Below are 71,577 nucleotides of genomic sequence, written 5' to 3'. Positions count from 1 at the left end.
AATTTCAGCTTTCCTCTTATCCCTAGTTAAACCCAATTCTAGCCTGTTTGCTAAATTTTAAGGTATATCCTTCCTCTGTTTTTCTGAGCCTTCTTGGCAAATTTAGGAAACATCTTCAGACCCCAGAACCTCCTAACCACTGTTATGAGCTATTTTCCCCACTTCTGATTTAACAAGCCACATGTAACCAAAATTAAATGATTTTCCACTTGTCACCTCAGTTGTATTTAAAGATCTCAGACATTAATCCCCAAGTCTGTTTAAATCTGCCCAAATCCATTCAGATCACATACACGAACTGGCCAGATCCTGGACTCAAGCCCACAAGCTGTTACACAGGAATGACTGACCCCTCCTCCTCTGATAACTAAAACTGAAACACCCAGAGAAGCTCGTCTCACCTCACCTCATAATCTATTAAAGGAGTGATTAAGTGAAAGAAATCCTGGATAATTTATAATCAACAATTGACAATTTATTTATTTAACTCTAACAGTTAACAAATCAACAGAACTACTAATAAACTGAACAATTGCCCCTTAACTACTAACTATTGCCGAATAAAACATAGTTGTGATGGTATGCTGTTCCAAAAGATATAACTCACACATGCTTTAGCCAAATTTATTTTTAAAAATTAAAGCTTAATCTCTTGAAATTACAGCCAGGATAAGTCTTCTAGAATGTTCTTTGCCTTTCGGCTGTCCTCCAGTCAGGAATGCCTTCCTCCATCAAATTCTTCTGGAATATTTGCTTAGAGTTTCATAGTACACTTATTTAGATGGTGCTTTCTCTGAGATCTTAGAGATTTTGTGAGAACCAGGAATTGTCATTTTCTTTAGAGCTGATCACTGTTGAGAACTAGGTGTAGAGCTGGATGAACATAGCTGGCCAAGCAGCATCTGAGGAGCAGGAAAGCTGATGTTTCAGGCGTAGACCCTTCTTCAGAAGAGGGGTCTAGGCTCGAAATGTCAGCTTTCCTACTCCTCTGATGCTGCTTGGCCTACTGTGTTCATCCAGCTCTACGCCTTGTTATCTCAGATTCTCCAGCATCTGCAGTTCCTTCTATCACTGTTGAGAGCTGTTCTCTGAACAGATGGCAAATTGTTCTCATATTGATTTTCAAATGCCCTCTTCTTTTATAATTTTGATGACCTATTAATTTCTTACAATAGGATTGGTCTGTGATTGTCAAAACCATCAGATTTAAATTTAATTAGTCTTTGGTATCTAGGGCCTGGTTTAAATTAATTGGCTAATTTCAAAAATGGTATAATTGCTGATTTGCCTCCTAATAATATAGCCTTTTGATACAATGTTATAATGTCAAGAACTCTCTGCGCATCTACTGTTGCCTGCAGATATTTTTTAAAATCTCCAAGCCTAAAAAACATACACCTTTTAAAAGGGCCACACACTCTTTCCTCTCTATCATTTTACAAACAAATTCTAACATTCTGCCATCCAATCCATAAGTACTACACCAACTTTGCAACAATGGTGCATAGACAAAGGCAAACATTTAAAAAGCACATAGATAAACTGCAATAGTTGTTCATTTGAGTCTGGCATAAAAATAAACAAAAATAAATAGAAAGTATCTGGTGAATGGGAGGAACTGAAGAAAACCAAAACTATTTCGGCAAATGTGTGAAACCGCCGGGATTAAAGACCACTCATTTTGAAGAACACACTCATCATGGAGATAGTAGGAACTGCCCATGCTGGAGAATCTGAGATAACACAGTGTGAAGTTGGATGAACACAGCAGCCCGAGCAGCATCAGAGGGGCAGCAAAGTTTAACGATTCGGGTCAAGACCCTTCTTCAGAAAAAAAACACTCATCATGGAGATGTCATATTCTGACAAAGTGATTCTCCTGTCCAGGTTCAAGTGACGGGTGACTGCTTGCAGTACTGTATTGAGGCAATTTTACCCCTGAGTAGGGTGAAGCACTCAAAGGTTGGGTATAGCACATGTCTGGTCAAGGTAAATCACCAGCTGCAGAGCAGAACGTTCAGCCATGCATCTGCTATTTCTAGGGCCACTTCCTTATGTATTCTGGGATGTAGACTATAGGACCCTGAAGATGTAGTATCCTTTAACCCCAGTAGTTTTCCCAGCATGTTTTCCCGAATAGTACTGATTTCCTTTAGTTTCTTCCATTCAATAGCCAATTTTCGCATTTTACTTTTGTACCAGACCCTAATGAATAATTCTGACAGTTTGTGTGCTGTTTAAATGTTTGCCATTGCCTATCATTTTCATCCTGTTAGGTAACATTTCCCAATTCCCATCTGATTAATCCTGCTATTTTTACTCTGACTCCTTTGAGGCCTACAGTATAATTTGCATTCTAACTCCCTAGATCCTGCTAGTGGATCTCATCCCCTTTTATTTCTTATGTCATTAGTACTGATGGAGTCTTAGCGTGCAGAGTGATCTCTGTGCATGCTATCCGTGAGACTTGCAGTCTCGTGGATGCTTGACAGTGTCCCCATCTATTAATCCAGTTCAAAAAAACAAGCCTCTGAGAAAACACAGCTGTCTTGGAGCACATATCCAAGTGGTTCCTTTCAGATTTGGTTAGCAACAGTTAAGAGAATGTTCATCTAACAGTAAATATGAATGTTTATTAATTAATAAAAATGATTATAGTGGTAATAATAAATTATCATAGTGGTGGTAATAAATGGAAAAGAAATGAAAAGAAGCATCAAGTCTCACATCCCTCTGCCTGTCGGGTTCCCTCAATTAATGGCTGGTCCGGAAGCTTAGATTTGTTACTGGCACTGTTCATGATGCCAAGACAAGGCAAAGTCCTGCAACTTGGAATTAAACTCTCTTTCTTATACAATGTAACCAACACCAAGGCACAGAAAAAACAACTAGAGAAACACGTTGATTGTGCCATCTTCGGCAAGTACAGGAACGTTCACAGGACTCATTCAAGGTCATGCAGCTGTCACATATCATCCTGCACACATCTGGTCCTGGGCACCACACAACCTTCCACAGTGAGGAAGAAGAGCACACCTTGAACTCTCCTATCATGTCTCCCTCTCTCTCTCTCTCTCCTCTCTCTCTCTCTACTCCCTTGGCCAGTCTATCTCAACTTCTCACTTGCCTTTTCACTCTTGCTCTATCTCTCGATCTCTCTCTCCACATCTCTCTTGATCAGTCTCGCTCTCTCTCTGTCTATCTCTGTTGACCTCTCTGGTCTCAACATCTCTCTCTCTACCTCTCTCTGTTTTGGCCTCCGTCTCTCTATGTTGACCTTTCTGTCTCTCTCTCTGTCTGTCAACCTCTCTCTCTCTCTTTCTCTCTGTGTCGGTCTCTGTCTCTCTATGCTGATCTCTCTCGTTCTTGATCTCTCAGTCTCAATCTCTCTCTTTCTCGACTTCTTTCTCTCTCTCTCCCTGTATCTTTCTCTCTGTATTTTCCACTCTCTGTCAACCTCTCTGTCTCTCTGCTACTGTCCCTCCCTCCACTGTCTCTCTCTTCTTCCACCTCTCACTGTCTGTCTTGACCTCTCTCTCTGTCTCCCTCTGTCGACTTCTCTCTCTTGACCTCTCTCACTCATGCTCTTTCTGTGCCTTGACCTCTCTCTCTGTGTCGACCTCTCTTTCTCTGTCTCGCGATCTCTCTCTCTTTCGACCTCTGTCTACCTCTCCATCTGCCTTAACACCTCTCTCTCTTGACCCCTCTCTCTTTCAACGTCTTGCTCTCAACATCTCTCTCCCTCGCTCGAGCTCCCTCGCTTTCTCTCAACTTCCATCCTCAGCCTCTCTCTCTCTCTCTCTCTCTCGGCCTCTCCCTCTCTCTCAACTTCTCTCTCACGCTGTACCTCTCTCTCTCTCCCTCTACTCTCTCTCTTTTGACCACCCCCACTCTCAACCTCTCTCTACCTCTCTTTCTCTTGACCTCTATCACTAGACCTCTCTCTGTCTCTCGACAGCTCTCTTTCTCGACTTCTCTCTCTTAGCCTCTCTCTGTCTGTCTCTCTCTCTCTCTGTCTCTCTCTGCTTCTCCCTCAACCTCTCTCCCTCCCTTGTCCTCTCTCAAGACCTCTCTCACTCTAATTCTCTCTCTCTTTCTCTCTGTCATTCTCTGTCTCTCTCAACCTCTCTCATTCTTGACCTCTCTCAACCTCACATTCAAATTCTCTCTCGACCTCTCACTCTATCAATCAACCGCTCTTTCTCTCTGTACCTTTCTCCGTCTCTTTTCCACTCCCCTCAAATTCTGTCAACCTCTCTCTGCCTCCCCCCAACTATATCTCCCTCCACTGTCTCTCTACCTCTACCTCTCTCTCTCTCTGTCAACCTCTCTGTCAACCTCTCTCTCTTGAGCTCTTTCTGTGTCTTGACCTCTCTCTGTGTCAACCTCTCTCTCCACTACTCTGTCTGCCTTGACCTTGCTATGTTTCAGCCTCTCTCTCTCAACATCTCTCACTTTCTGTCACTCGACCTCCCCCATCTTACCTCCACTCAATTTTTCTTTCATTTGATCCGTCTCTCACTCAACCTATCTCTCGTTCAACCCCTCCCTCTCTCTCGACTTCTCTCTCTCTTGAACGCTCTCTCTTGACCCCTCCTTCCCTGTCTTGACCTCTCTCTCACCCAGTCTCTTCATCTTGACCCACTCCCTCTCAATGTCCGCCTCTCGCTCGACCACTCTCTCCCTCGACCTCAGTCTCTCTCGCTTGATCTATCTCTCTTGACCTCTCTTTCTCTCAACATCTCTCTCACTCGACCTCTTCCTCTCGCTCGATCTCGCTCTCTCTCACAACATCCACACTCTCTCTCTCGACCCCTTTGTCTCTCACCCTCTCTCTCTCGAACCGTCTCTCTCTCTTGAGTCCTCCCTCTCTTGACCTCTCTCGGTCTTTCTCTCAACGTCTCTGTGTTTCAAGCTCTCTTTCACTCGCCATCTCTCTGGCTCCCTTGACCTCTCTCTCTCTCTTCCTTGACCTCTGCCTCTCTCCCAAATTCACTGTTTATGCCAGCATGTCTCTCGACTTCTATTTCGCTTGACCTCTCTCTCTCACTCAACCTCTCTCTCACTCGACATCTCTGAACTTCTCTCTCTTCATCTCTCTTTGTCTCGAAATCTCGCCCTTGCTCTCATTTTCTCGACCTCTCTATCTCTATCTGCTCCTCTCTCTCTCTCTCTGTCTCTTCCTTGACCTCTGCCACTCTCCCGATTTCACTGTCTCTATGCTGTCATGTCTCTTGACTTCTCTCTCGTTCGGTTTCTCTCTGTCTTGCTTGACCTCTCTCTCTCAGCCCATCTAGGCACGTCTCTCTCGAACTCTCTGTCTCTTGACCCCTCTCTCTTCACCAAACTCTCTCTCTCACGACTTTTCTCTCTCTCTCTCTCAACCTCTCTCTCAATGTCTCTCTCTCTCGCTCTCTATCGCTGACTCTACCTCTCTCGCTCTTTCTCTCTTGACATCTCTCAACCTCTTTCTGTCTCGACTTCTCTTTCTCATGCTCTCTCTCAACCTTGCGTCATCTCTCTCTCTCCTGACTCTCTCACTCTCTCGAACCATCTCTCTCTCTCGCTGTTTCTCTCCCTCTCTCTCGACCTTTGCCACTCTCCCGACTTCACTGTCTCTGGGCTGGCATCTCTCTTGACTCCTCTCTCACTCGGCCTCTCTCTCTCACTCAACCTCTCTCTCTAGACATCTCTCGGCTTCTCTCTTTCTTGAACTCTCTCTGTCTCGACCTCTTGCCCTCATCCTTGCTCCATTGACCTTTCTCTCTCTCTTTCTATTGATTCCTCTCTCTCTTCCTCAAACTCCACCACTCTCCGAAATTCACTGTATCTCTCTTGTCTTCGCTTTCGCTCGACCTCTCTCGACTCATCTAGACATGTCTCTCTCTCAAACTGTCTCTATCTCAACATCACTGTCTCTGTGCCTCTCTCTCTCAACGTCTTCCGCTCACTCAATCTCTCTCTTTTGACCTCTCTCTCTCTCTCAACCTCTGCCTGTCTCTCGACTTCACTGTCTCTGCATCGAACTCTCTCTCTCAACCCCTCTCTCGAGCCCTGTCTCTCTCAGCCTCTTTCTCACTCTTGGCCGTGCTGTCTCTTTCTCTCCACTTCTGCCTCCCTCGACTTCACTGTCTCTGCGTCGCACTCTCTCTGTCTTGACCTTTCTAAGTCATGGCCCTTCTCTGCATTGGCCCCTCTGTGCATCGGCCTCTCTCTTTGCCGACCTCTCTCTCTTTTGGCCACTCTCTCTTCACTAACTTCTCTCTCTCGCTCTCCCTCTCAACCCTTCTCTCTCGCTCTCTCGACCACTCTCTCTCTCAACCATTTTCTCTCTCTCGACTGCCCTCTTTTATTACTCGACCATTCTCTCTCTCAACCACAATCTCTCTCTCTCCCTCTCTCACTCTCTCAACCATTCGCTCACTCTCTTTCGACCACTCTCTCTCTCACTCACACAGCCTCTCTCTTGCAACCTCCCTCTCTCACCTCTCGCAACCATTCGTTCACTCTCTCTCAAACGCTGCTGTTCTCTCAACATCACCGTGTCTGTGCCTCTCTCGATCTCTTCCACTCACTCATTCTCTCTCTCTTGACCTCTCCTTCCCTCTCTCTCTCAACCTCTGCCTCTCTCTCGACTTCACTGTCTCTGCATCGAACTCTCTCTCTCAACCTCTCTCTCCATCTCCCCCTCGATCCCTCTCTCACTCTTGACCATTCTCTCTCTCTCAACCTCTGCCTCCCTTGACTTCACTGTCCCTGCGTCGGACTCTCTCTGTCTTGACCTTTCTAAGTCACGGCTGCTCTCTGCATTGGCCCCTTTCTGCACCGGCCTCTGTCTTTGCTAACCTCGCTCTCTTTTAGCCATTCCCTCTTCACTAACTTCTCTCTCTCTCGACCCTTCTTTCTCACTCTCTTGACCACTGTCTCTCTGTCTCTCACACGACCTCTCTCCCTCGCTACCTCTCTTTCCGCCTCTCTCTCGACTTCACTGCCTCTCTGCCGGCCACTGTCTCGCTCTCTCTCTCTCTCGACCTCTCTCAATGCGTCTCTCTCACTCTCGCCCTGTACCACGCACTCTACCTCTCCCTCTCTCAACCTCTCTCTTGACCTCTCTCTGTCTCGAAGTCTCTCTCTCCCTTGCACCCTCTCCCTCTCAACACCTCTCTTTCTCTCACTCTTTCTCTCTAGACTGTTGCCGCTTTCCTGACAACACTGTCTCTGTGCCAGCATTTCTCTTGACTTCTCTCTCACTCGACCTCTCTCTCTAGACCTCTCTTGACATTTCTCTTTCTTGAACTCTCTCTGTATCAACCTCTTGCCCTCTCTCTCGCTCCCTTGACCTCTCTCCCTCTCTTTCTCTCTATTGACTCCTCTCTCTCTCTCTGTCTGTCTCCCCCGACCTCTGCCACTCTCCCAACTTGAATGTCTCTATGCCGGCATCTCTCTCGACCTCTCCCACTCAACCTCTCTCTCGTTCGACGTCTCTCTCTCTCGTTTGCTCAACTTCTCTCCCTTTCGCTCGACCTCTCTCTCTCTAAAACCACACTTTCCCTCTCTCTTGATCTCCCTCTCTCAACTATTCTCTCTCTCTCTCTCTCTTTCTCTCCCAACCACTCTCTCTCGACCTCTCTCTACATCGGCCACTCTGACTCGACCCCTCGCTCTTCTCGACTGCTTTCTTTTCACCGAACTCTCTCTCTCTCGACCCTTCTCTCTCACTCTCTCAACCTCTCACTCTTGACCTCCCTCTCTCAACCAAACTCTCCCTCTGTCTCGATCTCCCTCTCTCAACCACTCGCGCTCTCTCTCTCTCTCACACACTCTCTGTCTTGACGACTCTCTCTCTCTCACTCACACAACCTCTCTCTGTCGCGACCTTTCTCTCTCTCACTCTCTCTCAAATGCTGTCTCTCTCTCAACTTCACTGTCCCTGTGCTGGCCTTTCTCGACCTCTTCCTCTCACTTGATCTCTCTGTCTTGACCTCTCTTTCTCTCAACCTCTGCCTCTCTCTCGACTTCACTGTCTCAAACGAAGAACAAAGAAAATTACAGCACAGGAACAGGCCCTTCAGCCCTCTAAGCGTGCGCCAAACCTCTGTCTAAACCTGTCATCTATTTTCTAAGGGTCTGTATCCCTTTGCTCCCTGCCCATCCATGTACCTGTCCAGATACATCTTAAAAGACACTATTGTGTCTGCGTCTACCAACTCCGCTGGCAATGCGTTCCAGGCACCCACTACACTCTGCGTAAATAACTTTCCACGCATATCTCCCATAAACTTGTCTCGTCTCACTTTGAACTCATGGCCCCTAGTAATTGATATCTCTCTCTCTCTCTCTCGACCTTGACCTCCCTCTCTCACTCTCTCGACCTCGCTCACTCTCAACCCCACTCTCCCTCTCTCTCCCTCCACCTCTCTCTCGACCCGTTTCTCTGTCTTTCTCTCTCTCTCTCAAACCCTCACTCTCTCTCTCTCGAACCCTCTCACCCTTTTTCTCTTCTCTCCCTCTCTTTCTCTCTCGACCCCCTTCTTTCTCACTCTCTCCATCTCGACCTCTCTCCACCTCGACCCCTCTCCACTTTGACCTCTCTCCACCTCGACCTCTCTCCATCTTGGCCTCTCTCCATCTCAGCCTCTCTGCATCGGCCTCTCTTGTCTTGACCGCTCTCTCTCGACCTTTCTCTCTCTCTCACGACCACTCTGTCTCTTTCTCGACCACTCTTTTACACCCGACCACTCTCTCTCTCACTTTTGACCTTGACCTCCCTCTCTCACTCTCTCGACCTCGCAATCTCTCAACCACACTCTCCCTCTCTCTCGATCTCCCTCTCTCACTCTCTCGACCACTCGCTCTCTCTCTCTCTCTATTGAACACTCCCTCTCTCTGACTCACACAACCTCTCTCTGTCGTGACCTTTGTCTCTCTCTCTCTCTCTTTCTCGACGTCACTGTCTCTGTGTTGGCCTCTCTCTCTCTTGCTCTCTTTATCTCACTCGATCTCTCACTCTTGATCTCTCTCTCTCTCAATCTCTGCCTCTCTCTTGACTTCACTGTTTGTGCGTCGGACTCTCTCTCTTGACTCTGCTCTCTCTCGACCCCCCCCCTCGACACCCACCCTCACGCTTTCTCTCTCTCTCCATCTCTCTCTTGCTCCCTTGACTTCTCTTGCTCTCACTCCCTCAACCTCTCTCTCTTTCTCGCTCTATTGACATCTCGCTCTCTGGACAACTGCTTCTCGCCCGACTTCACGGTCTCCGTACTGGCATCTCTCTCGAGTTCTCTCTCATTCGACTTCTCTCTCTAAGACCGCTCTCGACTTCTCTCTCTCTGAACCCCTCTTTCACTCTCTCAACCACTCTCTCTCATTCTCGACCATGATCTCTCACATGACCTCTCTCTCTCCCAACCCTTCTCTCACCCTCTCGATCCTTCTCTCTTACGGTCTCGAGCACTCTCTCTCTCTCTCGACCCCCTCTCTCACTCTCTCAACTACTCTCTCTCAACCACTCCCACTCTCTTACTCTTCCTTGACTTCTGCCTCTCTCTCAAATTCACTACCTCTATGCCAGCATCTCTCTCAACTTCTCTTTCACTCAATCTCTCTCGCTCAGCCTCTCTCTATCACTAGAACTCTCTAGACTTCTCTCCATCTTGAACTCTCTCTGTCTCAGCCTCCCTCTGTCTCGCTCTAGGCCTCTCTCTCTCCCGACACTTCTCTCTCACTATTTCAACCAGTCTCCCTTTCTCTATCTCAACCACACTCTCTCTCTTGCTTGATCTCCCTCTGTCACTCTCTCTCTTGTTTGACCTCCCTCTGTCACTCTCTCGACCACACTTTCTCTCTCAATCTCCCTCTCTCTCTTGACTACTCTCTCTCTCGAACACTCCCTCTCTCTCTTCCTCAAACTCTGCCTCTCTCCCAAATTCACTTTCTCTATGCCAACATCTCTCTCGACTTCTCTTTCACTTAACCTCTCTCTCTCTCTTGACCTCTCTCTCTCTCTCTCTCTCGAACTTTCTAGACTTTCCTCTCTCTAGCTCTCTCTCACTCGCCCTCTGTCTGTCTCAACCACTCTCTCTTTTGACGCCTCTCTCATCACCAACCTCTCTCTCACTCTCGATCGCACTCTCTCGACCACTCTCTCTCTCTCGAACTCCCTCTCTCACTCTCTCGACCACTCCCTCTCTCTCGACCACACTCTCTCTCTTCCTCGACTTCTGCCTCTCTTCCAAATTCACTGTCTCTATTCCAGCATTTCTCTCGACTTCTTTTCACTCAACCTCTCTCTCTCACTCAACCTCTCTCTCTCTCGCTTCACCTCTCTCTCGCTCTACTTCTCTCTCTTGCTTCACATCTCTGGACTTCTCCCTCTCTCGAACTCTCTCTCACTTTACCTCCCTCTGACTTGGCCTTGGCCTCTCTCTCTCTCTCGGCCTCTCTCTCAACTGACGTAACTGTCTCTTGACCGCTCTCTCTCTCTCTGTCTTCCTCGACCTCTGCCTCTCTCCCAAATCCCTGTCTCTTTGCCAGCATCTCTCTTGAATTCTCTTTCACTCAAACACTCTCTCTTGTTTGACCTCTCCCTCTCACTTGATCTCTCTCGCTCACATGACCTCTCACCCTCCTGACCCTTCTGTCTCGCTCTCTCAACCATTCTATCTCTCACATGCTCGACCACTCTTTCTCGACCTCCCTCTCTCAACCATGCTCTCAACCACTCTCTATCTCGACCACTCCCTCTCTCTCTCTCTCCCTCCGTCTCTGCCTCTCTCCCAAATTCATTGTCTCTATTCCAGCATTTCTCTCGACTTCTCTTTCACTCAACCTCCCCCTCTCTCTCAACTTCTCTCTCTCTTTCTTCACTTCTCTCTCTCACTCTACTTCTCTCTCTCGCTTCACCTCTCTGGACTTATCCCTCTCTCGAACTCTCTGTCTCTCGACCTTTCTCTGTATCGGCCTCCCTCTGTCTTAGTCTCCCTCTGTTTCGGCCTCCCTCTGTCTTGGCCTTGGCCTCCCTCTGTCTCGGCCTGTCTCTGTCCTGGCCTGTTTCTGTCTCTGTCTCGGCCTCTCTCTCACTCGGCCTTTCTCTCATCTGACCTATCTGTCTCTTGACCTATCTTGCTATCTCAAACACTCTCTCTCACTCTCTCGACCACTATCTCTTGCTGTCTTCCTCAACCTCTGCCTCTCTCCCAAATTCACTGTCTCTGCCACCATCTCTCTTGAATTCTCTTTCACTCAACCCCTCTCTCTTGTTCGACCTCTCCCTCTCACTTGACCTTGCTCTCTCACGTGACCTCTCACCCTCCCGACCCTTCTCTCTCACTCTCTAAAGCACTCTAGCTCCATCTTGCTCAACCACTCTCTATCTCTCTTGACCTCCCTCTCTCAATATCTCAACTACTCTCTCTCTCAACCTCCATCACTCACTCTCTCGACCACGCTGTCTCTCTCAACCACTCTCTCTCTCTTCCTCAACCTCTGCCTCTCTCCCAAATTCTCTGACTTTATGCCAACATCTCTCTTGATTTCTCTTTCACTCAACCTCTCTTTCTTGCTTGACCTCTCTAGACTCCTCTGTCTCTTGAACTCTCTCTCTCACTCAGCCCCCCTCTGTGTCAGCCTCCCTCTGTCTCAGTCTGGGCCTCTCTCTGTCTCGGCCTCTCACTTTCACGGCCTCTCTTGCTCACTCGGCCTCTCTCTCGGCTGACCTATCTGTCTGTATCGCTCTCTCTTTCTCAACCTCTGCCTCTCTCCCAAATTCTCTGTCACTATGCCAGCATCTCTGTCAACTTCTCTTTCACTCAACCTCTCTCTCTCACTTGACATCTCTGTCTCGCTTGACCTATCTCTCTCGCTCGACCTCTCTCTCTCTTGACCTCTCTCTCACTCGACCTCTCCCTGTCTCGGCCTCTCTCTGTCTTGACTCCTCTCCTTCGACTGACCTATCTGTCCCTCGAGCTCTCTCTTTCCTGACTCTTCTGTCTCACTCTCTTGAACACTCTTTCTCTCTCCCTCGATCACTCTCTCTCGCTCTCTCAACCTCCCTCTCTCACTCTCTCAATCACTATCTCTCTCGACCTCCCATTATCACTGTCTTGAACATACGCTCTCTCTCTCGACCCCTCACTCTCTCTCTGTTGAAACCCTGTTTCTCTGTCTCTGTCAAAACCCTCTCTCTCTACCTCTGCCTCTCTTTCAAATTCACTGTCTCTGTGCCCACCTCGCTCTCTCAAATGCTGTCTCTCTATCTGTCTCTTCTTGACCTCTCTCAACGTCTCTCTCTCTCAACTTCTCTCCCTCTTTCTCTCTCTCTCTCTCTCAACCTTTCTTGCTCTTTCTCTCTCTTGCCCTCTCGAACCTTCTGTCTCCTGACCCCTCCCTCTCTTGACCTCTCTTGCTCTTTCTCTAGACCTCTCTCTCTCCCTTGACCCCTCTCTCTCTTGACCTCTCGCTTTTTCTCTCTCTCTAGCTCGCTTGACCTCTGTCACTTTTTCTCTCTCTCACCCTCTCGAACTCTCTCTCTCACCACCTCACTCTCTCTCACAAACTGTCCGCCTCTCTTTCTCTCAAACCCTCCCCCCTCTCTCTCTCTCGATCTCTGCCAGTCTCCCGACTTCACTCCATCTGTGCTGGCTTCTCTCTCTTGACCTCTCTCTCTCTCCCTCGACCTCTGCCACTCTCCAGATTTCACTCTATCTATGCAGCCTTCTGTCTCGACTTCTCACTCCCTCTCAACCTTTGCCTCTCTCTCAACTTCACTGTCTCTGTGCTGGCCTCTCTCTCTCAAACTCTATCTCCCTCAGCCTCTCTCACTCTTACTTTTTCTCTCCTGAACTCTATCTCAACCGCTCTCTGTCTTGCCCTCTCTCTCTCTCCCTTGCACCCGCTCTTTCTCTCTCTCTCGACCTCTGCCTTTCTCCCTACTTCACTGTCTCTGTGCCGGCCTCTCTCTCTCAACCTCTCTCGATTTCTCTCTGTCTCAACCTCGCTATTGATTCGTCTCTCTCTCTCTCTTCCTCGCCTCTGCCTCTGTCCCGACTTCACTGTCTCCGTGCCGGCATCTCTCTCGAATTCTCTCTCACTCAACCTCTCTCTCTTGACCTCTCTTGACTTCTCTCTCTCTTGAACTCTCTCTCTCTCAACTTATGTTGTCTTGGCTTGTCTCTGTCTTGACCTCTCGCCCTCTCTCTCGCTCCCTTGAAATCTCTCTCTATCAACCCCTCTCTCCCTCTCTGCCATGACCTCTGCCACTCTCCCGACTTCACTCTCTCGACCTCTCGCTTTTTATCTCTCTCTAGCTCACTTGACCTCTCTCGCCTTTTCTCTCTCTCGCTCTCTTGAACTCTCTCTCTCTATGACGGCATCTCTCTCAACCTCACCCTCACTCTCTTTCTCTCTCTCGCTCAACCTCTCTCTTTCGCTTGATATCCCTAGACTTTTCTTTCTCTTGAACTCTCTCTCACTTGACCGCTGTTTGTCTCTGCCTTTCTCTCTCTCGGCCACTGTCTTTCACAGCGCCTCTCTCTCGGCCACTCTCTTTCTCTCTCACACACACATGACCTCTCTCTCTCGTGAACTATCTCAACTTCACTCTCTCTGTATTGGCCTCTCTGTCTCTCTCTTTCCCTCGCTCGATCTCTCTCATTTGACCTCTCTCTCTCTCAACCTCTGCCACTCTCTCAACTTCACTGTCTCTGCATCGGACTCTCTCTCTCAACCTCTCTCTCTATCTCAAACCCTCTCTCTCTCTCGACCCCTCTGTCCCTCTCTCTCTCGACCCCTCTCTCTCTCTACATCTCTCTCCACCTCTCTCTTGACTACTCTCTATTTCTCTCTCTCTCTCTCTCTCTCTCGACCTCTGTCTCCCTCTCGACTTCACTGTCTCTGCTTTGGACTCTCTCTCTCAACCCCTCCCTCTCTTGAAGTCTATCTCTCTCCCAACCCCTCTCTCTCTCTGTCGAAACCCTCTCCCTCTCTACCTCTGCCTCTCTTTTAACTTCACTGTCTCTGTGCCGGCCTCTCTCTGTCTCTCTCTCTCTCTCTCAACCCCTCTGTCTCTCGACCTGTGTCTTCTTGACCTCTCTCAAACTCTCTCTCTCTCATTTGCCCTCTCGCAGTCAGTCAACATCTCTCGCCATTTCTCTCTCTCTCTCGACCTCGCTCACTCTTTCTCTTTCTCTCTTTCTCTTGACCCCTCCCTCTCTCAACCCCTCCGTCTCTCCACCTCTCTCTCTGTCAATGCTACTCTCTCTCTGTCAACACCCCTCTCTCTCTACCTCTGCCTCTCTTTCAACTTCACTGTCTCTGGGCCAGCCTCTCTGTCTTGAACTTTCTCTTTCAACTCTCACTAGCCCTCTCTCACTCACTCAACCTCTCTCTCTTTCTCTTGACCTCTCTCGCTCTTTCTCTCTCTCTCTTTCTCGCCCTCTCTCTCTCTCTTTCTCTCGACCCTTCCCTCTCTTGGTCTTTCTCTCAACCTGTCTCTTCTCGAACTCTCTCAACCTCTCACTCACTCAACCTCTCTCCCTCTTTGTCTCTCTCTCTCTCAACCTCTCTTGCTGTTTCTCTCTCTCGCCCTTTCTCTTTCTCTTGTCCTCCCTCTCTCTCTCAACCTTTCTTGCTCTTTCTCTCTCTCACCCTCTCTCTCAACCCCTCTGTCTCTCGAACCTTCCCTCTCTTGACCTCTCTTAGAACACAGAACATTACAGCGCAGTACAGGCCCTTCAGCCCTCGATGTAGCTGTGAAACCAATCTGAAGCCCATCTAACCGACACTATTCCATTATCATCCATATGTTTATCCAATGACCATTTAAATGCCCTTAAAATTGGCACGTCTACTACTGTTGCAGATAAGGCATTCCACCCCCTTACTACTTTCTGAGTAAAGATCTTACCTCTGACTTCTGTCCTATATCCATCACCCCTCAATATAAAGCTATGTCCCCTCGTGCTAGCCATCACCATCCAAGGAAAAAGGCTCTCACTGTCCACCCGATCTAATCCTCTGATCAACCTGTATGTCTCTATTAAGTCACCTCTTAACCTGCTTCTCTCTAACAAAAATGGCCTCAAGTCCCTCAGCCTTTCCTCATAAGACCTTCCCTCCATGCCAAGCAACATCCTGGTAAATCTGCTCTGCACCCTTTCCAATTCTTGCACATCTTTCCTATAATGTGGCGACCAGAACTGTATGCAATACTCCAGAGTTTTGTACAGCTGCAACATGACCTCATGGCTCCAAAACTCAATCCCCCTACCGATAAAATCTAACATACCGTATGCCTTCTTAACAACCCTATCAACCGGGTGGCAACTTTCAGGGATCTATGCACATGGACACCAAGATCTCTCTGCTCACCCACACTACCAAGAATCTTACCATTTGCCCAGTACTCTGTATTCCTGTTACTCCTTCCAAAGTGATTCACCTCACACTTTTCTGCATTAAAGTCCATTTTCCACCTCTCAGCCCAGTTCTGCAGCTTATCTATGTCCTTCTGTAACCTGCAACATCCTTCCGCACTATCCACAACTCCAACGACTTTAGTGTCATCCACAAATTTACTAACCCATCCTTCTATGCCCTCATCCAGGTCATTTATAAAAATGACAAACAGTGGCTCCAGAACAGATCCTTGTGGTACACCACTAGTAACTAGGGGCAGCAAGGTGCCTCAGTGGTTAGCACTGCAGTCTCACAGTGCCAGGAACCCAGGTTCGATTCCATCCTTGGGCGACTGTCTGTGAGGAGTTTGCACATTCTCCCCGTGTCTGCATGGGTTTCCTCCAGGTGCTCCAGTTTCCTCCCACAATCCAAAGATGTGCAGGCTGGTGGATTGGCGATGCTAAATTACCAGTAGTGTTCAGGAGTGTGTGGGTTGTACGGGAATGGGTCTGGGTGGGATACTTCAAGGGGCGGTGTGGACTTGTTGGGCCGAAGGGCCTGTTTCCACACTGCAGGGAATCTAATCTAATCTAATCTAACTGAACCTCAGGATGAACATTTCCCATCAACTACCACCCTCTGTCTTCTTACAGCTTGCCAATTTCTGATCCAAACTGCTAAGTCACCCTCAATCCCATGCCTCTGTATTTTCTGCAATAGCCTACCATGGGGAACCTTATCAAACGCTTTACTGAAATTTATATACACCACATCAACGGCTTTACCGTCATCCACCTGTTTGGTCACCTTCTCAAAGCACTCAATAAGGTTTGTGAGGCACGACCTACCCTTCACAAAACTGGGTTGATTATTCCTAATCAAATTATTCCTTTCTGGATGATTATAAATCCTATCTCTTATAATCCTCTCCAACACTTTACCCACAACCGAAGTAAGGCTCACTGGTCTATAATTACCACAGTTGTCTCTACTCCCCTTCTTGAAAAACGGGACATTTGCATCCTCCAGTCTTCTGGCACTATTCCTGTAGACAATGAGGACATAAAGATCAATGTCAAAGGCTCTGCAATCTCCTCCCTAGCTTCCCTGAGAATCATAGGATAAATCTCATCCGGCCCAGGGCACTTATCTATTTTCACACTCTTGCTCTAGACCTCTCTTTCTCTCACCGTCTCTCTTTCTCCCTTGATCTCTCTCTTTCTCTTCCTTGACCTCTGCCTCTCTCCCAAATTCACTGTTTCTACGCCAGCATCCTTCTCGACTTCTCTTTCGCTTGACCTCTCTCTCTCTCAAGCTCTCCTTTTCTCTCTCGATGTCTCCTGACTTCACTCTCTCTGTGCTGCCCTCTCTCTCCCCCTCAACCCCGACCTCGGTCTGTCTGTCTCTCAACTTAACTGTCTCTGTGCTGACTCGAACTCTCGAGTGAGGGAGAGAAGATTAGATTAGATTAGATTCCCTACAGTGTGGGAACAGGCCCTTCGGCCCAACAAGTCCACACCGCCCCTTGAAGGATCCCACCCAGACCCATCCCCCTATAGCCCATATACCCCTGAACACTACAGGCAATTTAGCATGGCCGATCCACCTAACCTGCACATCTTTGGACTGTGGGAGGAAACCGGAGCACCCGGAGGAAGCTCACACAGACACGGGGAGAATGTGCAAACTCCACCCAGACAGTTGCCTGAGGCTGGAATTGAACCCAGGTCCCTGGCGCTGTGAGGCTGCAGTGCTAAACACTGAGCCTCCAGGCTGCAGTCTCTCTCCTGACCTCTCTCTCTCTTGACCTCTCCCTCTCTCGCTCGACCTCTCTCACCCCCTGTCTTACTGCTCCACATTTTCTCTCTCTCTCTCTTTCTTAACCTCTGCCTCTCTCACGACTTCACTGTCTGTGGGCCAGCCTCTCTCGATCCCTCTCTCTCTCAACCTCACTCGCTCTTCCTTTCTGTCATGACCTCCCTCTATCTTGACCTCTCTCTTTCTCCCTTGACCCCTCTCTCACTCGACCTCTCAATTTTTCTCTCTCTCTAGCTCGCTTGACCTCTCTTGCCTTTTCTCTCTCCCACCACCTCACTCTCTGTCTCAAACCCTCCCACTCTCTGTCTCTCTCAGCCTCTGTCACTCTCCCAACTTCACTCTATCTGTTTCAGAGATAGAAGGAACTGTAGATGCTGGAGAATCTGAGATAACAAGGTGTAGAGCTGGATGAACACAGCAGGCCAAGCAGCAGAGGAGCAGGAAGCAGAAATTTTCTGCAGAACGGTCTAGGCCCGAGACGTCAGCCTTCTTGGTCCTCTGATGCTGCCTGGCCTGTTGTGTTCATCCAGCTCTACACCTTGTTATCTCTTCACTCTATCTGTGTTGGCTTCTCTCTCCCTTTCTTTCTCGACCTCTGCCACTCTCCTGACTTCACTTTATTTGTGCCGTCTTCTCTCTCTTGACCACTCTCTCTACCTCTCTCTGTCTCTGTCTCAACCTTTGCCTCTCTCTCAACTTCACTGTCTCTGTGCCGGCGTCTCTCGCACTCTCTCTCACTCTGTCTCGACCTCTCTCGATTTCTCTCTGTCTTGATCTCTTGCCCTCTCTCTCTCTTCCTCGCCTCGGCCACTGTCCCGACTTCACTGTCTCTATGCTGGCATCTCTCTCGGCCTCTCTTTCACTTGACCTCTCTCTCAACCTCTGCCTCTCTCTCGGTTTCACTGTCTCTGTGCCGGCTTCTCTCTCTCAAACTCTTACCTCTCTCGAACTCTCTCGCTCTTACTCTTTCTCTCTCAAACTCTATCTCGACCCCTCTCTGTCTTGACCTCTCTCTCTCCCTTGTGCCCTCTCTCTCTCTCTCGACTTCTGCCTTCCTCCCTACTTCACTGTCTCTATGCAGGCATCTCTCTTGACTTGACCTTTCTGTCTCACTCAACCTCCCTCTATCGACCCCTCTCTCTCTCTTCCTTGACCTCTGCCACTTTCCCGACTTCACTGTCTCTGTGCCGGCATCTCTCTCGACTTCTCTCCGCTCGACCTCTCTCTCAACTTCTCTCTCAACTTCATTGTCTCTGTGCCGGCCTCATTCTCTTCCTTGATGTCTGCCACTCTCCCAACTTCACTGTCTCTATGCTGGCATCTCTCTCGACTTCTCTCTCAACCACCCTCTCACTGCACCAACATCTCTTGACCTCTCTTTTTCTCGACCCATCTCTCTCTTGACATCTCTCTGTCTTGACCTCTCTCTCTGTGTCTCTCCCTCGCTTTCTCGACCCCTCTCTCTCTTGACCTCTGCCTCTCACCCAACTTCACTCTCCCTGTGCCAGCCTCTCTCTCTCACTCAACCTCTCTTTCTCTCGACCACACTGACCCTCAGACATCCCACCCAGACACATCCATCTATAACCCATCTTATCTACACATCCCTGAAGACTACGGGCATCACACCTGGGGTACTGGTGCTGTGAGGTTGCAGTGCTAACCACTGAGCCACTGTGCTGCCCTCTCTCTCGCCCTCTCTCTCAACATCTCTCTCCTGACCCCTCTCTCTCTCTCTCGACCCCTCTGTCTCTCTCTTTGTCTGTCTCTCTCTCTCATTCAAGCGTTCTCTTTCAATCTCTCTCTCCCTCTCTCTCTCAACTGCTGCCTCACTCGATCTCTTCGGCTCCCTTGATCTCTCTCTCTCTCTCTCGACCTCTCTCAACCACTCTCTCTCTCTCTCTCACACTTGTTTTTCGAGGACCACACTTTTCCCTCCATCGTGGTCAAAAACACCCTCAACTACATCTCTCGTGTTTCCCACACCTCAGCCCTCACACACCATCCCTGCAATAACAACAAAGACAGAATTCCACTCATCCTCACATATCAGCCCATCAACCTCTGGATTCAACGCATCATCCTCTGCCATTTCCACCAACTGCAATCTGACCCACTACATTTTTCCCTCCCCACCTTTATCTGCCTTCCAGAGGGACCGCTGTCTCCGTGATTCCCTAGTCTGCTCCACACCCTCCACCAGCCCCACATCCCTGGCACTTTTCCCTGCAACTGCAGGAAGTGCTACACCTGCCCCTACACCTCCCTCAACATCTCCCCTCTCAACTCCATCCCAGGCCCCAAGAAAATCTTCCACATTAAACAGCTGTTCACCTGCACATCTGATAATGTGGTATATAGTATCCGCTGTTCAGTTTACAGATTAGAATTGGTGCTTCGGGGCCTTCACTTTTGGCGGCGGAGGAGGAGGAAACTGGGAGTGAGAGCACAAGAGTGGTGTCTCCCACCCTTCCACCTGCTCTACCTAAGAATAAAAGGGTAAGTAAATTATTCTCTACTTTTTTCAAATCTTTCAGGGACATTTAAATTTAGAGAGGATGGCAATCAGGGCAGTGCAATGTTCCTCCCTGCAGGATGTGGGAAATAAGAGTCAACAGCAGTGACTCTGCTGACTTCACCTGTGAGAAGTGCACCCAGATCCAGCTCCTCAAAGCCCGCATTAGGGAACACAGGATCATTCGGGAGGCTGAGGTGGTGACAGAAACGAGCTACAAGAACATAAGAACAAAGGCAGTTGGATGACAGTAAGGAAAGGGAAGGGAAGGGAAGGGAAGGAAACAGTCAGTGCAGGGGTCCCCTGTGGTCATTCTCCTCAATGATAAGTATAACAGGGACCGATCTCTGGTACAGGGTCTGGCTCTGTGGCTCAGAAAGGAAGGTGGAAAAATAGGAGAGCAATTGTAATGGGTGATTCAATAGTTGGAGGCACAGACAGGCAGTTCTGTGAACATGAAAGAGACAAACAGATAGCATGTTGCCTCCCAGGTGCCAGGGTCCGTGATGTCTCAGATTGTGTTTTCAAGATCCTTAAGGGAGGGTGAGCAACCAGCAGTCATGGTATACATTGGTACCAATTACATTGGTAGAAAAAGGACTGAGAATGTGAAAAACGAGTACAGGGTGTTAGGTCGGAAGCTGAAGTCCAGGACATACTGGGTGGTTATCTCTGGATTACCACCAGTGCCACATGATAACGAAGTAAGAAATAGGGAAAGGGTGCAGTCAAACACAGGGCTGGTGTAGGAAGGAGGATTTCCATTATGTGGATAATTGGAGCACATTCTGGGGGAGGTGGGACCTGTACAGAAAGGATGAGTTGCAACTGAACTGGAAGGGTACAAATATCCTGGTTTTCTCGAGCTGTATGAGATGGTTTAAACTAGATTGGCAGGGGTTGGGGAACCAGATTTGTAATTCAGAGAACAAGGTATTCAGCCTTCCAACAGACACAACAGGGTGTGAGGTTGTTAATACAGAAATGCATAATTGGATGGAGCATAATTGTGAACACAGGGATGGTTTGACGTGTGTATACTTCAATGCTAGAGGTATCAGGAATAATGCAGATGAACATAAAGCATGGTCAGTACTTAGAACTACGATGTTGTGGCCATTACAGAAACATGTGTAACTCAGGGATAGGAATGGTTTTTGGAAGTTCCGGGATTTAGATGCTTTAAAGAAATAGGGAGGGTGGTAAAGAGGCGGGAGAGTGGCATTGCTAGTCAGGGCTAGTATAGGAGCAACTGAAAGGCAGTTCGACAATGGTATACAGAGTCAGTTTGGGTTGAGGTCAGGAACAAGAAAGGAGCAGTCACTTTGTTGGGTTTTTTTTATACAGACCCCCTAATAGTTGCAGAAAGTGGAGGAGCGGATTGGGAGGCAGGAAAGGTGCAGAAGTCATGGGTTGTAGTCATGGGTGACTCCAACTTTCACAATATTGATTGGAAACGTTTTAGTTGTAATAGTTTAGATGGAGCGGATTTTGTCCAGTGTGTTCAGGAAGGATTCCTGATATGGTATGTAGATAGACCAACACAAGGAGAGGCCATTTTGGATTTGGTACTTGGCAATGAACCAGGCAAGACCTGTTGGTAGGAGAGCATTTTGGCGGTAGCATTCATAACTCTGTTACTTCTACAATAGTCACGGAAAAGGACAGATATATATAGCAGGGTAATATATATTTTATGTATTATAAATATATTTATATATTATTAATTTTATATACTTTTATATTTATACATAATTTTATATATTATATATACATATATTATATTTATAATTGGGGGAAGGGTAATTACAAGTCTGTTAGGGAAGAACTGGGTAACATAAAATGGGAACAGATGTTGTCAGGGAAGAGTACTATTGAAATGTGGAGATTGTTTAAGGAATGCATACTGCGTGTGCTCAATATGTTGTCCCTAGCAGGTAGGAAAGATGCAGTCAAGTTAGGGAGCCTTGGTTCTCAAGAGAGTTCCAGTGACTAGTTAAGATGAAGAAGGATGCTTATATAAGGTTCAGGAAACAAGGATCAGAAAACGCTCTAGAGGGATACACGTTAGTCAGGAATGAGCTATTGAAAGGGCTTAGGAGACCTATAGAGGGTCATGAGAAAGCCTTGGCAGATAGGATCAAGGAAAAACCCTCGGTTTTTTTACACATACATAAGGAATAAGCAAATGACCAGAGAAAAGGTAGGGCCGATCAAGTATTTGCACATGGAGCCTAAAGAGATAGAAGAGGGTCTTAATGAATACATTTCTTTGGTATTCACAACTGAGAGGGACCTAGTTGTTGGGGAGAACAGTGTGAAACAGGCTGGTAGGCTAGAGGAGATGGGTGTTAGTAAAGAAGATGTACTAGGAATTTTGACGAACTTGAAAATAGCTAAATCCCACAGGCTTAATGGGGTTTATCCAAGGATTCTATGGGAAGCCAGGGAAGAGATCGCAGGGTCTTTGGCAATGATCTTTTCGTCCTCACTGTCCGCGGGTATAGTTCTGGAAGATTGGAGAATGGCAAACATCATTCCCCTGTTCAAAAAAGGGAATAGGGATAACCCTGGAAATTACAAGCCAGTTAGTCTTACTTCAGTGGTGGGAAAATTGTTGGAAAGGGCTCTGAGAGACAGGATTTATGATCATTTGGATAGGCATAGTTTTATTTGTGATAGTCAGCATGGATTTGTTAGGGGTAGATCATGCCTCACAAACCTTATTGAATTCTTTGAAGAGGTGACCAAACATGTGGATGAAAGTAGAGCAGTGGATGTGGTATGCATGAATTTAAGTAAGGCATTTGATAAGGTTCCCCATGGTAGGCTCATGCAGAAAGTAAGGAGGCATGGGATAGGGGGAAATGTGGCAGATTGGATTCAGACCCTTAGAAGTGGACGTAAAATATTCAACCTGATGTTTAGTTACAAGTGGTGTACCACCAGCATCCGTTTTGGGTCGTCTTCTATTTGTGATTTTGTAAATGATTTGGATGTAGGAGTGGAAAGATGGATTAGTAAGTTCGATTACGATACAACAGTGGGTCAAGTTGTGGACAGTGCAGAGGGCTGTTCTAGGTTACAAACGGACTTTGACAGGATACAGTGCTGGGCTGAGAAGTGCCAGATGGAGTTTAACCCTGAAAAGTGTGAGATGATTCATTTTGGAAGGACAATCTTGAGAGCAGAATACAGAGTTAACAGAAAGATTTTTGGCAGTGCGGAGGAGCCGAGGGATCTTGGAGTTCATGTCCACAGTTTCCCTGGAAGCTGCCACCCAGGTGGATAGAGTTGTTAAGAAGGCATATGGTGTGTGAGCTTTCATTAATAGAGTGATTGAGTTCAAGAGCCGTGAAGTTATACAAAAGCCTGGTTCAGCCACATCTGGAGTATTGTGTCCAGCGCTGATTGCCTCATTACAAGAAAGATATGGAAGCAGTGGAAAAGGTGCAGAGGAGATTTACCAGGATGTTGCCTGGAATGGAGGGAATGTCTTACGAGGAAAGGTTGAGAGAGCTAGGGCTTTTCTCTTTAGAATGACAAAGGGTGAGGGGTGACTTGATAGAGATGTACCAAATGATCAGAGGTACGGATAGAGTGGACGGCCAGGGATAGGCATATGGATGATAATAAGGTAGGGGTGGAGATTAAATAGACCTTAGGGTTCAAGTTTGGCACAACATCGTGGGCCGAAGGGCCAGTACTGTGCTGAACTATGTTCCATGTTCCCAATGAGGCCTCCTCTACATTGGGGAAACCAAGTGGAGGCTTGGAGACTGCTTTGTGGAACATCTACACTTGGTTCATGACAAACGACTCCACCCCCCACTCGTGAACCACTTCAACTCCCCCTCCCACTCCTTGGACAACATGTCCTTCCTAGGCCTCCTCCTGTGCCACAATGATGCCACCCGAAGACTGGAGGAACAGCACTTCATATTCTGCTTGGGGATCCTGCAGCCCAATGGTCTCAATGTGGACTTCAGATGCTTCAAAATCTCCCCACAACCCCCACCCGATCTCAACCGAAAATTAGTGATAATGGGAACTGCAGATGCTGGAGAATCCAAGATAACAAAGTGTGGAGCTGGATGAACACAGCAGGCCAGCCAGCATCTCAGGAGCACAAAAGCTGACGTTTCCGGCCTAGACCCTTCAACCAGCTCCACACTTTGTTATCTCTTTCATCCGAGGATTAGTCCATCTCGTCCCCACCTCCTTGACCTGTCCCTCTTTTCTCCCACCTATCCGCTCCTCCTACCTCACTGGCCATCTCCCACCCCCATTTCCTACCTAGTGGCTTCAACTACCCCCCCCCCCCCACACCTGTCCGTCTTCCTTCCCACCTATCCACCCCTCCATCCCCAATGACCATCCACCATCCCAGCTCCCTACCTTATTTCACCTTTATTGGCTTCAGCCCCGCCATCTTGACCTGTCCATCTTCTCTCCACCTGTCTGCTCCTCTATCCATCTTCCATATCGCCTCCCCCTCTATTTAATTCAGCGTCTCCTTTCCCTCCCCATTTCTGAAGAAGAGTTCAGAGTAGAAGCGTCAGTTTTCCGCCTCCTGTGATGCTGCCTGGCCTGCTGTGTTCATCCAGTTCTGTACCTTGTTATCTCTCTCTCTCTTCCTGAACCTCTCTGTCGCCATCACTCTCTCTACCTCTCTCTCGACCTGCCTCTCACTCTCTTTCCCCCGTGACCTCTCTATCTTGATTTCACTTTGTCGATATCTTTTTCCCGATCTTTATAAAACCAATACAAAATCAAGCGTAAAGCACAAATACGGTGAAGGGTTCATAATCGTCACTCACTATATGAAAAAAACAGAAATGCAATGATATTATTAAAATCTTGCAATGCAGATTATTGAAAATTTGTTTCAATATACATGTTAATGGTTGGGGTCCAAACGCTCATTTCTTCAGAACACGCCGGGAGGAGGGGATGTGTTGGACGTGAGATCGTATTTCCGTTTCGGGACATCTACACATTTTAAATACGCAGCATGAGGGAGGCGCCTTTACTAGCCACCACCCGCGCATCTCCAGCAACTTCCTGTAGGAAAGGGATTGTGGGAAAGGCGTTAGCGGCTTGTTGGTGACCCATGTGTCTTAGTTGCTGGGGTCGTTAACTTGGTGAGTGTTGGTGAGGGGGTTGCGGAATTGTTTGTTTCATGCCCACTATGCAGTTATTAAAACTGACTCAACCCAACGGGTTAACAAAGTGTAGAGCTGGATGAACATAGCAGGCCACAGTAGCAGAAAAGCTGACGTTTCGGGCCTAGACCACACTTTGTTATCTCTTATTGCTGCTTGGCTTGCCGTGTTCATCCAACTCTACACTTTGTTATCTCGGATTCTTCAGCATTTGCAGTTCCTGTTATCTCTGATACAGTTTCAACCCAACGGGTAACTATTTTCTTGTCAGATATCCCATTAATTTTAACATGTTTGTGGCAGCAAAATCCTTTTTTAGGTTTTTGTGTTCTGGAATTTGCTTGTTATTGTGTTTTTTTTTGTCGAGTGGTGATTGACTTCAATGGACACCCCTATTGATGCGAACGATGAAATGGATTGTGTCTCTCGAGTTTTGCGCTATCGCCAACTAGCATCACTTTCAATCTGAGGCCTAACACGATCCTTCTAAAACTTTGTGCTCTATGCCCTGTTTCCATGTGATACATTATATGTGCTTCTTGGCTTGAAACATGCACATCAGAGTGAAAATTGCGCGATTGACTTCAGTGAAGTTTGGAACTCTTTCACGGTGCAGGTTAGTGCTGCTTGTCACTCAAAGATACAGATTTCAGTTTTGGTGGAGTTTGCACATTCATCCCCTGCCTGTGTGGGTTTTTGCTGACTGCTCGGGTTTCCTGCCACAGTCAGGGGAGGTGTGGGTTAGATGGATTAACCACAGGAAATGTAGGGCTGATGGGGGATGGGGAGCAGTGTATGGCTGGGATGCTCATCAGAAGGTTGGTTGAGACTCAATGGACATTTTTTTTTCTCGCTTCACTGGGGTTCAGTGATTTTTTTTTAAACTCCTGGATTCTTCAGGGCTAAGAAGCTTGTTCGGGAATACACGCAATCAGTGGTGGAGTGAATCAGGACTGAAACTATGCCCATTTTTTTCAGCCGTAAGTGTCTGATTTTCTCATGTTGATTTGCGGAATGAGCTTGTCACTGTGTGGTGATGAACACTGGTTTAATACGTTAGGAGCTGGTAAGTTTGATTTCCACTAACCCTAACAAAGTGTTCAGGTAGGTGAGTCAAAATTCTCCACTTCTAACTTGGAATTAGGGAAGTTTTCAGAGTTTTGGGTGCCAGTTAATTGTTGTGGAAGCTTCAATTTCCTTGGCATTTTTGTCAATATGCTGCAACAGGACACTTTACAAGGTGCCGATGGACACCTGCAATAGCTGGCTTCCAATTGGATTTGATTTCTCATAGATACAGACTGTTAACCCTGTCATTCTAGATTTGTGGTCCTAAACCTGTAGGTTGCAGGAACAGCAACTCACCTCCCCTTGGGAACCCTGCAGCCCAATGGTATCAATGTGGACTTCAAATCTCCCCTTTCTCTCCCACCGCCCTGCTCTGCAACCCACAACCAGCCCAGTTAGTCCCAGATAACAAAGTGTGAAGCTGGATGAACACAGCAGGCCAAGCAGCATCTCAGGAGCACAAAAGATAAACAAAGATGCTGCTTGGCCAGCTGTGTTCATCCAGCTTCACACTTTTTTGTATTTTTGGATTCTCCAGCATCTGCAGTTCCCATCATCTCCAGCTTGTCCCAGCCTGCCTAACCTGTACTTCCTCTCACCTATCCCCTCCTCCCACCCCAAGCCACACCTCCATTTCCTACCTACTAACCTCATCCTGTCCCCTTGACCTGTCCGTCCTCCCCAGACTGACCTATTCCCTCGGTGAGATTCAGGAGAGTTCAACAGTGTGCGGCCTAGGCAGCTATAAATACAGCCAACAATGAGGTGAAGGAGATCATGCTGAAAATGAGGATATTGTGTTTGGTCTCTGGATTTGTTGTTTTCCATGGGTGGGGGGGCGGGGGGCGAGTTTGTTCTTTGAGCTTGAATTCTTTTTCTGTGTTCTAAATGTTTTTGTTTAAGCAATGCCTTCCTACACCTGCATCACATGTCGTGTGGCTTTTGGTGATGCTGAGATTCAGAGGTCACACTACAAAACAGACTGGCACAGATATAACCTGAAGCGTAAAGTAGCAGACATGCCTCCAGTTACAGCTGAAAACTTCCAAGAGCGTGTATTGTCCCTGAAAACAGCTGTAGAAGAGAAGAGCAAGGGGACTGCTGCACACTGCACATCTTGTGGAAAAAGATTTGCCACATTCAATGCCTATGATAACCATTTAAAATCCAAAAAACACAAGGAAGCAGAAAAGAAGTCCACGAGCATTGCAAGTAAAGAGTTGGAAAGGCTCAATGTGAAAAATTTGGAGAAGGGGTTAAGCAAAGAACAAATGGACAATGATGCCTTGAATCTTGCCATTCAGCAGGCTGTGAAGGCTCAGCTGTCTCCCTCGACGAGGAAAAGCACTGTTGTCCCAGTAACTGAAGACCCTGAGCCACAAGTCATAGTTAATAGCCAACAGAACAAGAAGAAGCCTGACAAACCACCTCGGTTACTCTGGTTAGAATGGCAAGCAACAAAATTAGAGCCGCTGGAGCACTTGGAGGAGGAAATGTTGGAGGATGACGATGATGGTAAATAATGAGAAATTAACATTGTTTCTGGCTCAGTTTTAACAACTGTCTAGTGTTTTTGCTTTTTTAAGAAATATTCTAATTCCAAAGCTCATTTCTAAGTTAGCTCATTTAGCAATTCCCCAGTGCTTATTTTGATAGTGCACACAAACGTATGCTCATACTACTGTTATTATGGATATTATTAAACTTTACCAAAATATATTTAATGCCTTACTGATAAAGGGTAGTATTTGGCAACATCTGATGCTTCTGCAGCCTCAATTATTTTAAATTTCTTGTTATAAGAATTGCAACTTTGTATTTTTTTCTCTCAAAGGTGTTCTTGATAAATTCAATTCCAGGTAAGTTCTTACTATGACTGTCAAAGAAATTGGTAAGAAAATACACAAGATTGTGCCCAAGTAGGTGGTTTGGTGAGGAACAACTTGTCACAGACAAGTTTTTCTGTAAAAATTCTTGCATTTACATTTCTGGAGCCACTTGTCAAACATGCCAATGTGGTTGTATGACAGATCATAATGCTATAAATGCTAAATCTTGGATATATTCTTACTACATGTCTTCCCTTTATAACCTTGTTTTATTTTCTGACCTGCTTTATTTTTCACTCAATGAACTTAGAACCTGGTTCAACCACTTTTTTCTGCTTAATCTTTTTGAGGCACGCCTGTAGTGATTTCCAGGACTTTGATCCCGTGACTGTGAAGGAATGGTTTCAAGTCAAATTGCAGTTTGATTAGAGAGGAACTTGTATGTGGCACTGTTTCAATGCGTCTGCTATTCTGCAGCATACGTTTTGTGTCACAAAACAAAGTTTGCTTAGTTTGACTTTCTAACTTTGTTGCATTGTACTGCACTCCTGGGCATAATTGTGACTGTTAAATTGATCTACATTTATTGGACTGAGAAAATGTTGCCAACTCTGTATTCACACTTAAACATATGTTCTGAGATTTAAATCATCAAATAGAACACTGTTTATATGTATTATGTGTTTAAAAAGGCCTTCGGTTTGAATTTTGCATTGTTTCTGCCAGGTGCATGGGATGACGTGGATTCCCTCTGTGTCACAGAGGAACACTTTAAAAATGAGGAGAGCCGAACTGATAAGCTGAATGAAGACTCACCAACTGGCAGTATTCCAATAACTGACTGCTTGTTTTGTTCACATCACTCTCGATCTTTATTTAAAAATATTGATCACATGACAAAGACACACAGTTTTTTTATTCCTGACGCTGAATATTTAGTGGATCTAAAGGGTTTGATGACTTACCTGGGTAAGTAAGAATGAAATACATTTCAACTGTCCTCAATAGAAAATTAATCATTCCTAAAAAGCAAGCAATAGAGAAAGATTAATGTTGCTTCTGAAAATTCTGATGTGACTGTGTGACAATTAAAACCAGTCATTTCAACTGAAAGGGTGCATTGAATCTTCACATAGTGACAGACCTAGTGGGATGTTACTTTTGCAGAGATCATTTGATCTTCTTTTGCCTCTAACAGTACAACTAAAATTCCTTTCCCAGCTGTGCTACTCTGGAAAATAAGAAGAAACTCGTTGGCACAGCACTGACATTTTCTGAAAGTACAGTGTTAATCTTTGGCATGAGAATTTGACTGAGAATTTGAAAATTAATCTGGTTGTGAGGGATCTTGAGCAAGCAATGGGACTGTTCACTTATTTGTTGGTTTCATTTTCATATTGCTTAGATGACTGAAGACTGAAAGTTCAGTTGGACATGATAGCTAGAGAAATATAACTCACCTATATTTTTAATTCATTCTTTTGACGACAGTCAATTTACAATAATTAAATTAGTTTAAAACTCCACAGTAGTGTAGAGTGTATTTTTAACTTGGTTCAAAGCTTCAGTTTGAGTTGCCAAAAGTTTCAGAAGTTGTTCACTTAGCATTCTGTAACTAGCTGCTTGTGATGTTTGCAATTTTATTTTTACAGGTGACAAAGTTGGTATAGGAAATGTTTGCCTGTGGTGCAATGAGAAAGGGCGGGCCTTTTACTCAACTGAAGCTGTCCAAGCTCATATGGTTGACAGCAGCCATTGTAAACTGTTCACCGATGGAGAAGCTGCGTTTGAGTTTGCAGACTTCTATGACTTTAGGTAACAACAAATGAGTTTTTTTTCGCATGTTGCATGTATTTTGAAGGTAAATGATCCTGCGTTTAGTAAAACTTAAGTACTATTTTTTAAAACGTTTAACACTTGATACTTTAATGTTGGGGTCAAATTGCATTTGAGGGGCAGCGTGGTGGCACAGTGGTTAGCACTGCTGCCCCTCAGCGCCAGGGAACTGGGTTAAATTCCAGCCTCAGTCGACTGTCTGTGTGTAGTTTGCACATTCTCCCCGTGTCTGCGTGGGTTTACTCCCACAGTCCAGAGATGTGCGAATAGATGGATTGGCAATGCTAAATTGCCCATAGTGTTCAGGGAGGTGTAGATTAGGGGATTGGGTTTGGGTGGGATGCTCTGAGGTTTGGTGTGGACTTGTTGGGCCAAAGGGCCTGTTTCCACACTGTAGGGATTCTAATTCTCTAATTTCTCTCCATCCATATTTTTCACTGCTCCCTCAACCTCACTTTTTTTCAGCATTTGCTTGAGGATTAAAAACCTAGGTTGCCTAGAACTGCATTCCCAAATGCAAACTGCCTAGCCCAGTGCTTCCCAAACTTTTTCCACTTTGACCACAGCAAGTTTTAAAGTGTTGCCACTTATAGACATTGCAGGAGGTGCTGTAAAACTTAGGCCTGTTAGTGTGAGCATAGCTGTTAAAACTTGACTGGATTTTCATGATGGCCACTGCTACCTCCACTTGGGACCCCAAAATTTCAGTTTTCACCATTTTAGAGTAATAGAACATAGAACATAGAACATAGAACAGTACAGCACAGAACAGGCCCTTCAGCCCACAATGTTGTGCCGACCATTGATCCTCATGGATGCACCCTCAAATTTCTGTGACCATATGCATGTCCAGCAGTCTCTTAAATGACCCCAATGACCTTGCTTCCACAACTGCTGCTGGCAACGCATTCCATGCTCTCACAACTCTCTGCGTAAAGAACCTGCCTCTGACATCCCCTCTATACTTTCCACCAACCAGCTTAAAACTATGACCCCTCGTGCTAGCCATTTCTGCCCTGGGAAATAGTCTCTGGCTATCGACTCTATCTATGCCTCTCATTATCTTGTATACCTCAATTAGGTCCCCTCTCCTCCTCCTTTTCTCCAATGAAAAGAGACCGAGCTCAGTCAACCTCTCTTCATAAGATAAGCCCTCCAGTCCAGGCAGCATCCTGGTAAACCTCCTCTGAACCCTCTCCAAAGCATCCACATCTTTCCTATAATAGGGCGCCCAGAACTGGACGCAGTATTCCAAGTGCGGTCTAACCAAAGTTTTATAGAGCTGCAACAAGATCTCACGACTCTTAAACTCAATCCCCCTGTTAATGAAAGCCAAAACACCATATGCTTTCTTAACAACCCTGTCCACTTGGGTGGCCATTTTAAGGGATCTATGTATCTGCACACCAAGATCCCTCTGTTCCTCCACGCTGCCAAGAATCCTATCCTTAATCCTGTACTCAGCTTTCAAATTCGACCTTCCAAAATGCATCACCTCGCATTTATCCAGGTTGAACTCCATCTGCCACCTCTCAGCCCATCTCTGCATCCTGTCAATGTCCCGCTGCAGCCTACAACAGCCCTCTACACTGTCAACGACACCTCCGACCTTTGTGTCGTCTGCAAACTTGCTGACCCATCCTTCAATTCCCTCGTCCAAGTCATTAATAAAAATTACAAACAGTAGAGGCCCAAGGACAGAGCCCTGTGGAACCCCACTCACCACTGACTTCCAGGCAGAATATTTTCCTTCTACTACCACTCGCTGTCTTCTGTTGGCCAGCCAATTCTGTATCCAAGCAGCTAAGTTCCCCTGTATCCCATTCCTCCTGACCTTCTGAATGAGCCTTCCATGGGGAACCTTATCAAATGCCTTACTGAAGTCCATATACACCACATCCACAGCTTGACCCTCATCAACCTTACTAGTCACATCCTCAAAAAACTCGATAAGGTTTGTAAGGCATGACCTACCCCTCACAAAGCCGTGTTGACTGTATTTGATCAAGCCATGCTCTTCCAGATGGTCATAAATCTTATCCCTCAGAATCCTTTCTAACACCTTGCAGACGACAGACGTGAGACTTACCGGTCTATAATTGCCGGGGATTTCCCTATTTCCTTTCTTGAAGAGAGGAATTACATTTGCCTCTCTCCAGTCCTCAGGTACGACTCCAGTGGAGAGCGAGGATGCAAAGATCTTCGCAAGTGGCGAAGCAATTGCATTTCTCGCTTCCCAAAGCAGCCGAGGACAAATCTGATCCGGGCCTGGCGACTTGTCAATCTTAATGTTTGACAAAATTTTCAGTACATCAGCTTCCTCTATCTCTATCCATTCCAGCATGCACACCTGCTCTTCAAAGGTTTCATTCACTACACAGGTCGTTTCTTTCGTAAAGACAGAAGCAAACCTCTTGTTAACTCCCTCTTTGGAGAACTCTGGACTGGCCTTAAGGCAGGCATGCTTTCTTGTTTGATTCAATCTTATCCTCAGCAAATACTTGACTGTCCGTGATTTCCCCTCCATTATTGCCCTGTCTATGCTCGTCTGAGCAAGGGGAACAAACTCGGAGCATTATATATAATTACCTTGATCGCATCCATTTATGTTGAACCTCACTTAACGCTGTCAAAGCCGCCCTGTGACTATTCAGCAATAATCCTGTAGGGCAGATATAACTCTGGATTTCTTTTTGCTAACATCAAGCGCTCCTTTTAAAAACATTTCCTCTGACCTTTTCATTGCCCAAAAAAAAGTCTGAGCATCTTGAGAATTTCAAGACCATTTTGTTCAGCTACTTTGGCAGATTCCTTCTGGTTTTTGTTTCTAAACTCATTATCCATCTCAAAACTCAACATGCTGACACATTCTAATTATTGTCACAAATCACCTTTTATATTTCTCAAGTTTAGTATACACCCTCTCAACCTCTGCTCTGACTCCTCATTTTCCTAAAACATTCAGCCTCTTATTTGCAAGGGGATTGGAATAAATGAATAAGCGAGTATTATGAATTTGAGTCTTTAATAAAACTACATCTGGAGTACTGTGTTCAATTTTTTTTTGGTTTTGTATTTAAGGAATAATATAACTGCTTTGGTAGTAGTGAAGGTTCACTAGGTTGGTTCCTGAGATGAGAAGACTGAAGACAATCTAACTTAACTTGGGTCGATGTTCTTTCGGGTTTGAAAAATTAGCAGTTATTTAGACATGACCGTGCGGCAACAGATGTTTTCAGTGGGTGAGGAAAAACATAAATCAAGGGGTCACAATTTTAGGATTGGGGCTGATGAGTTAGAACTAGAATGAGAAGTTTCCTCTCTAAAATTGTTATGGTTCTTTGGAATTCTTTTTCTTGAAATGCTGTGGATGCTCCAATACTGAGTCTGTTTGTGGCTGATATGAACTGATTTGTGATATCTCTGTAAATATAGGGATAGGGGAGCATAGTGGAATGGAGTAGATTGAAACACAAGATCAGCCATGATCTTTTTGGAAAGTAGTGCAAGACTGGTCAACTATGGCCTGTTTCTTTGTTGTTACGCCCACCAATATTCTTTCCAGCTCCTTGAGGTGCTAATGTTATAGTGGCTAATTCCTTTTAGACCCCCCCCCCCCCCCACCAACTCTGTTCAAGCACCTTGAACACGTTGATGTCCATAGAGAACTAAAGATGCAATTTGCTTGAGAAGTAAATGGTGTCAGGTGCTGAGGTTTTTTGTCTTGCAATGAATTTCCATGCCTCAGATGTACTTTGTTTTTCTGTTTCCAAACAGCAAGCTTCATGATTTTTAAGTGTTATCCTTCTAACTGTTGGGCCACATGGTGTCAAACAAGTCATCTCAAACAAAATCTGTGAAGGCCTAAATCACAATTTCCAAATTTGTCACATGTCAAACAGACTTGCACAGGACATAGTCACTTTCAAAAATCAAAATAGGAGAACTGCAGTTAGTGTTGGTAAATGGCAAGATAAATAAACTGTCTTGCAAATGTCTGCTTTCTGGCATGTCTTTGTATTTTATAAGCAAAGTAGAAAAGTTAATTGTGAAATCCGACTGCATTCCAGTACAAGAGATTACTGTAAATCTATTTGCTGACTTTCCTATTTTGTTCCCCTCTATACACAGGGAGAGTTACCCTGATCACACAAATGGAGCAGATGTATCGGCCAAGAATTTGGAATATAATGAGGAAACAATGGAACTTGTGCTTCCGTCTGGTTTGTATCCAGGCCTGATATGTCATCTTGCATCTTTTTGTTACGCAGATTGTATGTTGGACAAGTTCCATGTTTGAGCTATGTTCTCAAATTGAGAGAACATTATAATTGTTAACAAGTGAAATACTGCAGATGCTGAAAATCTGACTTTTGAAAATAGTGCTGGAGAAACTCAGCAGACCTGGCAGCATGTGTGGTGAGGAACAGAACGAATGTTTCAAGTCTGATATAACAATCTGGTTTAAATAGTTATAAATAATTGTGTATTATTGTTCCTGAGCTGAAGCTTGCTATTATGTATTTTGGTCAGACAATTTTTTATTTAGATTTGGGTAAAGCTTGGTAAACTTCTTCCTTTTTTATTTTGTTTCCTGAGTTTTCAGACTATCTGATCACCTTGCCTCACTACCATTTTCCTCCACATTAAAGTACTTCCCACCCCCCACCATGGATTTCCTTGGGAAAATGGTGTACCGGTTTCTTGAACTACTGCTGTTTTTGTATAGACAAGTCGGTTGTAAGTCAGAATGGTTGTGGTTTGGAGGGAAACTTACAAGTGGCTCCTTTTTTTGGACTATCTTTGTTCCCTTCGATTAATAGGAATTGCGGATTTGGAAGGTACTGTCTAAGGAACGTGGTGGTGATAGATTTAGTTATCAATTTCATAAGGAAATTGAGTAATCACTTAATATGTTTGGGTTATGGGGTGGGGGGGGGAGTGGAGAAATAAGACTAACGAATTTGCTCTTGTAGACAGTTAGGCAGCCATTGACTTTTCTGAGCTTTCTACACATTTCAGCTAGTCAGTGATACCTGCCCAGAAAGTAAGCAAAACGAGTCTAGAATCTAGTAAAGTGTTATATGAAATCTCAAATGTATGTTTGGTTTTTTTATAAAATCTTGTGTCCATGTTTTTAAATAATATATTTTAGGGTTGGTTATGCAAAAATTCAAATTCATGCTGGCTTATCTATTGTTATTTCCAATTTCTAGATGTTCTACTCTTTCAAAATAAAAAGGAATCACGAACTTACCTTTTAAGACTGTTGAGCCAACTCTCAATTCCCTAGGCATATTCTGTTGTCTTTTTCAAATACAGAAATTACACTAATTTTTGACAGTCCTCTGGCTCCACAACTTTTATCCAACTGATTTTGTATGCTTTAAAGGTTTACAAAGTCATGAAGGCTTAAGTAAGGTGAATAGCCAAGGCCTTTCCCCAGGGTGGAAGTGTCCAAAAGAGGAGAGCACAGGTTTAAGCTGAGAGAGGAAAGATTTTGAAAGGGACCCAAGGAGTGACTTTTTTTTCTCCAGAGGGTGGTGAATGTATGGAATCAGCTTCCAGAGGATGTCCTAGAGCTGGGTACAAAAGACATTTGGACAGTTACATGGAAAAAGAGATTTAGAGGGCCATAAACCAAATGCACATAAATGGAAAATCAAAATCTGTCGCCAAATGACTCCATTTTTCTAGTTTAGTCTAGGAAACTTGGTTGGCATGGCTGAGTTGACCCGAAGGGTGTGCGGTTTTTCTTTTTGGTGCTGTATGAGTCTACTGGGTTTTATCAACTTTGTTCAATACACTATTTAGCTTATCAACTAATGACATCTTTACTTATTCTATCCCCATGGTAAATATAAAACTAAATTATTTAAGATTTCAACCAGCCTTGTCATTACCTGCGGTCTACTGTCCATAATGTTCTTTCTGTCACCGTCTTCTGTTTTTAATATAGATATAACTAAAGTATTTCACCATATAGTTTCAAATTCCTTGAATCAGTTTCTCTTCGCCTATCAAATTATTTGACTTCTCTCCTAATTAAAATCTCCATCTCTTACTGCTCTCAGCGTTCTTGATTTATACAATTTTTTTCTAATGCTCAATTATTGATTGTTTATTCATTCCTTAAGTGAAATACACTTTTTTCCTGTACTCCCAACACTAATTAAATTTGTTCTTGATGTAGAGCAAGGAACCAACTTGTCCATGCCAACCAGATATTCTACGTTAATCAAGTTCCATTTGCCAGCAGTTGGCCCAAATCCCTCCGTAAACCCTTCTTATTCATATGCTTATCCGGGTACCTTTTTTAAATGTTGTAATTGTACCAGCTGCCTCCACTTCTGGCAGCCCATTCCATAAATGCACTACAGTCTGAATGAAAACACTGCCTTTTAAATCTCCCCTGCCCCCGTCTTAAACCTATGCTTTCTAGTTTAGGATCGCCCTATCCTGGGGAAAAGACTTTGACGATTCACCCTCTCCATGCCTCTCATGATTTTATAAAATTCTATAAAGTTCATAGAAAATGCTCCAGAGAAAACAGCCCCTAAAGCTCAAACCCTCCAACCCTTTAAATTTTCACAACATCTTTCCTATAGTACTTTAATCCAAACCAGCCTTTAAATGTAGATACAAATAAGGGCAATTTTACACTTCACTGTGCTTTTAGATGAGTTCTAGAGTTCTCTGGCATTTGTCCATATTCACTGGCAATTGGGCTTCAACACTTAAAACTGTTTGAGTATCACTGGTTTCAGCTATTAATGTGTTAAGTGGCCATGCCACAAGTAATAGATTAAAAAAAACACTTGCCCAAACAAATAAGATAACTTTAGTGGCTTTATCCCAATGTCATGTCAAGGGTTTTAACAGTAGTGTTCCACCTTTGGGATTAGATGAACGTTCAGTCAGCCTAAGAGGGCATGATCTTGCCAGGTTTTGTCACAGCAACACTGTTTCGTTCATCATTCTCCTGTGCTAGTACCCAATCACTTTTTTTTCCCCCAGATCTGCCTAAAAGAAAACTAAGTCCCCTGACACTCTCATTCAGATTCAGCCTTCGGTAGTTCTTGTATCATTTAATGTGCATGTGGAATGGGAGAGATGGGAGACGGCACAGCACGTGTCTTCAATTTCTCTTGTTTGCACTGGTTCATTCCCCATTAATGAATCTTCCCATGTTAAGATTTTACATATTTGAACACTATCACTAGCTTTTCCTTTTTTCTCTTATCCCCTTTAATTTATTCTGTCCAATTAATAGTGGAGCAGTTAAAATTCCCCAAGACTATTTGTGTTTTAACTTTTTTTTCTTATTTTTGCATGTTTGTTCTTTCTTTCTCTCTCCCCAACACCCCACCCCCACCTCCCTCCTGCAAATAGGTAATCTATAGGGGGCACCTATTAGTGTAATGGATCTATATTCCCATTTCTCAACCCATACGGACTCAAATGGTCTCTCCTTTTCCACATCCCAAATGTGATTAAGATTCTATTCTAGTTTTCTGTCCCTTATTCCAGTCTTTTGTAACATTTTGGTTTGTAATATTTAACTCAGTCTCTGATTCTTTAATCAGTTATGTCACTAATTCCTACTATGTCTCGACCCTTCCAGTAGACTACCTCCTGACCTGCAGTTTGATTACGTACATTGTAGTGAATTTTAACTAATTTAACTCACTTTTACATAGTTTAACCATCTTGCTAAACTCTAGTTCTATAACTGTACTTCCTTATTAAGTGTCTTCCCTGTGTTTACCTGCTCTGTTCTACTTGTGTGTGGGTTGTTTGCATTTCTTGTGGATCCCTTTTTATTTTGGGCAACCTCCCTCTTTACTTCTGTTTAGAGTACTTTTGTTTTGACTTTTGGAGGACTTCCCCCTCCATGCTGCAACCAAAAATATTTGAAGTGGATTTATTCTGCCCCTTTTTTGAGTTCCTGTCCTGCTGAGATGTATTCCTTGCTCTGGTACTAGGTGGGCAACACAGTTTGTGGGATTCTTGAAGAGCTTGAGGATGCTATCTATCCCCCGCCGCTTTTTTTTTCCCTCTTGGGTCATCGAAGTCCTGTATTACTACCACTACATCTCCTATTATGCTCTTTCCCACCTTGGACAGCTATGGTGCCCTGAGGCTATTGTACCTTTTTGGAAGAAACTAATAGGTAGAATCTCTGTCATGTCTTTGGCATCGCATGGTACCTGCCTCCTGATCAATTACCCTTCCTGAGGATGTTTTCCCATGGTATGCTATCTAGTTGGGAGTCTCTCTCCATTTCTCATTCTCAATTTTTGGCTTTCATTAACAGGGGGATTGAGTTTAAGAGTCGTGAGATCTTGTTGCAGCTCTATAAAACTTTGGTTAGACCGCACTTGGAATACTGCGCCCAGTTCTGGGCGCCCTATTATAGGAAAGATGTGGATGCTTTGGAGAGGGTTCAGAGGAGGTTTACCAGGATGCTGCCTGGACTGGAGGGCTTATCTTATGAAGAGAGGTTGACTGAGCTCGGTCTCTTTTCATTGGAGAAAAGGAGGAGGAGAGGGGACCTAATTGAGGTATACAAGATAATGAGAGGCATAGATAGAGTTGATAGCCAGAGACTATTTCCCAGGGCAGAAATGGCTAGCACGAGGGGTCATAGTTTTAAGCTGGTTGGTGGAAAGTATAGAGGGGATGTCAGAGGCAGGTTCTTTAGGCAGAGAGTTGAGGGCATGGAATGCGTTGCCAGCAGCAGTTGTGGAAGCAAGGTCATTGGGGTCATTTGAGAGACTGCTGGACATGTATATGGTCACAGAAATTTGAGGGTGCATACATGAGGATCAATGGTCGGCACAACATTGTGGGCTGAAGGGCCTGTTCTGTGCTGTACTGTTCTATGTTCTATGAGTAAGTTGGAGACATCAAACATTTTAACTCTGGACTCAGTCCATAGCCATGTTTTGTTGTATCTTGAACTTGCCTTTGTTTAGTTTTATTTAATTAAAGCCTTGTTTTATTTTTCATGGGAAAGGTGTTGTTAGCACTTACTAGCCATTCTCAATTTTGAGTCAACTGAGTCTAAGTGCCACTAAAAATCAACCAAATACATTGTGGGTATGGAGTTGCAGGTAGGCCAGACTAAGTAAGGATATTGCATTTGCTCCAGAAAAGGGCATTAGTAAACCAGATTGTTAACTGTCATAAAAACACATCATTTTATGTGGTTACAATTAGACTAGCTTTTAATTCCATGTTTATTAATTCAATTAGACTTTCACTATCTGCCTTGGAAAGATTTGAACCCATGTCCCCAGAGGGTGTGTAACCAGAAGCTCTGGATTGCAAGTTCAGTGACGATACTATCATTTCCCTACTAACAACAAATAATTCATCAATTTCTTTATGTAATAATTGGGCTATGTGTTTATACTTCAATATACACTCCTGGTCTTGGTTCAAACTTATGTAGAAACAGGTTAAAAAGCCTAACTCACCAATCCATCACTGACCCAATTATTACCTCTGGGTTTCAGCAGCAGGTACTTGCTGTGTCCAGCCCCCTGTTCTGAACCACTTTTTCTATAGAAAGCTAGTTCACTTCAGGTGTTGCTTTGATTAAAATTTCATTTTGGTGCTGGTTAAGAAATCGAGTCATAACTTATCGTTACCTCCTGAGTAGGACTTTCAATAAAGAAAAAATGTCACGGCATCTGTATGACACTTTTTTGTGTAGTTGCCTATTTATGATTCCTGATTTAATAGGATCGCCAATAGAAATTATAATACTTGGACTTCTCGTGATTGTACACTTTAAGGAAGAGTTGTGCGCCCATGTGGCATATTTGGTGTTAGGAAGTGCTTTTAATAGAACATAAAACAGTACCATACAGCAGAGGAACAGGCCCTTCAACCCAGCTTGATGTTCCAAAGTGTTTATCTCTCTGAAATCTGCACCAGCTGTTCTAAACTAATCCCATCTGCATGCACATGATCCATGTCCCTCTAATCCCAACCCGTTAACATCTGACTGCCTCTTTTTAAAAAAAAAAGGCAAATGTGTTACTTTTAGAAAAAACTGCCTTTGCTCATCACTCAACTTTTTCCCTCTTACATTAAACCTATAGCCCCTAGTATTTGATAGGGGAGGGAGGGAGACAGAGACTCCCAACTATCCTATGAGCAGCCTTCCTGCAGCCCCTCAACTTTATATCCTTCTATCAGCTTACCCTTCACTGTAAGCAAAATCAGTTCAAGTTTATCTAACCTCTCCTTACAGCTAATCCTCTCCATTCCCAGAAACATCCTGGTAAACCTTATTGCACCTGCACAGCTATCTCTGGCAGCATGTTCCAGGCACATGCCACACTTTTTTTTTCTTTCTTCCAAAAAAGAACTTTCCCCTCAATCTCCTTTGAACTTTCCTGTTACCTTTTAAATGCATGTCCCTCTTCCACCTCTGGGAAAGAGATTCTGGGAAAGAGATTCTGACAAATCAACCTTGTGTATGCCTCCATAATTTTATAAACTTCTATCCAGTCTCTTCTGCATCCTCTCTAAAACCTCCACTGTTGTGTGCTGACCAGAGAATAGAAAACAATAATGTAAGTGTGGCCTAATCAGAGTTTATATAAATAAATCCCACTTCCTGATTCTTCTACTCTGCCCCAACCAACTTAAAGACAAGCATGCCGTATGTTGCCTTTACCCTATCTACTTGTGTGCTGCTTTCAGGGAGCTATGGACTAGGACCCCAAGATCCCTCTGCACGTCATTGCTGTTAAGGGTCCTGCCTTAACATTTTAATTACTGAGTACAACACCTCGTGCTTGCTTGGATTAAACTCCATCTGCTATTTCTCTGCCCATATCTGCAACTCCTCTATATCCCACCATAACCTCCGACAACCTTCCACAGTATCATTAGACCCCTGATTTTTTTGTATTGACTGCAAACTTACTAACTCACTCACCTATATTTTCATCAAGTCACTGACGTAAATTACAAATAGCTGAATCCCTTTATGGATCCCTGCAGAATGCCACTGGTCATGGACCTCCAACCAGAAAAATACCCTCTCACCACAACTTTTCTGTGCACAAAGCAATTCTGAATCCACATGGCCAAGTCACCATGGATTTCATGCATTTTTAATGTTCCAAATGCGAATCCCATGAGGGATGTTGTTGAAAGCCTTACTAACATCCGTGTAAACAACATCCACTGCTATATTGTCAGTCATTTCCTCCAAGTAATCAATCAAGTTAGTAAGACATGACTGGCTCTGAATAAACAATACTGACTGTCCCTAATTAAGCCATACTTTTCCAAATGTGGGTAAATCCTATTCCTGTGAATCTTTTTTCCATTTGTATCACAACCATGATGTATGATTCACAGGTCTGTAATTACCTGGATATCCCTATTTCCCTTGAATAGAGCAACAACATTAGCAGCTTGCCAATCCTCAGACCTCCAGTGACTAGAGACGATGTAAAAACCTTCATCGGTGCTCCTAAATGTTTACTGCATGCTTTCCTCTTGTGTTAGGACACCCCCCCCCCCCCCCCCCCCCCCCAGCATCAACTTGCATTTGCCCATGTTAAACTCCCATCTGCCATTTTTACCCCTACTTTTTAACTGGCCTTTGACATCAAATTTGAGACAAGACCTCATCCACATAGCCATGCTAACTATGTGGAATAAGTTTGTAAATGGGCATGGTGCAATTGTTAGCAAATATCTCATATCTAACTATATGCTGAAGGGAAGTTATTCATAGACCTGTGAAGATGGGCCTGGGATACTGCCTTGAATTCTGCAGTGATGTCCTGTGGCTGAGATGATTGACATCAATAACTGACCTGAAGAGATTTATTTTCCCTTGATTCCCATTGACTGACTTAAGTTTAGCTCAGCCTCGTGAATGCCATACTTTGTCAAATGCTGCTTTTGACACCAAGACCTGTCATCTTGCCTCAACTCTGAAGTTCAACTTTCTTTCCATTTTTTTTGGGCCGAAACTGTAATGAGGTCAGGAACAGAGTGGGCCTGGTGAACGTCATTGTGTTTTGTCAAATAAGAGATACTTGGTAACTGTGGTGACAGTGCCTTCAATCATTTTGATTGAGAGTAGACTAGTGGGATTGGCTGAGTTGGAGTTGTTTTGCTTTTTGTGGAAAAGAATGTACCCAGGTGATTTTCCAGGTGCTTCAAGCATCAAACTGAATAAAAACTGGATAAATAAAACATGCTTGCCTAATTTGAACTTCTTATTTCGTTTAACTTTCACAGGTGCCAGAATTGGTCATCGATCATTGCTGAGATATTATAAACAACAATTTGGTACCTCTAGAGCAGTGGCTGATACTGGGACTTGCATCTTAGGCAGAGTGCTACAGCAGTACAAGACGTTAGGATGGTCAAGTGACTTTGGTAAGTCAAAAACAAAATATTATGAATATTGGAAACCTGGAAATATTTAAGTTAGCCAGCATCTGTAGAGGGAGAGAGCTAACATTTCAAATCAATGATGTTTCATCACAACTGGGAAAAGTTTAAAAATGCAACTAAGTTTTTGCAATAAAGTTAGCACAGTGGCTCAGTGTCAGATTCCATCCTGTGGCAACTATCTGTGGAGTTTGCCATTCTCCCCATGTCTGCATGGGTTTCCTCTGGGTGTTCTGGTTTTCTCCCAGAGGCCAAAGATGTGCTGGTTAGGTGGATTGGCCATGCTAAATTGTCCATTTGTACAGGCTAGCTGGATTAGTTATGAGGAATACAAGGTTACTGGGATAGGGTAGGGGGGGTGGGTTTGGGTGGGATTCTCTTAAGAGGTCAGTATTAATTGATGGACTGAATGGCCTGCTTCCACACTATATGGGATTCTGTGAAAAGATGCCTACAATAGCTGTGAATGAAGGGGTGATGAACATGATTGTCTAAATGGAGTGGGAGTAGGGGGAAGCCAAGAGTAAGCAAAGGGGAAAAACCTGCAGAAATGGAAACAAAATGGAGGCAGAGGTTGTTCAGCTCTGACCAGTCTGGAATGCTGTAAAATGCATATATGAATCTTTATAACTTGTGCTTCTTGATTCAAAAGAATTGTTCTGCTGACTGACGCACTAAATAAAGTGAGCTGAACTCCTCATGTGTTCACTTGAATGTACTTTGAGTGTTTTGAAACACTCTGAATTTTGTGGAAGATTTCACTTCTTTGTGGATTCTATTTTCTAATAAAATTAAACTTTTCCAACAGAAAATACCTTTTAAGGTTGGTAATGCATAGCCAATTCACTTTTTAACTTTAAAAGATTACAACTAGATCATTACTGTCAGTTCTAAAGTGGCAAATGACTTTTACGTTTGCTGTTTTCCTTACAGCAAAAGCAGTATCTCTGAGAAAAGTGCGGGATGTGCAAAGAATGAAATCCAAGTGGATGTTGAAGACAGCATTGTCCAACAATGCGACAAAGCAGATGCATTTCCGATCTCAAATCCTATTTTAGTAATTGTCAACAGTCAAGAAGTACAAGTCAACTGTGGAGGATAATTGCAACTGTTTCTTTTTATCTTTTTTCTGATTTACTGAGATTTTTGATTTTACACCTGCCATGTTTTTCATAGGTTTACCTTTAAGTTAGAGCACTTAAGTAGTTTTCATTATTGAAATCTTTGTTAATACTTATCCAACTGCATTCTGATACAAGTATTGTGAATTCTATGCATCTGTATAATTTTGAATAGGTTGGCTATATGTACAATCAAATGAAGTTGCTGTATTTTTAAAGAAAAAAAATTACTATTTCTCCATTCATTGCATTTGGTAACATTATTGTTCATACTCTCTTCCTGTTTTGAAGACAACATATCATAGCAGTTGGTACTGCTGCCTCAGCACCACAAATCTAGGTTTGATGCCAGCTTTGGGTTGTGTGAACTTTGCATAGTCACCTCGTCTGTGTGGGTTTGCTCTTGTTTCCTGCCATGCTCCAAAGCCATGTAGGCTAGATGTATTGGTATTGCTGAATTGTAGGGTGAAGGGCTGGCTGCGTGAGTTAACTATGGTGAATGTGGGGATAGGGAGTGATGCCTTGTCAGAGGCTCGGATGTCACTCAGTGGGTGATGCTGGTTGTAGTCAAATGCTTATTTCAGTAATATAAGCACGTTGGACCATCAAAATCTCCCATTTGCCAAATAAATCAATTTGATGCTGGATACACGAAAATGCTTCTGTCAGTGAGATCGCTACGTTTGCACACTTAAGTCATTTGTTGAATGCAAGGTTTTAAGTTGTTGCAGTTTGTTTCTAAAATGCATATTTCAGTGAGAAAAGCACATTTTGCACCTCAAAATCTGGCATTCACCAAATCACTCACTCAATTTTTTTTTAATGCTTGTATGTTCACTGTTGAACAACTGAATCTGTCATCAAACAACTTAAGGTCATACACATTTTAGTAAAGTGCTTGTTTCAGTGAGAAGTGCATTTGCACATGAAAATCTCACATTTGCCAAATGATTCAGTTTTGCATGTTGGTTGTACTAAAATGCTTACGTTAGGGAGATAAGCACTGTTGAACAACAAAATCTCGCATTTTCCCCCAAATGTCTCAATGTGAAGCTGGTTGTAGTGAAATGCTTATTTCAGTGAGATAAGCACATTAAAATCAGACATTCACCCAATGACTCCAAGATTTGATGCAGGATACACTGAAATGCTTCTTTCGGTGAGATAAGCACCTTGGTACATCAAAATGTCACCTTCACCAAATGACTCAAAAGTTGATGCTGGTTGTGGTAAAATCTTATTTCAATAAGATAAGCATACTTGAACGTCCATAGCTGACATTCACCAAATCACTCCATTTTTCCATGCATGTTCTAAAACATTTATCTCTGTGAGATACACTCTGTTGATTAAAATTGTGTTCATCAACTGACTCGATGTCCTGCAGCTAGTAGTGAAATGCTTATTTGAGAGAAGCGCGTTGCACAATTAAAATTTGACTTTCACACAATGACTCAAATTCTGATGGTAGTTGTACTGAAATGCTTATTTCAGTGAGATCACCACATTTGCACGTCAAAATCTCACTTTTACAAAATGACTCAAAGGTTAATGCCGTTTGTACTAAAATAATTATTTCAGTGAGATCAACGTATTTACACATCAGCAGTCTGGCAGTCACCAGATCGGTGACAGGAAAAGTTGATGCTGGTTGCATTTGTTTGTTTCTAAAATGCATATTTCAGTGTGCAAATGACATTTGCACACCAAAATCTTGACATTCACCAACTGATTCAATTTTACATGTTGGTTGGACTAAAATTCTGATGTCAGTGACATAAGGACATTTGTAACATCAAAATCTTGCATTACAAAATGTTGGTGCTGTTTGTAATAAAATGCCTAATTTAGTGAGATAATCACATTTCTAATTCAAAATCTCACAAACAAAAATGTGAGGCTAGTTGTACTGAAATGTTCATTTCGATGAGATAAGCACAGTTGTAGATCAAATTCTCATTCACCAAGTAACTCAAAAAGTCATGCTACAGTGAAATGCTTGTTTCAGTGAGATGATCATATTTGGACATCAAAACATTCAGCAAATGACTGAATTTTGTTGTGCTGAAATGCTGATGTCAACAGCATAAACACATTGGAACATCAAAATCTCTCATTCACAAAATGACTCAAAAGTTGATATAACAAGGTGTACAGCTGGATAAACAAAGCACGCCAACAAACCTTTCTTCTTCAGAAAGGCCTAGCCCCAAAATGTCAGCCTCCCTGCACCTGTGATGCTGCTTGGCATGCTATGTTCATCCAGATCTACACCTTATTATCTGAGATTCCCCAGCATCTGCAGTTCCTGCTATCTCTGACTCAAACGTTCAGCAGTGTGATAAGCACTTCTGAAGACCAAACCTCAATCTCAACAATTCACTCAACTTTTCATGCTGGTTTGACTCAAATGCTTATATCAGCACAATAAGCACACTTCCAAACCAATATCTCAACTTCATCAAATGATTCAACTTTTCATGGTGCTTTCACGAAAAAGCCTATATAAGTGAGACAAGCACTTCAGAAGGCCAAAATCTCAACTTTACCAAATGACATGACTTTTGATGCTGTTTTCACTAAAATGCTTATTTCAGTGAGATAAGCACTTAATAGAATAGATTAGATTACCTACAGTGTGGAAACAGGCCCTTCGGCCCAACAAGTCTACACCGCCCCTTGAAGAATCCTACCCAAACCCATCCCCATTCCTCTATAGCCCACGTGCCTCTGAACACTACAAGCAATTTAGCATGGCAAATCCACCTAGTCTGCACATCTTTGGACTGTGGGAGGAAACCGGACCACCTGAAGAAAACCCACACAGACATGGGGAGAATGTGCAAACTCTGCACAAACAGTTACCCGAGGCTGGGATTGAACCCGGGTCCCTGGCACTGTGAGGCTGCAGTACTAACCACTGAGCCACCGTGCCACCCTTCAGAAGGCTAAAGTCTCAATGTTACCAAATGACACAACTTTTGATGCTGGTTTCACTAAAATGCTTATTTCAGTGAGAAAAGCAATTCAGAAGATCAAAATCTCAACTTCTCCAAAAGACTCAGCTTTAGATACTGCTTTCACTAAAATGCTTATTTCAGTGAGGAAAGCAATTCAGAAGATCAAAATCTCAACTTCACCAAATGACTCAACTTTTGTTGCTGGTTTCACTAAAAAGCTTATTTCAGTGAGATGAGCACATTTCTAGGCCAATATCTCAACTTCACTAAGTGACTCAACTTTTGATGCTGGTTTCACAAAAATGCTTATTTCACTGATATAAGCAGTTCAGAAGACCAAAATGTCCAACACTCCAAATGACTCAAATGTTCATGCTTATTTCACTAACATGCTTTTTTCAGTGTCTAAAAGCACCTCAGAAGACCCAAATCTCAACCTCACTAAATGACTCAACTTTTGATTCTGGTTTGACTCAAATGCTTATATCAGCGTGATAAGCACATTTCCAAGCCAATATCTCTACTTCACCAAATGCCTCAAATTTTCATGGTGCTTCCACGAATAAGCTTATTACAGTGAAATAAGCACTTCAGCGGGCCAAAATTTCAACTTCACCAAAAGACTCAGCTTTAGATAGTGGTTTCACTAAAATGCTTATTTCAGTGAGATAAGCTTATTTCAGAAGACCAAACTCTCAACTTCACCAATGGCTCAATTTTTGATGCTGTTTTCACTAAACAGCTTATTTCACTGAGTTGAGCACATCAGAAGACCCAAATTGCATCTTCACGAAATGACTCAGCTTTTGATTCTGGTTTGACTCAAATGCTGATGTCAGTGCGATAAGCACCTTTCCAAACCATTATCTCAACTTCACCAAATGTCTCAATTTTAGCTGCTGATTGACTCAAATGCTTATTGCAGAAGAGATAAGCACATTTGAACACGAAAATCTCAACTTCACCAATTGACTCAACTTTCAACGCTGGTTTCATGAAAATATTTATTTCAGTGTGAGAAATACTTCAGAAGATCAAAGTCACAACTTCACCAAATGACTCCACTTCTGATCATTGTTTGTCTAAGATGCTTGTTTCAGTGAGAAGAGCACATCAGAAGACCACAATCTCAACTTCACCAAATGACTCAATTTTGTTGCTGGTTTGACTAAAATGCTCCTTGCAGAGATATAAGGATGTGTAGGCCAAAATCACATACCAAATAACACAACTTTTGATGTTAGTTTCACTAAAATGCTTATTTCAGTGAGGTAAGCAGTTCAGAAGGCCAAAATCTCAACTTCAACAAATTATTCAAATTTTGATGTTTATTTCACTAACATGCTTATTTCAGTGTCTTAGGCTCTTCAGAAGACCCCTATCTCAAATTCAACAAATGACAACATTTGATGCTGGTTTCACGAAAATGTTTATATCATCAAAATACACACATTTCCAAGCTAATGCCTCAACTTCACCAAAAGACTCAATTCTTGTTGCTGGTTTGACTAAACAGCTTATTTCAGTGAGTTGAGCACATCAGAAGGACCAAATCTAAACTGCACCAAATGATTCAACGTTTGATGCTGGTATTACTCCAATGCTTATTTCAGTGAGAGGAGCACATTTCCAGGCAAAAATCTCAACCTCACCAATGACTCAACTCTCGATGCTGGCTTGACAAAAATGCTTATTTCAGTAAGATAAACACTTCAGAAGTCCAATATCTCAACTTCACCAAATGACTCAACTTTTGATGCTGGTTTCACTAAAATGCTTATTTCAGATAGAAAAGCACATTTCCAGGCCAAAATCGCAACTTCACCAAATGAATCAACTTTTGATGCTGTTATCCTTAAATTGCTTATTTCTGTTGTGATAAGTGCTTCAGGAGAGCAAAATCTCACATTCACCAAATGACAAAGCTTCTCTTGTTGGTTTCATGAAACAGCTTATTTCAGTGAGCAGTGCACATCAGAAGACTCAAATCTCAACTTGAACAAATGACTCAACTTTTGCTGCTCGCTTCACCAGAATGCTTATTTCAGTAAGATAGGCACTTCAGAAGTACAATGTCTCAACTTGACCAAATGACTCAATATTTGATGGTAGTTTTACGAGAAAACATAATTTAGTGAGATAAGCACATCAGAAGGCCAAAATCTCAACTTCAAGAAATGACCACTATTTTTGATGCTGCTTTCATGAAAATGCTGATTTCGGTGAGATAAGTACTTCAGAACACCAGAATCTCAACTTCACCAAATGACTAAACTTCTGATGCTGGTTTCACTGAAATGCTTCTTTCAGTGAGAGAAACAATTCAGAAGTCCAAAATTTCAACTTCAGCAAATTACTCAACTTTGCATGCTGCTTTCACTGAAGTGCTTATTTCAGTGACATCAGCTCATCAGATGACAAAAATCTCAACTTTGGATTTATGTATTGAATGTCTCACTGAAATAAACATTTCAGTGAAATCAGCATGGAAGTATGAGTCATTTGGTGAACTTGAGACTTCGGTCTTCAGACAACTTATGTCACTGAAATAAGCATTTCAGTGGCACCAGCATGAAACGTTGAGTAATTTGTTGGAGTTATGATTTTGATCATCTGAGTGTTTATCACACTGAAATAAACATTTCAATGAAGCCGGCATGACTGTTTGAGTCATTTAGTGAAGTTGAGATTTTGGTCTTCTGAAGTGGTTATCTGCCTGAGAAAAGGAATTCTGTATTATCAGCATGAAAAGTTGTGACATTTATTGATGTTGAGATTTTGGTCTTCTGAAGGGCTTATCTCACTGAAATAACCATTACAGTGAAACTAGCTTAAAAGGTTTTCAGTCATTTGGGAAAGTTGAGATTTGGGTCGTCTGACATGCCTATCTCACAGAAATAAACATTTCAGTGAAAATAGCATGAAAAGTGGAGTCATCTGGCGATGACGAGAATGTGTTCTTCTGAAGTGCTTATCTCACTGAAAGAAGCATTTCAGTGATACCTGCATTAAAAGTTGAGTCAATTGGTGAAGTTGAAATTTTGGCCTTCCAAAGTGCTTAAACCACAAATAGTAGCGTGTACGTGAAAACAGCATCAATCGGTGATTATTTTGGTGACGTTCAAATTTTGGTCTTCTGAAGTGCTTATCTCACTGAAATAAGCATGTCAGTGAAACCATCACCAAAACTTGAGTCTTTGGTGAAGTTGAGATTTGGGTCTTCTGAAGTACTTATCTCATTGAAATAAGCATTTGAGTGACACCAGTATCAAAACATTAGCCATGAGGTGAAGGTGAGATTTTGCTCTTCTGAAGTGCTCATCTCACTGAAATAAGCATTTCAGTGATATCAGCATTAAACGATAAGTCGTTTGGTGAAGTTGAGAGTTTGGTATTCTAAAGTGCTTATCTCACTGAAATAAGCATTTCAAAGAAACATGCATCAAAAGTTGAGTCATTAGGTGAGATTGAGATTTTGGTCATCTGAAGTGCTTATCTCACTGAAATAACCATTTCAGTGAAACCAGCATCAAAAGTTGAGTCATTTGGTGAAGTTGTCATTTTGGTCTACTGAAGTGCTTATTTCACTGAAAGAAGCATTTCAAGAAAACCAGCATCAAATATTCAGTCATTTAGTGAAGTTGAGATTTTGGTCTTCTCAAGTGCTTGTCTCACTGAAATAAGCATTTCAATCAATCCAGCATCAAAAGTTGAGTCAATTGGGAGATTCAGATTTTGGACGTCTGAAGTGCTTAGAAACCAGCATCTAACTTGGAGTCATTTGGTGAAGTTGAGATTTTGTTCTTCTGAAGTGCTTATCTCACTGAAACAAACGTTTCCGTCAAAGCAGCATCAAAAATTTGAGTCATTTAGTGAAGTTCAGATTGCAGTCTTATGAAGTGTATATCCACCATCAAAAGTTGAGTCGTTTGGTGAAGTTGAGATTTTGGTCTAATGAAGTGTATATCCACCATCAAAAGTTGAGTCATTTGGTGAAGGTGAGAGTTTGGACTTCTACAGTGCTTATCTCACTGAAACAAGTATTCCAGTGAAAGCAGCATCAAACATTGAGCTTGTTGGTAAAGTTGAGATTATGGTCTTCTGAAGTGCTTATCTCACTGAAATAAGCAATCCAGTGAAACCAGCATCAAAAGTTAAGTCGTTTGATGAAGTTGGGATTTTGGACTTCTACAGTGCTTACCTGACTGAAACAAGTAATCAGGTGAAACCAGCATTAAAGGTTGAGTCGTTCGGTGATGTTGAGATTTTGGTCTTCTGAGGTGCTTATCTCACTGAAATAAGCATTTTCAGTGAATCCAGCATCAAAACTTGATCGTATGGTGAAGTTGAGATTTTGGTCTTCTGAGGTGCTTATCTCACTGAAATAAGCACTTTCAGTGAAAACAGCATCAAAACTTGATCGTATGGTGAAGTTGAGATTATGTCTTGTGAAGTGCTTATCTCACTGAAATAAGCATTTAGTGGAAACCAGCATCAAAAGTTGAGTCATTTGGTGACGTTGAGATTTTGGTCTTCTGAAAGTTCTTATCTCACTGAAATAAGCATTTCAGTGAAAACAGCAGTAAAAGTTGAATCGTTCGGTGATGTTGAGATTTTTGTCTTCTGAAGTGCTTATCTCACTGAAATAAGCTTTTCAGTCCAACCAGCATCAAAAGTTTAGTTGTTTTGTGAAGTTTAGATTTTTGTCTTCTGAAGTGCTTATATCACTGAACTAAGCATTTCAGTGAAACCGGCATCAAAAGTTGAGTCGTTTGGTGAGGACGAGAGTTTGGTCTTCTAAAGTGCTTATATAAACGAAATAAGCATGTCAGTGAAACCAGCATCAAAAGTTGAGTCGTTTTGCGAAGTTGAGATTTTGGTCTTCAGAAGTGCTTATCTTCACTGTAATAGGCATTTCAGTCAAACCGGCATCAAAAGTGGAGTCATTTGCTGAGATTCAGATTTTTGTCTCCTAAAGTGCTTATATCAACGAAATAAGAATTTCAGCGAAACCGGCATCAAAAGTTGAGTGATTTGGTGAAGTTGAGAGTTTGGTTTTCTGAAATGCCTATCTCACTGAAGTATACATTTCCGTGAAACCAGCATCAAAAGTTGAGTCATTTGGTGAGGTTGAGAGTTTGGTCTTCTGAAGTGCTTATCTCAACGAAGTAAGCATTTCAGAGCAACCAGCATCCACATTGATTCGTTTGGTGAAGTTGAGATTTAGGTTTTCTGAAGTGAGTATCTCACTGAAATAAGCTTTTCAGTGAAACCATCATTTAAGGTGGGTCGTTTGGTGAAGGTGAGATTTTGGACTTCTGAAGTGCTTATCTCACTGAACTAACCATTTCAGTGAAAACAGCACGAAAAGGTGAGTCGATTGGTGAAGTTGAGATTTTGGTCTTCTGAAGTGCTTATCTCACTGAAATAAGCATTTCAAGTGAAACCAGCATCAAAGGTTGAGTCGATTGGTGAAGTTGAGAAGTTTGTCGTCTGAAGTCCTTATCTCAATGACATAAGCATTTCAATGAAAACTGCATCAAAAGTAGAGTCGTTTGGTGAAGTTGATATTTTGGTCTTCTGCAGTGCTTATCTCACTGAAATAAGCATTTAAGTGAAACCAGTATGAAAAGTTGACTCATTTGGTGATGTTGAAATTTTGGTCTTCTGAAGTGCTTATCTCACTGAACTAAACATTTCAGTGAAACCAGCATCAAAAGTTGAGTCGTTTGCTGAGATTGAGAGTTTGGTCTTCTGAAGTGCTCATCTCACTGAAATAATCATTTCAGCGAAACCAGCATCAAAAGTTGAGTCGTTTGAGGTAGTTGAGATTTTAGTCTTCTCAAGTGCTTATCTCACCGTAATAGGCATTTCAGTGAAACCGGCATCAAAAATGGAGTCATTTGCTGAGATTCAGATTTTGTTCTTCTGAATTGCTCATCTCACTGAAATAAGCATTTCACTGAAGCCAGCATCAAAAGTGGAGTCGTTGGTGAGGATGAGATTTTGGTCTTCTGAAGTGCTTAATCTCACTGAAATAAGCATTTTCTTGAAACCAGCATCAAGAGTTGAGTCATTTGTTGAAGTTGACATTTTGGTCCTCTGAAGTCCTTATCTCAATGAAATAAGCATTTTAGTGAAAACTGCATCAAAAGTAGAGTCGTTTGGTGAAGTTGAGATTTTGCTCTTCTGAAGTGCTTATCTCACTGAACTAAACATTTCAGTGAAACCAGCATCAAAAGTTGAGTCGTTTGGTGAGGATGAGATTTTGGTCTTCTGAAGTGCTTATCTCACTGAACTAAGCATTTCAGTGAAACCAGCATCAAAAGTTGAGTCATTTGCTGAGATTGAGAGTTTGGTCTTCTGAAGTGCTCATCTCACTGAAATAATCATTTCAGCGAAACCAGCATCAAAAGTTGAGTCGTTTGAGGTAGTTGAGATTTTGGTCTTCTGAAGTGCTTATCTCACTGAAATAAGCATTTCAGTAAAACAAGCACCAGAAGTTGAGTCATTTGCTGAGGTTGAGATTTTGGTCTTCTGAAGTGCTTATCTCACTGAAAGAAGCATTTCAGTGAAAACAGCATGAAAAGTCGAGTCGTTTGGTGACGTTGAGATTTTGGTCTTCTGAAGTGCTTTTCTCACTGAACTAAGCATTTCAGTAAAACCAGCACCATAAGTTGAGTCATTTGCTGAGGTTGAGATTTTGGTCTTCTGAAGTGCCTATCTCACTGAACTAAGCATTTCAGTGAAACCGGCATCAAAAGTTGAGTCGTTTGGTGACGTTGAGATTTTGGTCTTCTGTAGTGCTTATCTCAACGAAATAAGCATTTCAGTGGAACCAGGATCAAAAGTTGAGTCGTTTGGTGAGGATGAGATTTTGGTTTTCTGAAGAGCTTATCTCAGTGTAATAGGCATTTCAGTGAAACTAGCATCAAACGTGGAGTCATTTGCTGAGATTCAGATTTTGGTCAAATGAAGTGCTTATCTCACTGAAATAAGCATTTCAGCGAAAACAGCATCAAACGTGGAGTCATTTGCAGAGATTCAGATTTTGGCTTGTCAAGTGCTTATCTCACTGAAATAAGCATTTCAGTGAAACCAGCATCGAGATTTGAGTCATTTGTTGAAGTTGAGCTTTTGGTCTTGTCAAGTGCTTATCTCACTGAAACAAGCAGTTCCGTGAAAACAGCATCAAAAGGTGAGTCATTTGGTCAGGATGAGATTTTGGTCATCAAAAGTGCTCATCTCACTGAAATAAGCATTTCAGTAAAAGCAGCCCCAGAAGTTGCGTCATTTGCTGAGGTTGAGATTTTGGTCTTCTGAAGTGCTTGTCTCACTGAAATAATCATTTCAGTCAATCCAGCATCAAAAGACGATCACTTGTGATATTCAGATTTTGGACTTCTGAATGTGCTTATCTCAGTGAAATAAGCATTTCAGTGGAACCAGCAACTAAAGTTGTGTCGTTTAGTGAAGATGAGATTTTGGTCTTCTGAAGTTCTTATCTCACTGAAATAAGCATTTCAGTAAAACCAGCACCAGAAGTTGAGTCATTTGTTGAAGTTGAGCTTTTGGTCTCGTCAAGTGCTTATCTCACTGAAACAAGCATTTCCGTGAAACCAGCATCAAAAGTTGTCATTTGGTCAGGATGAGATTTTGGTCAGCAAAAGTGCTTTTCTCACTGAACTAAGCATTTCAGTGAAACCGGCATCAAAAGTTGAGTCGTTTGGTGAGGATGAGATTTTGGTCTAGTCAAGTGCTTATCTCACTGAAAGAAGCATTTCAGTGAAAACAGCATGAAAAGTTGAATCGTTTGGTGAGGTTGAGGTTTTGGTTTTCTGAAGTGCTTATCTCAGTGTAATAGGCATTTCAGTGAAACCAGCATCAATAGTAGAGTCGTTTGTTGAAGTTGAGATTTTGGTCCTCTGAAGTGCTTATCTCACTGAAAGAAGCATTTCAGTAAAACCAGCGCCAGAAGTTGAGTCATTTGCTGAGGTTGAGATTTTGGTCTTCTGAAGTGCTTATCTCACTGAACGAAGCATTTCAGTGGAACCAGGATCAAAAGTTGAGTCGTTTGGTGAGGATGAGATTTTGGTCTTCTGAAGTGCTTTTCTCACTGAACTAAGCATTTCAGTGAAACCGGCATGAAAAGTTGAGTCGTTTGGTGAGGATGAGATTTTGGTCTTGTCAAGTGCTTATCTCACTGAAATAAGCATTTCAGTGGAACCAGGATCAAAAGTTGAGTCATTTGGTCAGGATGAGATTTTGGTCATCAAAAGTGGTTATCTCACTGAAATAAGCATTTCAGTAAAACCAGCACCAGAAGTTGAGTCATTTGCTGAGGTTGAGATTTTGGTCTTTTGAAGTGCTTATCTCACTTGAAAGAAGCAGTTCAGTGAAAACAGCATGAAAAGTTGAGTCGTTTGGTGAGGATGAGATTTTGGTCTTCTGAAGTGCTTTTCTCACTGAACTAAGCATTTCAGTGAAACCGGCATCAAAAGTTGAGTCGTTTGGTGAGGATGAGATTTTGGTCTTCTGAAGTGCTTTTCTCACTGAACTAAGCATTTCAGTGAAACCCGCATCAAAGGTTGAGTCGTTTGGTGAGGATGATATTTTGGTCTTCTGTAGTGCTTATCTCAACGAAATAAGCATTTCAGTGGAACCAGGATCAAAAGTTGAGTCGTTTGGTGAGGTTGAGATTTTGGTTTTCTGAAGAGCTTATCTCAGTGTAATAGGCATTTCAGTGAAACTAGCATCAAACGTGGAGTCATTTGCTGAGATTCAGATTTTGGTCAAATGAAGTGCTTATCTCACTGAAATAAGCATTTCAGCGAAAACAGCATCAAACGTGGAGTCATTTGCAGAGATTCAGATTTTGGCTTGTCAAGTGCTTATCTCACTGAAATAAGCATTTCAGTGAAACCGGCATGAAAAGTTGAGTCGTTTGGTGAGGATGAGATTTTGGTCTTGTCAAGTGCTTATCTCACTGAAATAAGCATTTCAGTGGAACCAGCATCAAAAGTTGAGTCATTTGGTCAGGATGAGATTTTGGTCATCAAAAGTGGTTATCTCACTGAAATAAGCATTTCAGTAAAAGTAGCCCAGGAAGTTGACTCATTTGCTGAGGTTGAGATTTTGGTCTTCTGAAGTGCTTATCTCACTGAAATAAGTATTTCAGTCAATCCAGCATCAAAAGACGATCACTTGTGATATTCAGATTTTGGACTTCTGAATGTGCTTATCTCACTGAAATAAGCATTTCAGTGGAACCAGCAACTAAAGTTGTGTCGTTTGGTGAAGTTGAGATTTTGGTCTTCTGAACTGCTTATCTCACTGAAATAAGCATTTCAGTAAAACCAGCACCAGAAGTTGAGTCATTTGCTGAGGTTGAGATTTTGGTCTTCTGAAGTGCTTATTTCACTGAAAGAAGCATTTCAGTGAAAACAGCAAGAAAAGTTGAGTCGTTTGGTGAAGTTGAGATTTTGGTCTTCTGAAGTGCTTATCTCACTGAACTAAGCATTTCAGTAAAACCAGCATGAAATGTTCTGTCGTTTGGTGAAGTTGAGATTTTGGTCTTGTGAATTGCTTCTCGGACTGAAATAAGCATTTTAGTGAAACCAGCATGAAGAGTTGAGTCATTTGTTGAAGTTGATATTTTCGTCCTCTCAAGTCCTTATCTCAATGAAATAAGCATTTCAGTGAAAACTTCATCGTTTGGTGAAGTTGAGATTTTGGTCCTGTCAAGTGCTATCTCACTGAAATAAGCATTTCAGCGAAAACAGCGACAAACGTGGAGTCATTTGCTGAGATTCAGATTTTGGTCTTGTCAAGTGCTTATCTCACTGAAATGCTTATTTCAGTGAAACCAGCATCGAACTTTGAGTCATTTGTTGAAGTTGAGCTTTTGGTCTTGTCAAGTGCTTATCTCACTGAAACAAGCATTTCCGTGAAACCAGCATCAAAAGTTGAGTCATTTGGTCGTCATCAAAAGTGCTCATCTCACTGATATAAGCATTGCAGTAAAAGCAGCCCCAGAAGTTGAGTCATTTGCTGAGGTTGAGATTTTGGTCTTCTGAAGTGCTTATCTCACTGAAATAAGTATTTCAGTCAATCCAGCATCAAAAGACGAGTCAGTTGTGATATTCAGATTTTGGACTTCTGAATGTGCTTATCTCACTGAAATAAGCATTTCAGTGGAACCAGCAACTAAAGTTGAGTCGTTTGGTGAAGTTGAGATTTTGGTCTTCTGAAGTGCTTATCTCACTGAAATAAGCATTTCAGTAAAACCAGCACCAGAAGTTGAGTCGTTTGGTGAAGTTGATATTTTGGTCTTCTGCAGTGCTTATCTCACTGAAATAAGCATTTAAGTGAAACCAGTATGAAAAGTTGACTCATTTGGTGATGCTGAAATTTTGGTCTTCTGAAGTGCTTATCTCACTGAACTAAACATTTCAGTGAAACCAGCATCAAAAGTTGAGTCGTTTGGTGGCGTTGAGATTTTGGTCTTCTGAAGTGCTTTTCTCACTGAACTAAGCATTTCAGTGAAACCGGCATCAAAAGTTGAGTCGTTTGGTGGCGTTGAGATTTCGTTCTTCTGAAGTGCTTTTCTCACTGAACTAAACATTTCAGTGAAACCGGCATCAAAAGTTGAGTCGTTTGGTGACGATGAGATTTTGATCTAGTCAAGTGCTTAACTCACTGAAAGAAGCATTTCAGTGAAAACAGCATGAAAAGTTGAATCGTTTGGTGAGGTTGTGGTTTTGGTTTTCTGAAGTGCTTATCTCAGTGTAATAGGCATTTCAGTGAAACCAGCATCAATAGTAGAGTCGTTTGTTGAAGTTGAGATTTTGGTCCTCTGAAGTGCTTATCTCACTGAAATAAGCATTTCAGTAAAACCAGCACCAGAAGTTGAGTCATTTGCTGAGGTTGAGATTTTGGTCTTCTGAAGTGCTTATCTCACTGAACGAAGCATTTCAGTGGAACCAGGATCAAAAGTTGAGTCGTTTGGTGAGGATGAGATTTTGGTCTTCTGAAGTGCTTTTCTCACTGAACTAAGCATTTCAGTGAAACCGGCATGAAAAGTTGAGTCGTTTGGTGAGGATGAGATTTTGGTCTTGTCAAGTGCTTATCTCACTGAAATAAGCATTTCAGTGGAACCAGGATCAAAAGTTGAGTCATTTGGTCAGGATGAGATTTTGGTCATCAAAAGTGGTTATCTCACTGAAATAAGCATTTCAGTAAAAGTAGCCCAGGAAGTTGACTCATTTGCTGAGGTTGAGATTTTGGTCTTCTGAAGTGCTTATCTCACTGAAATAAGTATTTCAGTCAATCCAGCATCAAAAGACGAGTCAGTTGTGATATTCAGATTTTGGACTTCTGAATGTGCTTATCTCACTGAAATAAGCATTTCAGTGGAACCAGCAACTAAAGTTGTGTCGTTTGGTGAAGTTGAGATTTTGGTCTTCTGAAGTGCTTATCTCACTGAAATAAGCATTTCAGTAAAACCAGCACCAGAAGTTGAGTCGTTTGGTGAAGTTGATATTTTGGTCTTCTGCAGTGCTTATCTCACTGAAATAAGCATTTAAGTGAAACCAGTATGAAAAGTTGACTCATTTGGTGATGTTGAAATTTTGGTCTTCTGAAGTGCTTATCTCACTGAACTAAACATTTCAGTGAAACCAGCATCAAAAGTTGAGTCGTTTGGTGGCGTTGAGATTTTGGTCTTCTGAAGTGCTTATCTCACTGAACTAAGCATTTCAGTGAAACCAGCATCAAAAGTTGAGTCATTTGCTGAGATTGAGAGTTTGGTCTTCTGAAGTGCTCATCTCACTGAAATAATCATTTCAGCGAAACCAGCATCAAAAGTTGAGTCGTTTGAGGTAGTTGAGATTTTGGTCTTCTGAAGTGCTTATCTCACTGAAATAAGCATTTCAGTAAAACAAGCACCAGAAGTTGAGTCATTTGCTGAGGTTGAGATTTTGGTCTTCTGAAGTGCTTATCTCACTGAAAGAAGCATTTCAGTGAAAACAGCATGAAAAGTCGAGTCGTTTGGTGACGTTGAGATTTTGGTCTTCTGAAGTGCTTTTCTCACTGAACTAAGCATTTCAGTAAAACCAGCACCATAAGTTGAGTCATTTGCTGAGGTTGAGATTTTGGTCTTCTGAAGTGCCTATCTCACTGAACTAAGCATTTCAGTGAAACCGGCATCAAAAGTTGAGTCGTTTGGTGACGTTGAGATTTTGGTCTTCTGTAGTGCTTATCTCAACGAAATAAGCATTTCAGTGGAACCAGGATCAAAAGTTGAGTCGTTTGGTGAGGTTGAGATTTTGGTTTTCTGAAGAGCTTATCTCAGTGTAATAGGCATTTCAGTGAAACTAGCATCAAACGTGGAGTCATTTGCTGAGATTCAGATTTTGGTCAAATGAAGTGCTTATCTCACTGAAATAAGCATTTCAGCGAAAACAGCATCAAACGTGGAGTCATTTGCAGAGATTCAGATTTTGGCTTGTCATGTGCTTATCTCACTGAAATAAGCATTTCAGTGAAACCAGCATCGAGATTTGAGTCATTTGTTGAAGTTGAGCTTTTGGTCTTGTCAAGTGCTTTTCTCACTGAAACAAGCAGTTCCGTGAAAACAGCATCAAAAGGTGAGTCATTTGGTCAGGATGAGATTTTGGTCATCAAAAGTGCTCATCTCACTGAAATAAGCATTTCAGTAAAAGCAGCCCCAGAAGTTGCGTCATTTGCTGAGGTTGAGATTTTGGTCTTCTGAAGTGCTTGTCTCACTGAAATAATCATTTCAGTCAATCCAGCATCAAAAGACGATCACTTGTGATATTCAGATTTTGGACTTCTGAATGTGCTTATCTCAGTGAAATAAGCATTTCAGTGGAACCAGCAACTAAAGTTGTGTCGTTTAGTGAAGATGAGATTTTGGTCTTCTGAAGTTCTTATCTCACTGAAATAAGCATTTCAGTAAAACCAGCACCAGAAGTTGAGTCATTTGTTGAAGTTGAGCTTTTGGTCTCGTCAAGTGCTTATCTCACTGAAACAAGCATTTCCGTGAAACCAGCATCAAAAGTTGTCATTTGGTCAGGATGAGATTTTGGTCAGCAAAAGTGCTTTTCTCACTGAACTAAGCATTTCAGTGAAACCGGCATCAAAAGTTGAGTCGTTTGGTGAGGATGAGATTTTGGTCTAGTCAAGTGCTTATCTCACTGAAAGAAGCATTTCAGTGAAAACAGCATGAAAAGTTGAATCGTTTGGTGAGGTTGAGGTTTTGGTTTTCTGAAGTGCTTATCTCAGTGTAATAGGCATTTCAGTGAAACCAGCATCAATAGTAGAGTCGTTTGTTGAAGTTGAGATTTTGGTCCTCTGAAGTGCTTATCTCACTGAAAGAAGCATTTCAGTAAAACCAGCGCCAGAAGTTGAGTCATTTGCTGAGGTTGAGATTTTGGTCTTCTGAAGTGCTTATCTCACTGAACGAAGCATTTCAGTGGAACCAGGATCAAAAGTTGAGTCGTTTGGTGAGGATGAGATTTTGGTCTTCTGAAGTGCTTTTCTCACTGAACTAAGCATTTCAGTGAAACCGGCATGAAAAGTTGAGTCGTTTGGTGAGGATGAGATTTTGGTCTTGTCAAGTGCTTATCTCACTGAAATAAGCATTTCAGTGGAACCAGGATCAAAAGTTGAGTCATTTGGTCAGGATGAGATTTTGGTCATCAAAAGTGGTTATCTCACTGAAATAAGCATTTCAGTAAAACCAGCACCAGAAGTTGAGTCATTTGCTGAGGTTGAGATTTTGGTCTTTTGAAGTGCTTATCTCACTTGAAAGAAGCAGTTCAGTGAAAACAGCATGAAAAGTTGAGTCGTTTGGTGAGGATGAGATTTTGGTCTTCTGAAGTGCTTTTCTCACTGAACTAAGCATTTCAGTGAAACCGGCATCAAAAGTTGAGTCGTTTGGTGAGGATGAGATTTTGGTCTTCTGAAGTGCTTTTCTCACTGAACTAAGCATTTCAGTGAAACCCGCATCAAAGGTTGAGTCGTTTGGTGAGGATGATATTTTGGTCTTCTGTAGTGCTTATCTCAACGAAATAAGCATTTCAGTGGAACCAGGATCAAAAGTTGAGTCGTTTGGTGAGGTTGAGATTTTGGTTTTCTGAAGAGCTTATCTCAGTGTAATAGGCATTTCAGTGAAACTAGCATCAAACGTGGAGTCATTTGCTGAGATTCAGATTTTGGTCAAATGAAGTGCTTATCTCACTGAAATAAGCATTTCAGCGAAAACAGCATCAAACGTGGAGTCATTTGCAGAGATTCAGATTTTGGCTTGTCAAGTGCTTATCTCACTGAAATAAGCATTTCAGTGAAACCAGCATCGAGATTTGAGTCATTTGTTGAAGTTGAGCTTTTGGTCTTGTCAAGTGCTTATCTCACTGAAACAAGCAGTTCCATGAAAACAGCATCAAAAGGTGAGTCATTTGGTCAGGATGAGATTTTGGTCATCAAAAGTGCTCATCTCACTGAAATAAGCATTTCAGTAAAAGCAGCCCCAGAAGTTGCGTCATTTGCTGAGGTTGAGATTTTGGTCTTCTGAAGTGCTTGTCTCACTGAAATAATCATTTCAGTCAATCCAGCATCAAAAGACGATCACTTGTGATATTCAGATTTTGGACTTCTGAATGTGCTTATCTCAGTGAAATAAGCATTTCAGTGGAACCAGCAACTAAAGTTGTGTCGTTTAGTGAAGATGAGATTTTGGTCTTCTGAAGTTCTTATCTCACTGAAATAAGCATTTCAGTAAAACCAGCACCAGAAGTTGAGTCATTTGCTGAGGTTGAGATTTTGGTCTTCTGAAGTGCTTATCTCACTGAACGAAGCATTTCAGTGGAACCAGGATCAAAAGTTGAGTCATTTGGTCGTCATCAAAAGTGCTCATCTCACTGATATAAGCATTGCAGTAAAAGCAGCCCCAGAAGTTGAGTCATTTGCTGAGGTTGAGATTTTGGTCTTCTGAAGTGCTTATCTCACTGAACTAAGCATTTCAGTGAAACCCGCATCAAAGGTTGAGTCGTTTGGTGAGGATGATATTTTGGTCTTCTGAAGTGCTTATCTCACTGAACGAAGCATTTCAGTGGAACCAGGATCAAAAGTTGAGTCGTTTGGTGAGGATGAGATTTTGGTCTTCTGAAGTGCTTTTCTCACTGAACTAAGCATTTCAGTGAAACCGGCATGAAAAGTTGAGTCGTTTGGTGAGGATGAGATTTTGGTCTTGTCAAGTGCTTATCTCACTGAATTAAGCATTTCAGTGGAACCAGCATCAAAAGTTGAGTCATTTGGTCAGGATGAGATTTTGGTCATCAAAAGTGGTTATCTCACTGAAATAAGCATTTCAGTAAAAGTAGCCCAGGAAGTTGACTCATTTGCTGAGGTTGAGATTTTGGTCTTCTGAAGTGCTTATCTCACTGAAATAAGTATTTCAGTCAATCCAGCATCAAAAGACGATCACTTGTGATATTCAGATTTTGGACTTCTGAATGTGCTTATCTCACTGAAATAAGCATTTCAGTGGAACCAGCAACTAAAGTTGTGTCGTTTGGTGAAGTTGAGATTTTGGTCTTCTGAACTGCTTATCTCACTGAAATAAGCATTTCAGTAAAACCAGCACCAGAAGTTGAGTCATTTGCTGAGGTTGAGATTTTGGTCTTCTGAAGTGCTTATTTCACTGAAAGAAGCATTTCAGTGAAAACAGCAAGAAAAGTTGAGTCGTTTGGTGAAGTTGAGATTTTGGTCTTCTGAAGTGCTTATCTCACTGAACTAAGCATTTCAGTAAAACCAGCATGAAATGTTCTGTCGTTTGGTGAAGTTGAGATTTTGGTCTTGTGAATTGCTTCTCGGACTGAAATAAGCATTTTAGTGAAACCAGCATGAAGAGTTGAGTCATTTGTTGAAGTTGATATTTTCGTCCTCTCAAGTCCTTATCTCAATGAAATAAGCATTTCAGTGAAAACTTCATCGTTTGGTGAAGTTGAGATTTTGGTCCTGTCAAGTGCTATCTCACTGAAATAAGCATTTCAGCGAAAACAGCGACAAACGTGGAGTCATTTGCTGAGATTCAGATTTTGGTCTTGTCAAGTGCTTATCTCACTGAAATGCTTATTTCAGTGAAACCAGCATCGAACTTTGAGTCATTTGTTGAAGTTGAGCTTTTGGTCTTGTCAAGTGCTTATCTCACTGAAACAAGCATTTCCGTGAAACCAGCATCAAAAGTTGAGTCATTTGGTCGTCATCAAAAGTGCTCATCTCACTGATATAAGCATTGCAGTAAAAGCAGCCCCAGAAGTTGAGTCATTTGCTGAGGTTGAGATTTTGGTCTTCTGAAGTGCTTATCTCACTGAAATAAGTATTTCAGTCAATCCAGCATCAAAAGACGAGTCAGTTGTGATATTCAGATTTTGGACTTCTGAATGTGCTTATCTCACTGAAATAAGCATTTCAGTGGAACCAGCAACTAAAGTTGAGTCGTTTGGTGAAGTTGAGATTTTGGTCTTCTGAAGTGCTTATCTCACTGAAATAAGCATTTCAGTAAAACCAGCACCAGAAGTTGAGTCGTTTGGTGAAGTTGATATTTTGGTCTTCTGCAGTGCTTATCTCACTGAAATAAGCATTTAAGTGAAACCAGTATGAAAAGTTGACTCATTTGGTGATGCTGAAATTTTGGTCTTCTGAAGTGCTTATCTCACTGAACTAAACATTTCAGTGAAACCAGCATCAAAAGTTGAGTCGTTTGGTGGCGTTGAGATTTTGGTCTTCTGAAGTGCTTTTCTCACTGAACTAAGCATTTCAGTGAAACCGGCATCAAAAGTTGAGTCGTTTGGTGGCGTTGAGATTTCGTTCTTCTGAAGTGCTTTTCTCACTGAACTAAACATTTCAGTGAAACCGGCATCAAAAGTTGAGTCGTTTGGTGACGGTGAGATTTTGATCTAGTCAAGTGCTTAACTCACTGAAAGAAGCATTTCAGTGAAAACAGCATGAAAAGTTGAATCGTTTGGTGAGGTTGTGGTTTTGGTTTTCTGAAGTGCTTATCTCAGTGTAATAGGCATTTCAGTGAAACCAGCATCAATAGTAGAGTCGTTTGTTGAAGTTGAGATTTTGGTCCTCTGAAGTGCTTATCTCACTGAAATAAGCATTTCAGTAAAACCAGCACCAGAAGTTGAGTCATTTGCTGAGGTTGAGATTTTGGTCTTCTGAAGTGCTTATCTCACTGAACGAAGCATTTCAGTGGAACCAGGATCAAAAGTTGAGTCGTTTGGTGAGGATGAGATTTTGGTCTTCTGAAGTGCTTTTCTCACTGAACTAAGCATTTCAGTGAAACCGGCATGAAAAGTTGAGTCGTTTGGTGAGGATGAGATTTTGGTCTTGTCAAGTGCTTATCTCACTGAAATAAGCATTTCAGTGGAACCAGGATCAAAAGTTGAGTCATTTGGTCAGGATGAGATTTTGGTCATCAAAAGTGGTTATCTCACTGAAATAAGCATTTCAGTAAAAGTAGCCCAGGAAGTTGACTCATTTGCTGAGGTTGAGATTTTGGTCTTCTGAAGTGCTTATCTCACTGAAATAAGTATTTCAGTCAATCCAGCATCAAAAGACGAGTCAGTTGTGATATTCAGATTTTGGACTTCTGAATGTGCTTATCTCACTGAAATAAGCATTTCAGTGGAACCAGCAACTAAAGTTGTGTCGTTTGGTGAAGTTGAGATTTTGGTCTTCTGAAGTGCTTATCTCACTGAAATAAGCATTTCAGTAAAACCAGCACCAGAAGTTGAGTCGTTTGGTGAAGTTGATATTTTGGTCTTCTGCAGTGCTTATCTCACTGAAATAAGCATTTAAGTGAAACCAGTATGAAAAGTTGACTCATTTGGTGATGTTGAAATTTTGGTCTTCTGAAGTGCTTATCTCACTGAACTAAACATTTCAGTGAAACCAGCATCAAAAGTTGAGTCGTTTGGTGGCGTTGAGATTTTGGTCTTCTGAAGTGCTTATCTCACTGAACTAAGCATTTCAGTGAAACCAGCATCAAAAGTTGAGTCATTTGCTGAGATTGAGAGTTTGGTCTTCTGAAGTGCTCATCTCACTGAAATAATCATTTCAGCGAAACCAGCATCAAAAGTTGAGTCGTTTGAGGTAGTTGAGATTTTGGTCTTCTGAAGTGCTTATCTCACTGAAATAAGCATTTCAGTAAAACAAGCACCAGAAGTTGAGTCATTTGCTGAGGTTGAGATTTTGGTCTTCTGAAGTGCTTATCTCACTGAAAGAAGCATTTCAGTGAAAACAGCATGAAAAGTCGAGTCGTTTGGTGACGTTGAGATTTTGGTCTTCTGAAGTGCTTTTCTCACTGAACTAAGCATTTCAGTAAAACCAGCACCATAAGTTGAGTCATTTGCTGAGGTTGAGATTTTGGTCTTCTGAAGTGCTTTTCTCACTGAACTAAGCATTTCAGTAAAACAAGCACCAGAAGTTGAGTCGTTTGGTGACGTTGAGATTTTGGTCTTCTGTAGTGCTTATCTCAACGAAATAAGCATTTCAGTGGAACCAGGATCAAAAGTTGAGTCGTTTGGTGAGGTTGAGATTTTGGTTTTCTGAAGAGCTTATCTCAGTGTAATAGGCATTTCAGTGAAACTAGCATCAAACGTGGAGTCATTTGCTGAGATTCAGATTTTGGTCAAATGAAGTGCTTATCTCACTGAAATAAGCATTTCAGCGAAAACAGCATCAAACGTGGAGTCATTTGCAGAGATTCAGATTTTGGCTTGTCATGTGCTTATCTCACTGAAATAAGCATTTCAGTGAAACCAGCATCGAGATTTGAGTCATTTGTTGAAGTTGAGCTTTTGGTCTTGTCAAGTGCTTTTCTCACTGAAACAAGCAGTTCCGTGAAAACAGCATCAAAAGGTGAGTCATTTGGTCAGGATGAGATTTTGGTCATCAAAAGTGCTCATCTCACTGAAATAAGCATTTCAGTAAAAGCAGCCCCAGAAGTTGCGTCATTTGCTGAGGTTGAGATTTTGGTCTTCTGAAGTGCTTGTCTCACTGAAATAATCATTTCAGTCAATCCAGCATCAAAAGACGATCACTTGTGATATTCAGATTTTGGACTTCTGAATGTGCTTATCTCAGTGAAATAAGCATTTCAGTGGAACCAGCAACTAAAGTTGTGTCGTTTAGTGAAGATGAGATTTTGGTCTTCTGAAGTTCTTATCTCACTGAAATAAGCATTTCAGTAAAACCAGCACCAGAAGTTGAGTCATTTGTTGAAGTTGAGCTTTTGGTCTCGTCAAGTGCTTATCTCACTGAAACAAGCATTTCCGTGAAACCAGCATCAAAAGTTGTCATTTGGTCAGGATGAGATTTTGGTCAGCAAAAGTGCTTTTCTCACTGAACTAAGCATTTCAGTGAAACCGGCATCAAAAGTTGAGTCGTTTGGTGAGGATGAGATTTTGGTCTAGTCAAGTGCTTATCTCACTGAAAGAAGCATTTCAGTGAAAACAGCATGAAAAGTTGAATCGTTTGGTGAGGTTGAGGTTTTGGTTTTCTGAAGTGCTTATCTCAGTGTAATAGGCATTTCAGTGAAACCAGCATCAATAGTAGAGTCGTTTGTTGAAGTTGAGATTTTGGTCCTCTGAAGTGCTTATCTCACTGAAAGAAGCATTTCAGTAAAACCAGCGCCAGAAGTTGAGTCATTTGCTGAGGTTGAGATTTTGGTCTTCTGAAGTGCTTATCTCACTGAACGAAGCATTTCAGTGGAACCAGGATCAAAAGTTGAGTCGTTTGGTGAGGATGAGATTTTGGTCTTCTGAAGTGCTTTTCTCACTGAACTAAGCATTTCAGTGAAACCGGCATGAAAAGTTGAGTCGTTTGGTGAGGATGAGATTTTGGTCTTGTCAAGTGCTTATCTCACTGAAATAAGCATTTCAGTGGAACCAGGATCAAAAGTTGAGTCATTTGGTCAGGATGAGATTTTGGTCATCAAAAGTGGTTATCTCACTGAAATAAGCATTTCAGTAAAACCAGCACCAGAAGTTGAGTCATTTGCTGAGGTTGAGATTTTGGTCTTTTGAAGTGCTTATCTCACTTGAAAGAAGCAGTTCAGTGAAAACAGCATGAAAAGTTGAGTCGTTTGGTGAGGATGAGATTTTGGTCTTCTGAAGTGCTTTTCTCACTGAACTAAGCATTTCAGTGAAACCGGCATCAAAAGTTGAGTCGTTTGGTGAGGATGAGATTTTGGTCTTCTGAAGTGCTTTTCTCACTGAACTAAGCATTTCAGTGAAACCCGCATCAAAGGTTGAGTCGTTTGGTGAGGATGATATTTTGGTCTTCTGTAGTGCTTATCTCAACGAAATAAGCATTTCAGTGGAACCAGGATCAAAAGTTGAGTCGTTTGGTGAGGTTGAGATTTTGGTTTTCTGAAGAGCTTATCTCAGTGTAATAGGCATTTCAGTGAAACTAGCATCAAACGTGGAGTCATTTGCTGAGATTCAGATTTTGGTCAAATGAAGTGCTTATCTCACTGAAATAAGCATTTCAGCGAAAACAGCATCAAACGTGGAGTCATTTGCAGAGATTCAGATTTTGGCTTGTCAAGTGCTTATCTCACTGAAATAAGCATTTCAGTGAAACCAGCATCGAGATTTGAGTCATTTGTTGAAGTTGAGCTTTTGGTCTTGTCAAGTGCTTATCTCACTGAAACAAGCAGTTCCATGAAAACAGCATCAAAAGGTGAGTCATTTGGTCAGGATGAGATTTTGGTCATCAAAAGTGCTCATCTCACTGAAATAAGCATTTCAGTAAAAGCAGCCCCAGAAGTTGCGTCATTTGCTGAGGTTGAGATTTTGGTCTTCTGAAGTGCTTGTCTCACTGAAATAATCATTTCAGTCAATCCAGCATCAAAAGACGATCACTTGTGATATTCAGATTTTGGACTTCTGAATGTGCTTATCTCAGTGAAATAAGCATTTCAGTGGAACCAGCAACTAAAGTTGTGTCGTTTAGTGAAGATGAGATTTTGGTCTTCTGAAGTTCTTATCTCACTGAAATAAGCATTTCAGTAAAACCAGCACCAGAAGTTGAGTCATTTGTTGAAGTTGAGCTTTTGGTCTCGTCAAGTGCTTATCTCACTGAAACAAGCATTTCCGTGAAACCAGCATCAAAAGTTGTCATTTGGTCAGGATGAGATTTTGGTCAGCAAAAGTGCTTTTCTCACTGAACTAAGCATTTCAGTGAAACCGGCATCAAAAGTTGAGTCGTTTGGTGAGGATGAGATTTTGGTCTAGTCAAGTGCTTATCTCACTGAAAGAAGCATTTCAGTGAAAACAGCATGAAAAGTTGAATCGTTTGGTGAGGTTGAGGTTTTGGTTTTCTGAAGTGCTTATCTCAGTGTAATAGGCATTTCAGTGAAACCAGCATCAATAGTAGAGTCGTTTGTTGAAGTTGAGATTTTGGTCCTCTGAAGTGCTTATCTCACTGAAAGAAGCATTTCAGTAAAACCAGCGCCAGAAGTTGAGTCATTTGCTGAGGTTGAGATTTTGGTCTTCTGAAGTGCTTATCTCACTGAACGAAGCATTTCAGTGGAACCAGGATCAAAAGTTGAGTCGTTTGGTGAGGATGAGATTTTGGTCTTCTGAAGTGCTTTTCTCACTGAACTAAGCATTTCAGTGAAACCGGCATGAAAAGTTGAGTCGTTTGGTGAGGATGAGATTTTGGTCTTGTCAAGTGCTTATCTCACTGAAATAAGCATTTCAGTGGAACCAGGATCAAAAGTTGAGTCATTTGGTCAGGATGAGATTTTGGTCATCAAAAGTGGTTATCTCACTGAAATAAGCATTTCAGTAAAACCAGCACCAGAAGTTGAGTCATTTGCTGAGGTTGAGATTTTGGTCTTTTGAAGTGCTTATCTCACGTGAAAGAAGCAGTTCAGTGAAAACAGCATGAAAAGTTGAGTCGTTTGGTGAGGATGAGATTTTGGTCTTCTGAAGTGCTTTTCTCACTGAACTAAGCATTTCAGTGAAACCGGCATCAAAAGTTGAGTCGTTTGGTAAGGATGAGATTTTGGTCTTCTGAAGTGCTTTTCTCACTGAACTAAGCATTTCAGTGAAACCCGCATCAAAGGTTGAGTCGTTTGGTGAGGATGATATTTTGGTCTTCTGTAGTGCTTATCTCAACGAAATAAGCATTTCAGTGGAACCAGGATCAAAAGTTGAGTCGTTTGGTGAGGTTGAGATTTTGGTTTTCTGAAGAGCTTATCTCAGTGTAATAGGCATTTCAGTGAAACTAGCATCAAACGTGGAGTCATTTGCTGAGATTCAGATTTTGGTCAAATGAAGTGCTTATCTCACTGAAATAAGCATTTCAGCGAAAACAGCATCAAACGTGGAGTCATTTGCAGAGATTCAGATTTTGGCTTGTCAAGTGCTTATCTCACTGAAATAAGCATTTCAGTGAAACCAGCATCGAGATTTGAGTCATTTGTTGAAGTTGAGCTTTTGGTCTTGTCAAGTGCTTATCTCACTGAAACAAGCAGTTCCATGAAAACAGCATCAAAAGGTGAGTCATTTGGTCAGGATGAGATTTTGGTCATCAAAAGTGCTCATCTCACTGAAATAAGCATTTCAGTAAAAGCAGCCCCAGAAGTTGCGTCATTTGCTGAGGTTGAGATTTTGGTCTTCTGAAGTGCTTGTCTCACTGAAATAATCATTTCAGTCAATCCAGCATCAAAAGACGATCACTTGTGATATTCAGATTTTGGACTTCTGAATGTGCTTATCTCAGTGAAATAAGCATTTCAGTGGAACCAGCAACTAAAGTTGTGTCGTTTAGTGAAGATGAGATTTTGGTCTTCTGAAGTTCTTATCTCACTGAAATAAGCATTTCAGTAAAACCAGCACCAGAAGTTGAGTCATTTGCTGAGGTTGAGATTTTGGTCTTCTGAAGTGCTTGTCTCACTGAACGAAGCATTTCAGTGGAACCAGGATCAAAAGTTGAGTCATTTGGTCGTCATCAAAAGTGCTCATCTCACTGATATAAGCATTGCAGTAAAAGCAGCCCCAGAAGTTGAGTCATTTGCTGAGGTTGAGATTTTGGTCTTCTGAAGTGCTTATCTCACTGAACTAAGCATTTCAGTGAAACCCGCATCAAAGGTTGAGTCGTTTGGTGAGGATGATATTTTGGTCTTCTGAAAGTGCTTATCTCACTGAACGAAGCATTTCAGTGGAACCAGGATCAAAAGTTGAGTCGTTTGGTGAGGATGAGATTTTGGTCTTCTGAAGTGCTTTTCTCACTGAACTAAGCATTTCAGTGAAACCGGCATGAAAAGTTGAGTCGTTTGGTGAGGATGAGATTTTGGTCTTGTCAAGTGCTTATCTCACTGAATTAAGCATTTCAGTGGAACCAGCATCAAAAGTTGAGTCATTTGGTCAGGATGAGATTTTGGTCATCAAAAGTGGTTATCTCACTGAAATAAGCATTTCAGTAAAAGTAGCCCAGGAAGTTGACTCATTTGCTGAGGTTGAGATTTTGGTCTTCTGAAGTGCTTATCTCACTGAAATAAGTATTTCAGTCAATCCAGCATCAAAAGACGATCACTTGTGATATTCAGATTTTGGACTTCTGAATGTGCTTATCTCACTGAAATAAGCATTTCAGTGGAACCAGCAACTAAAGTTGTGTCGTTTGGTGAAGTTGAGATTTTGGTCTTCTGAACTGCTTATCTCACTGAAATAAGCATTTCAGTAAAACCAGCACCAGAAGTTGAGTCATTTGCTGAGGTTGAGATTTTGGTCTTCTGAAGTGCTTATTTCACTGAAAGAAGCATTTCAGTGAAAACAGCAAGAAAAGTTGAGTCGTTTGGTGAAGTTGAGATTTTGGTCTTCTGAAGTGCTTATCTCACTGAACTAAGCATTTCAGTAAAACCAGCATGAAATGTTCTGTCGTTTGGTGAAGTTGAGATTTTGGTCTTGTGAATTGCTTCTCGGACTGAAATAAGCATTTTAGTGAAACCAGCATGAAGAGTTGAGTCATTTGTTGAAGTTGATATTTTCGTCCTCTCAAGTCCTTATCTCAATGAAATAAGCATTTCAGTGAAAACTTCATCGTTTGGTGAAGTTGAGATTTTGGTCCTGTCAAGTGCTATCTCACTGAAATAAGCATTTCAGCGAAAACAGCGACAAACGTGGAGTCATTTGCTGAGATTCAGATTTTGGTCTTGTCAAGTGCTTATCTCACTGAAATGCTTATTTCAGTGAAACCAGCATCGAACTTTGAGTCATTTGTTGAAGTTGAGCTTTTGGTCTTGTCAAGTGCTTATCTCACTGAAACAAGCATTTCCGTGAAACCAGCATCAAAAGTTGAGTCATTTGGTCGTCATCAAAAGTGCTCATCTCACTGATATAAGCATTGCAGTAAAAGCAGCCCCAGAAGTTGAGTCATTTGCTGAGGTTGAGATTTTGGTCTTCTGAAGTGCTTATCTCACTGAAATAAGTATTTCAGTCAATCCAGCATCAAAAGACGAGTCAGTTGTGATATTCAGATTTTGGACTTCTGAATGTGCTTATCTCACTGAAATAAGCATTTCAGTGGAACCAGCAACTAAAGTTGAGTCGTTTGGTGAAGTTGAGATTTTGGTCTTCTGAAGTGCTTATATCTCACTGAAATAAGCATTTCAGTAAAACCAGCACCAGAAGTTGAGTCGTTTGGTGAAGTTGATATTTTGGTCTTCTGCAGTGCTTATCTCACTGAAATAAGCATTTAAGTGAAACCAGTATGAAAAGTTGACTCATTTGGTGATGCTGAAATTTTGGTCTTCTGAAGTGCTTATCTCACTGAACTAAACATTTCAGTGAAACCAGCATCAAAAGTTGAGTCGTTTGGTGGCGTTGAGATTTTGGTCTTCTGAAGTGCTTTTCTCACTGAACTAAGCATTTCAGTGAAACCGGCATCAAAAGTTGAGTCGTTTGGTGGCGTTGAGATTTCGTTCTTCTGAAGTGCTTTTCTCACTGAACTAAACATTTCAGTGAAACCGGCATCAAAAGTTGAGTCGTTTGGTGACGGTGAGATTTTGATCTAGTCAAGTGCTTAACTCACTGAAAGAAGCATTTCAGTGAAAACAGCATGAAAAGTTGAATCGTTTGGTGAGGTTGTGGTTTTGGTTTTCTGAAGTGCTTATCTCAGTGTAATAGGCATTTCAGTGAAACCAGCATCAATAGTAGAGTCGTTTGTTGAAGTTGAGATTTTGGTCCTCTGAAGTGCTTATCTCACTGAAATAAGCATTTCAGTAAAACCAGCACCAGAAGTTGAGTCATTTGCTGAGGTTGAGATTTTGGTCTTCTGAAGTGCTTATCTCACTGAACGAAGCATTTCAGTGGAACCAGGATCAAAAGTTGAGTC

The 71,577-nt window shown here is 42.4% G+C and overlaps 1 protein-coding gene across 8 annotated transcripts; it reads left to right on the top strand.

Moving 5' to 3' along the window:
* Positions 1-24,780: 24,780 nt before the first annotated feature.
* Positions 24,781-43,421, top strand: znf622 (zinc finger protein 622). 8 transcript variants are annotated; one of them, XM_048557667.2, is made up of 8 exons: positions 24,781-24,870; positions 25,259-25,957; positions 26,863-27,474; positions 28,515-28,757; positions 29,441-29,603; positions 33,756-33,847; positions 41,904-42,044; positions 42,993-43,421. In XM_048557667.2, the coding sequence occupies exons 2-8, from the start codon at positions 25,891-25,893 to the stop codon at positions 43,115-43,117; spliced, it is 1,443 nt and encodes a 480-aa protein (XP_048413624.1). In that variant the 5' UTR covers positions 24,781-24,870; positions 25,259-25,890; the 3' UTR covers positions 43,118-43,421. The 8 variants fall into 8 exon arrangements, with proteins under 8 accessions (XP_048413624.1, XP_059509764.1, XP_048413617.1 ...); XM_059653781.1 differs by having other exon boundaries at positions 24,790-25,143; XM_048557660.2 differs by having other exon boundaries at positions 24,790-25,507; positions 25,870-25,957.
* The last annotated feature ends 28,156 nt before the right edge of the window (positions 43,422-71,577 follow it).

Source organism: Stegostoma tigrinum, chromosome 2 (assembly GCF_030684315.1).
Source record: "Stegostoma tigrinum isolate sSteTig4 chromosome 2, sSteTig4.hap1, whole genome shotgun sequence".
NCBI classification, from domain to species: Eukaryota; Metazoa; Chordata; class Chondrichthyes; order Orectolobiformes; family Stegostomatidae; genus Stegostoma; species Stegostoma tigrinum.
This window is presented reverse-complemented; position numbering and strand designations above follow the sequence as displayed.

Bases quoted from the DNA above. Each gene is read 5' to 3' on its own strand.
- znf622 (XM_048557667.2), top strand. From the start codon at position 25,891: ATGTTGATTTGCGGAATGAGCTTGTCACTGTGTGGTGATGAACACTGG. The intron at 29,604-33,755 runs GTAACAACAAAT...CTCTATACACAG, and splicing joins GCAGACTTCTATGACTTTAG to GGAGAGTTACCCTGATCACA. The intron at 33,848-41,903 runs GTTTGTATCCAG...TAACTTTCACAG, and splicing joins GGAACTTGTGCTTCCGTCTG to GTGCCAGAATTGGTCATCGA.